Below are 67254 nucleotides of genomic sequence, written 5' to 3'. Positions count from 1 at the left end.
AGCAGCACTAGCTTTGCAATCCTGATGTGTTCTGAAGGTTCCGTAACCTTCTCCAGCAGAACTGAGCCCCAGCTGGCTGGAAAAGGAACCTCATCGCCACCAAATCGCGTCTATGCCGTTTCTCTTTCCTACTGAACTCTTCCGTCTTCCCTGCCTCAGTTTCCTGGCGCGAACCCTCGTGGCCCCTGCCCCCCCCCCCCATTCACCGAATTCTACTCTTGGGACGGCCTCCAGGTGTTCCCACCACCCAGTGGTATCTCTGAAGCTTCTGCAGCCTTTTCCTGGGCTGTCGAGCGTCTGGTATCCACTGTGCGGGCCCGGGATCGCTGATGAACTTTGCTAATGATCTGGAAAGGCGGGCCCCAGGGCCGAGTTAATTTTAGCTGCAATTTTCGATAGACATAAAGCAGAAGGAGCCAAAAGTGTATTCCGAAACCTTCAGCAGAGCTTGGGGGACAAAGGCCAGCGTGGACGGACATCTATCTAGGCGACACCTCCAAGGTCACTGCACTCCTCCGCTCAGATGGAGCCTTAGCTCCAGGCCCAGCTCTGGTCACCCAGGCTGTGTCACCTTTGCAACATGGCTTCCACCTCATGTTTATGTCCAAGCGCCCGAGTCAGGCTTGTGGGCCATCACCTCACACCTCTCCTCCTGACACACCATCTGCTAGAAGAATGTGGGACCAGTTCCAACCAGGGTCTTCCATGGGAGTGGAGAGAGACAAGAAAAGACAGCGAAGCCGGGCGGTGGTGGCCTTTAATCCCAGCACTCGGGAGGCAGAGGCAGGCGGATTGCTGTGAGTTCGAGGCCAGCCTGGTCTACAGAGTGAGTCCAGGACAGCCAGGGCTACACAGAGAAACTCTGTCTCGAAAAGCAAAAACAAACAAACAAACAAACAAACAAACAATTGAATTTTTTTAAGAAACCACATTTCTCTGGGTCACCCTGTCCAGCCTCCTGACTCTGACCCATTTCTTACCCTTTCTCCTCTCTTCTACAGAATCTCCGGTCCACGCGTCTTGAGCTCCGTCCCTAATCTCAGGAGACACAGGTCTTAGTGTCAACTTTCCTCCTTCCAACCAGTGAAATGATGCCCTCTGGCTTAAAAGAGCAAATCTGTTGCAGAACCGGGGTTAAGAGGACTCCCTGGGGAGGTGGTGCTGAGATGGAGGGGAGGCAGTGGGGGGTGGGGGGTGGGGGGGGCGCAGGAGACGGGTGTGTGGACACCTGGGGTACAGGGTTATGTACAAGGACTATGAATGAGGACTGGACACTGGGTTGCTGCTCAGTTACAAGGTGGGTGAGAGAGAGAGAGAGAGAGAGAGAGAGAGAGAGAGAGAGAGAGAGAGATTGACTTGTCCTTGCCTCCCGTCTCTGTTTCTGAGTCTCTCACTGTCAACGTGTGTTCACCTTTCTCCAGTGTATTTCTGTGTCTCCCTTCTTAGTCCGATCTCTCATCTAAGCATGTCCATCTTTCCAGCCTCTATCTGCTCCAGCTCTGTCTGTTTGCCCCAGTGTCTGTCTGTCTGTCTGTCTGTCTTTATTCAGGGAGATCCAAACAGCTCCGGGGGCGTCTCCATGGAAGGTGGCGCTAGGGGCGCGCCTTTGAGAGAAGGGGGGAGGGCGGAGGGGGGCTGCCTACGCCTTTAAGCACGGGCGTGCGCGCGAGGCCTGCGCCTTTAAGCGCGGGCGCGCGCACGGCCCTGGGTTCCCGGCGAGGAGGCCGCGGGAGCACCCGGACCCGGCCCGCCTGCCCGGCCCCCGCCCGGCCCCCGCCCTGGCCCCGGCGGGGGAGGGGTCTCTGCGCGTGGCCCCTCCCCCCCACCTGCGCCCCGGCCTGCGTTGCGGTGCTCGGGTCCCCCCCACACGCGTGGCCCTGTCTGTCTGTCCGTCTGTCCGCGCCCAGGCCTCGCCCCACCCTGGCCTTAGAGCTGCCCGGCTGCCCCCCTTACCCTCCGCTGCAGACCCACTGTTTCTGGGCCAGTCCCCTTGGCAGGCCGCGCCGCTGCTGCCCAGACCCTGGGCCGGCACCCCGACATTGGGGAGGGGAAGGGGGCGCTTGCAGCCGGCGATCGGATCCAGATACTCGTGAAAACCCCCGAGGCGTGGGACCCTGATTTGGGATCAGCACCCCGAGCTCCTGCCTTGGAACCCTGAGACCTGGACCTCGAACCTCAGTGTCTGGGGCTGGAATCCCGACATCCGTCCCTGGGAACCCCAAGATTTGGGGACTGAACCCCATGGTTTTGGATCTGGGACCCCAAGATCTGGCATCTAAGCCCTCAGATTTGGAGGGCTGAACTCTGAATTGTCTGGCCGACATCTGGGAGCGAATCCCCCAAATCTGTACCTGGGACACCCCCCCAGCCCCCACCCCCCACTATTTTAGGAACTGAAATCCTGGGATTCAGGCCTTCGATTCCAAGATCAGAACCGTGGGATTCTGAGGAACCCGAAGTCCTCGCCGCAGACCCGGGTGCTCAAATCTGGGGCTAGAGAACCTCCAAATCTTGACTCAGCACCATAGGATCCCAACAGGATCCCGACCGGACTTGGAATTCACCCTAAAACTTCCCCATCTGGCTGTGTGGTATCTCAAGCCTGGTGCCGAGAGAGATCCGGATACTAAGCAACCGTTGGGGCCTTGGTCTCTAATACTGCACTCCTGAGGCCCAATTTTAGTGGTCCTGGACCCCAAGAATCAAGTGTGGAGACTCCTCAACCTATTGAAGCTGGGACCCGACAGTTCCTCCCCAGAGGCCCTGGGGCCAGGGAGGCTTGACCAGATGCCCCCTCCAGCATTCTGACCTCTCACCCCCCTTGGAGCCTGAGGACTCTGCTCCCTGGGGTGGCTTCCAGCTCAGGTAAGGCCATTGAGGGACATGACTTGGGGTGCAGGGTGGGGTTTCCTGGGCTACAGGTGGAAGCAGGTGAGGGCCCCGGGTGCCCTGTGGCATTTTTTAAAAGGGTTTTTCCCTTGAGAGAAAGCGTGTTCCGTGAGTGTGTCTCCGACGCTCTCTGGACACGTGGCCCCCGGCTCTGCCCCTCTCTGACCTCCTTGGCCCAGCAGATGGCATCCCAGATCTCCACACTCGGCCTCTCCTCTCAGTGACAATGCCTGATCCTCCAGTCTCTCACACCTGTCCCCTGCTTCCCTCTCTCTCTCTCTCTCTCTCTTCTTCTTCTTCTTCTTCTTCTTCTTCTCTTGGTCTCTTTGTCTCTCTCTCTCTCTTCTTCTCTCTGTCTCTGTCTCTGTCTGTCTCTCTCTGTGTCTCTGTCTCTCTCTCTTTCTTCTTCTTCTTCTTCTTCTTCTTCTTCTTCTTCTTCTCTTGGTCTCTTTGTCTCTCTCTGCCTCTCTCTGTCTCTCTCTGTCTCTGTCTCTCTCTCCCCCCACACTTCCGTCACTGTTTGTCTCTGATCCACTGGCTTTCTTACCTTTTGCCCACCCCCTGGCTCCTAGGCTGGGTCCGTGGCCATCGCTAGCCATGTCTTCACCTCTCTTCTCCAGGTCCCTTTTGGCGTCTCCTGCCACTGTCCTCCTTCCACCCGCTCTCTTCCCTCTGCCCTGGCCCTAACTCCCCGTCGCCCCACCCCCACCCCCCATCTGGCCATCTCTGACCATTCCACCGTGTCTTCCCTCTCACCACCCCTCTCTACACCTCACGCTGGCCAGCCCTCCTGGTCCCCTGCTGCCTCTGGTCCGTCTGTCTTTCCTCCTCCCTCCAGTTACCTCACTGCCTCTTGGCCGCGTCAAAACTCTTTAGTCTTTCTTTGTCCGCACCTAGAAGGACCCGCTCTGACCTGCCCCTCTCTTGGCTCATCTGTCCTCTTTGGCCATGCCTGACCTTGCCACCTGCCCCCCTTGACCGTCTGTCTTAGTCTGCCCACCTGTACCCATCGCTAGCCAGCTTTCTTTTTCTTTCTTCCTTCCTTCTTTCTTTCTTTCTTTCTTTCTTTCTTCTTGGGTTTTGCATTTTGGAAACAGGGTTTCTCTGTGTAGCCTTGGCTGTGTCCTGGACTTGCTTTGTAGACCAGGCTGGCCTCGAACTCATAGAGACCCACCTACCTCTGCCTCCCCGAGTGCTGGGATTACAGGCGAGCTTTCTAACCATCGCTGTTCACGCCTGACCCTCTCTGTGCCTTCACGACACGTCTCTGACCACGTTATAAGCATCTCTCCCACTTCCAGCTCACGCCAGCCGGTCTAAGGCTCCTCTTCCGGCCCTAGCCAGCCCTGACACTTCGCTTCTTCTCCACAGGCCACCCCTGCCCGCGATGGCCGTCCTCCCACTGCTCCTCTGCCTCCTACCGCTGGCCCCCGCCTCCTCTCCACCCCAGCCGGCCGCATCCAGCCCCTGTCCCCGCCGTTGCCGCTGCCAGACCCAGTCGCTGCCCCTAAGTGTGCTGTGCCCAGGGGCGGGCCTCCTGTTTGTGCCGCCCTCACTGGATCGCCGAGCGGCAGAGCTGCGCCTGGCAGACAACTTCATCGCGGCGGTGCGTCGCCGCGACCTGGCCAATATGACGGGGCTGCTGCACCTGAGCCTGTCCAGAAACACCATCCGCCACGTGGCCGCCGGCGCCTTCGCCGACCTGCGCGCCCTGCGCGCCCTGCACCTAGACGGCAACAGACTGACTTCGCTGGGCGAGGGTCAGCTGCGTGGCCTAGTCAACTTGCGCCACCTCATCCTGAGCAACAACCAGCTGGCCGCCCTGGCAGCTGGTGCCCTGGACGACTGTGCCGAGACCTTGGAGGATCTCGACCTCTCTTACAATAACCTTGAGCAGCTACCCTGGGAGGCCCTGGGTCGCCTGGGCAACGTCAATACGTTGGGCCTTGACCACAACTTGCTGGCTTCGGTGCCTGCTGGAGCCTTTTCCCGCCTGCACAAGTTGGCACGACTGGACATGACCTCCAACCGCCTGACCACTATCCCTCCCGACCCACTCTTCTCCCGTCTGCCGTTGCTTGCCCGGCCCCGAGGCTCCCCGGCCTCCGCTCTGGTCCTGGCCTTTGGCGGGAACCCGCTGCACTGCAACTGTGAGCTGGTGTGGCTGCGGCGCCTGGCTCGGGAGGACGACCTCGAGGCCTGCGCCTCGCCACCCGCCCTGGGGGGCCGCTACTTCTGGGCCGTGGGTGAGGAGGAGTTTGTGTGTGAGCCACCGGTGGTCACCCACCGCTCGCCTCCCCTGGCCGTGCCGGCGGGTCGGCCAGCTGCCCTGCGATGCCGGGCGGTAGGGGACCCGGAGCCACGGGTACGTTGGGTGTCACCCCAGGGGCGGCTGCTGGGCAACTCCAGCCGCGCCCGTGCCTTCCCCAACGGGACGCTGGAGCTACTGGTCACCGAGCCTGGAGACGGTGGCATCTTTACTTGCATTGCGGCCAATGCCGCTGGTGAGGCCACTGCTGCCGTTGAGCTGACCGTGGGTCCCCCTCCACCTCCCCAACTAGCCAATAGCACCAGCTGTGATCCCCCTCGGGACGGGGATCCTGATGCCCTCACCCCGCCTTCTGCTGCTTCGGCCTCCGCCAAAGTGGCGGACACCGTGGCCCCTACTGACCGTGGCGTCCAAGTGACTGAGCATGGGGCCACAGCGGCCCTTGTCCAGTGGCCAGATCAGAGGCCTGTCCCAGGCATCCGCATGTACCAGATTCAATACAACAGCTCAGCGGACGACATCCTTGTCTACAGGTGCAGGGGCCTGGCAGTGGGGGGAGGTGAAGGGAGGGAGGGGGCGGGGCGTGGTGGGTCCACCCAGGAACACCCCGCAGTGAACCACATCAGACTAAACGATGCTGTAGGTTGCACGAAATCAGGCAGCAACGGGTTGTCGGGAAGAAAAAGGGTGAAAGGAATAGGACAGATACGGTGAAGGGAAATAAGACAAAGTAAGTCGGCCAGACAGCAAGGTAGCACTCTCAGTCAATGACAATAATTTGGCGGTGGTGGCGCACGGCTGTAATCCCAGCGCTCGGGAGGCAGAGGCAGGTGGATCGCTGTGAGTTCGAGGCCAGCCTTGTCTACAGAGCGAGTCCAGGACAGCCAAGGCTACACAGAGAAACCCTGTATCGAAAAACCAAAATAAATAAATCAGGCTGCAGAAGTAGAAAGAAATAAGGCTGTGAAAATAACTGGTAACAAACATACAAAGAAATCAGGCAGTGAGAGTTAAAAAAAAAAACAAACACACAAACAAAAAAACAGGCCAGAAGAATAAAAAGTTAATGGCTAACAGCAGTTTAGTGTAGCTCAGAGAGGGCACTGCAGATAGCAAGCATGTGGTGCTGAGGTTCTAGGCCCAGCACTGAAAAAAGAAAAGGTCAAGGAGGTTGTGGGAGGCTAAAAACAAATTTTATCAGAAGTTTGGTCTTTTTGTTTGTTTGGTTTGGTTTGGTTTTTTTGTTTGTTTCTTTTTGTTTTTGTTTTTGTTTTTCAAGACAGAGTCTCTCTGTGTAGCCCTGGCTGTCCTGGACTCAATTTGTAGACCAGGCTGACCTCGAACTCACAGCGATCCGCCTGCCTCTGCCTCCCGAGTGCTGGGATTAAAGACGTACATCACCACCGCCCAGCTGAAGTTTGGTTGAGGTTGACACAGGATTGTGAGAAATTCAAGGCCAGCCTGGTCTACACAGGGAATCCAAAAGTGGCCAGGGAGTTGTAGTAAACACCGCCCCAAAGAGGGAGTGGGAAGGAGAGGAGGGAGAACGGGCAGAGACGGCAGAGACGGCAGACAGGGAGCAGAGGTTAAGTGGCAAATTGTCGGGAGAAGGTTAAATAGAGTGTCGGCTTGGGTTTGTGCCACGTGAACCCGACCTGTCAAAGTTCTGGCAAAGAGTAACATCCTAATTTTTGGTTTGCTAAATCAAATCTAAGCCAGGTCAGGTGTGTCAATGTGTGGCTGTCTGTTTTTTTGTTTTTGTTTTTGTTTTTTTCTTTTCCCCAGCTCCAAAGAGGTTGAGACAGGAGGATAGCAAGTTCAAGGGCGCCCTAGGTTAAACAGTGAGACCTTGTCTCAAAAACCAAACCACCCAAACCTTAGTCTGCTTGCTATGTGGGCAGAAGTTACCAGTCTGGGGGGTTCTGTGTTTCTTCCATAGCTACGAACACAGCCCAGAGTTTGCACATGGCCTGGAGTTTACACACTCCACAAGGCCAGTCGGTATAGTTTCTGTCTGCAAGCCAGACAGCATTTGGTCCATCTGCTCTGACCACAAGTGGCTTGAAACCGTGGTGGCTGACACTCCTCACCAAAGCCTGACCTTGTATGGGCAGCTGTGGGTGACTCCCTGTCCTCGGTGACCAGGCTGGGCCGAGGGTACAGCCCCAAACTGACCATAACCGTCCAAGGACTGGGTTAGCGCCTCACAAACCCAGTGGATCCCTGCCGTGGCCAAACCTGAAGCTCCCGCCTTCCCAGTCCTAACCCCGAGTCTCTCTGTCTCCATCCCTGTCTCTTTCCCCTTCCCTCCTGCCCTCCCTCTACTCCTGCTCCTCTTTCTTTTCTGACTAGATCTGGCTGGCCTGGAACTGGCCATGTAAGCCAAGGAGGACACTAGCTTTTCCACCCCTCTTCTGAGACATTAGTCAGGAGATTGCATGGAGGGTCGGCCGTCTGGCCTGGCGGGGAGCAGGACAATCTAGAGGCAGCCACCCTGCCACAGGTCATTTATGGAGTTGCTTGTGTTGCTCTCCTGAAAGCAGTTGAGTAGTAAAACAGATTTTCAAACTAGCCCAGTCTCCATCAGGGCGTCCTCAAGAGGAGAGAAAGCAGAGGAGTTGAGCGGGAAACATTGGGAGGAAAATGAGAGCAGGTGTACTGGCTTGTGCCCTAATCTCAGCTCTGGGGAAACTGAGGCAAGGGGAGTGAGAGTTCCGGGGCAACCTGGGAACTATGTAGCTGAAGGGTGACTCACACCACACACATGTACACACATGCACATGGCCACGCGCGCACACACACACACACACACATGTCCACACAGGTAGGGCTAAACAGAAACCTGGAAACTGAGATAAAAAAGAGAATTGAAGCCGGGCGTGGTGGCGCACGCCTTTAATCCCAGCACTCGGGAGGCAGAGGCAGGCAGATTGCTGTGAGTTCGAGGCCAGCCTGGTCTGCAAAGCGAGTCCAGGACAGCCAGGGCTACAAACAAACAAACAAAAAGACTTGGTAGAACAGGGCAGGAGGTTAGGCACCAAGAGGGCTGAAAGCTTTAGGGCTTCCTGATAAAAGGACTTCGGACTAAATCTCTGAGAACACAATGAACGGAAGGTCTTAGGCTGCGGGATCCACACAGGTTCAGCCAATTTGTGTGGTCAGAGGGAGAGTGACAGTGAAATTGGCTAGCCCAGCTCGAGGAGCCCGTAGCTGTTAAGCAAAATAAGTCAGGGTGCTGGGTAGAGGTGTCAGGGGTGCAGGGGACATGGCTGGAGGGAGGCATAGGGTGAGGGCAGGGTGGGGGGCAGGAATGCTGGGTAACCACAGTCCTCACCTCACCTGCCCCCCCTCCCCCCCCAGGATGATCCCGGCGGACAGTCGCTCGTTCCTGTTGACCGACCTGGCATCAGGCCGCACCTATGACCTATGCGTGCTCGCGGTCTACGAGGACAGCGCCACGGGGCTGACAGCCACGCGGCCAGTGGGCTGCGCTCGCTTCTCCACGGAGCCCGCGCTGCGGCCTTGCGCGGCTCCCCACGCGCCCTTCCTGGGCGGCACCATGATCATCGCGCTGGGGGGCGTCATCGTGGCTTCAGTGCTGGTGTTCATCTTCGTGCTGCTTGTACGCTACAAGGTGCACGGTGGCCAGCCACCCGGCAAGGCCAAGGCCGCGGCACCCGTCAGCAGCGTTTGCTCCCAGACCAACGGAGCCCTGGGCCCAGCGCCCAGCGCACCTGCCCCTGAGCCTGCTGCACCCAGGGCCCATACTGTGGTCCAGTTGGACTGTGAACCCTGGGGGCCCAGCCACGAACCTGCAGGACCTTAGCTGGGGGACCCCACTTCTATGATTCCTCTGGCCCCTGGGACAGCAGGATCCAGACACACCCCCCTCGGGACCTGGCCTCGGAGACTCACCAAATTGCTCACGATTTTTAAAACTCTGATGGGGAGGGCGTCGGGGCACTGGGGCACAACAAGAAAGTCCTATTTTTCTAAGCTTGGGCTGTGCCTTTGCCCTTGTCTGTGTGTGGGGGGGACTGAGGGGGACTGCTGGGGCGCTGAGGGTAGTCATCCATTCGGGCAACAGGCGTTGAGGGGACTGCGCCGTGCTGTGGCTTGTGCGGGGGACTCATCAGTGTCTGAAGCTGGCCTGCCTTCAGTCTCATGGGAAGCATGTTTAGACACCTATTCTCCACAAGGCGGGGTTGAGGGGAGCCTGGGCGATGGCGTACCCTGGAAGAGGCGCCTGGCTAGTTGGAAGAGGAGGGATATAATTTAAGTGGCGCACCTGAAGGGGGAATCACTGGGCAGAGAGCAGGAGGGCGGGCAACGGTGACCATGGCATCCGGTCGGGTCGCTGTGGTAGGGGTGAGGTGGGAGGAGTCAGGCCCTTCACAGTGAGTGAGTCTCTGGGCCTGATGGAGGATGCTGAGGATGGGGGGGGGCAGGGGGAGGGGCAGGTTTGGACTTTAGGAAGATCTTTCTGGTGCTGCTTGAGGAAAGAGGAGCAGAAGCCACCGGGACTCGGTGGGAAAAGCTCTTGTAAGGGTCTGGGTGGGTCAGGGCCAACTTGGACCAGGGAAGGGTTGGGAGAAAAGAGAAGGCATGCATGGCAGAGCCATCTGAGAAAGTGAGTGGATGGATTACAGAGCTCAGGCCATGGGGGTGGGGTGGGGTAACCCAGAGTGAGGCTCTGGGCTCTAGGCAGGGGGAAAGTCCTGCACGCAAGCAGGCCGGGTTCAGGACCAGGGAGCAGGGGCCCAGCTGAGGATGCTCTGAGGTCAGTGTGGGATTCTGTAGATGTGGGGACCAGGGGAGGCTAGTGGAGAACAGATATGGCTAAATGTTGGGGCCAGGGATTGAAACCAGGGCTTAGCAGACATAGTGGCCCACACCTATAATCCTTGCACCTCAGGAAACCGAGGCAAAGGGATTTTAACTACAAGTTCAAAGACAGACTGAGGCTACAGCATGAGACCCTGCCCCCCCCTGGGAAAAAAAAGACTCTGGGAGGGGGGGTTCCAAGATTGAACCATTGGGGTTTCCGTAGTTAAGGAAGAGACGGAAACCTTCTGACAGCTGCAGGCGATTGGGCAGGTGAAGAGCGTCCCAAGCTGCCCCTGAATATAAAGGTTACAGTGAGTATAAAGGGGGGGGGGGGGGACAAGTGCCACGCTGACCTGATGTAGCAGATATGAGTGCAGACAGGGAGCAGACCCCGGGTCACTGTGAGTCATAGCACTTGGCCTCATGGCTCTCCTGAGCTGGTCTCCACTGTGCCATTGCCCCCGGGGCCCTGTCACACACACAGCGGCCCTGGAAGTTTATAGGATCAGACACTGGGCATGGAAAAGGCCCGGCCTCATTAGCGGCCCAGGAATGGGGTCCATAATAAGAGTAGCATCTGTGCCCTGTCACACACACACACACACACACCACCCACACCACCGCACCCCCCCAACCCCGGGCGAGCTGCCTCTCGGATGGCAGGTCCAGGTGGGAACATGGAACCTGGGGCCTGTCCGACGCCTGGCGTAAGATGATGTGAGGATCGGGGTGAAGTCAGCCCGAGACCGAACTGGAGCTCTCAGGGTTCGGTGCAAAGAGTGTTCTGGTGACCTGGGTCCTGGTCTCATGGTGGGTGGGTCTTGAGACCTGGAAAGATGTCCCCCACCATTAACCATGGCGGCACCCAGTCTGGCTCTCTAGCTCTGGGGCACCCCGAGGTCCTTTGTCATCTCGTTCGTTCACTCCTGAGCGGCTAAGATCATGTGAGGGCGCAGGGCTTGGCCAGTGGGAGCCAGAGCGAGGGGGACGGCTAGCATATACCGGTTCCCACCCTGAGGGGAGCCAGAGCGCAGTGTTCCTAAGCCTGCGGGGGGGGGGGGGGCGGGGGGGAGCGGGTTTACCGTGTGCTGGGTAGCGGGATGGATTCAGGCACTATTTAGGTAGAGGTGAGTAAAGCGAGTCCAGGACAGTCAGGGCTACACAGAGAAACCCTGTCTTGGAAGAAAAAAGAAAAGAGAAAGCGGAGGGTGATGAGGTGGAGTCAGGCCCAGTAAAGAAGGCTAGAGCGGAGACCCAGTGGCCGCCAACTACAAGTGTGGACGCTGCGGGAGTGGGAGGGGCCAGGACACAGGTGGGAGGAGCTAACCGGGCGTGGGGGCGGGGTGGGGGGGGCAGGTAGGTCTCCCTAGCAGGTCTCCCTGGAACGTCACAGGACCCCTCATCCCCGTGCAAAGGCAAAGGACACCAGCAGCTGGGATTTTGCCCAGCTAAAGCTGCCAGCCTCCTGCGCCCCTCTGGTCAAAGCAGGTGCCCCGCACAATCTGACACCGAACCTAGGCCGCTGAGGCGCTGTTGCCTGGTGGTTGCTGTCCTGACCTCATACTCTCTCCTAGCAGCATGTCAGCATGCCTAGAAGACACAGATCTTGGGGTGATCGGGGTTGGTGTGAATCCATGAGGCCACGCTTCTACAGCCCTCTCTGTGGGCGCTCCTAGATGGGAGAACCTGACAGGGTGGGGGAGCCCCCCCTAAAGAGAGCAGGTCTCCTCTGGGTAGTTAGACCCGGTGGTCCATCCTGAGGTTCCTCGGCAAAGTCTGGGTGCTCACGCGCCTGGAGGGGTGTCTGCGCTTGGCACTGTGTAGGCCTTAGTGGGATTAGAATGTGGGAATCATGTGGTGACCATAGGGCCCTGGTTCTTTTTCTTTCTTTCTTAAAAAAAAAAAAAAAGATTTATTTATTATTATGTATACAGTGCTCTGACTGCATGTACACCTGCAGGCCAGAAGAGGGCGCCAGATCTCACTATAGATGGTTGTGAGCTACCACGTGGTTGCTGGGAATTGAACTCAGGACCTCTGGAAGAGCAGCCAGTGCTCTTGACCTCTGAGCCGTCTCTCTGGCCCTGTTTGCTTTTAAAGACTGTGTCTTGCCAGGCTGTGGTGGCGCACACCTTTAATCCCAGCACTCGGGAGGCAGAGGCAGGCGGATCACTGTGAGTTCCGAGGCCAGCCTGGTCTACAAAGTGAGTCCTGGACAGCCAGGGCTACACAGAGAGACCCTGTCTCAAAAAGCCAAAAAAAAAAAAAAAAAAGACCAAGTCTTGCCTGCCTAGCCCAGGATGACGTTGAACTCAGCCTTCCTACACCTGCTGCCTCAAGGGCTGGGTTATAGGCACATGTAGCCACGCCCAGCTCTCATCTGCAAAGTCTCCACACTTTTTGAACAAGCTCGTCGCCGTTTTCCTCTTCTGCACCCAGCCCTTCAAACTATGTAGCCAACCCTGCCTGAAAAAGATGCTGAAGGATGGAGGCGAGCCACGGCCAAAGAGGTCCTCCCAACGAGACCCACCACAAAGGAAGAGGCTGATGCATGCTCAGCACTCAGGAGGCAGAGGCAGGAGCATGTCTGTGAGTTCCAGGCCACGCCTGGTCTACTGAGTGACCCTAGGACAATCAGGGCTACACACAGAGAACCCCTGTCTCGAAAAACTTTAAAAAGAATGAAAGGATGAAAAAAAGGAAGGAAGAGGGGCCGGGCAGTGATGCCAAAGGGGCACGCCTCTAATCCCAGCACTCGGGAGGCAGAGGCAGGTGGATTGCTGTGAGTTCGAGGCCAGCCTGTTCTAAAAGTTCCAGGACAGCCAGGGCTTGTTACACAGAGAAACAGTGTCTTAGGGGTGGGGTGGGAGAGGGGGGGACACAAGCAGGGGGTGGGTGTGGCTAGAGCATCATCAAGTGGGAGACCTAGGCAAGGTAACTGGGGCGTCCTTGTCAGCTGCGCGGCTGCCTGATGCTGCCCCCGGGTCATTGTGCAAAGGAGGGGGCTGAGCCAGGAGGGAGGGCAGCCAGTGTATGCTGACCACAGTGGGAAGGGGAAACTGAGGCTCCTGGCCAAGAACCATGTGGGGGGGGAGGCTCTGCTTCCTGTGACGAGAAGTAGAACCAGGAACAACCCAGAACTTTATGTTCAATTGTAAGTTTTCTGCACCCATGGGTGTGGGCAAGGCGAGCCGAGCAGCCACTTACACAACGTCCGCACTGAGCACCAGGGAACCTTAGCGTGTAAGGATGCACACGGGTGCCGGGTGCCGTGCTCCAGGAGAATGCAAAGCAGGAACGGGAGAGTTCAAAGGATTTTATTCTAGGAGCTTTCTCCTCCCTCCTCCCAGGAACCCCCGGGGCACAGTGCACTCTCCTCAGCCTCCAGATTACAGCAGCGACGACTCTAAATGCTGTTTCCGCCCTGGGGGCTGGGGCTGAACCCAGCCAACCCATCATTATCGGTTCCTCCCAGCTACCAACCTCTGAGCCCGCGTCCGGCACCCTCATTTCAGACCCTGGCTTTCCATGGTTTCCTAAGGCACCTTTTCCTAGATAACGCCCCCCCCTCCCCTCCTGGCTAAAACCTCTTCCCAGTTTGGGCAACTCCCGAGTCTCCTCCCCACCTCCCCCCCCTCTTTTTCCTAGTTCAGCTCTGGTCTGAGGCTGGCGTTAGCCAACTGGGATCCCTCCACAGGGATCCTGACCTGAGCATCCGTCTCTATCCAAACTCTTTTTTAATTAATTAATTTTTTTTTCTTTTTTGGTTTTTCGAGACAGGGTCTCTCTGTGTAGCCTTGGCTGACCTGGACTCACTTTGTAGGCCTTGAACTCACAGCGATCCGCCTTCCTCTGCCTCCCCAAAGGCATACGCCACCACTGCCAAGGGGCCAAACTCTACATAAAGCCAAATCTGCCAGCTGCATAAAAGCCTCCATGGCTCCCCAGTTTCCTGGCTTGGCGGCGGCATCAGGGCCATGCGGGAGGCTGAGCCAGGAAGGTTATGCTACCTCTGGTGAGTCTGACGTCAGCCCCCAGGGTTACATAGCAAGACCCTGTGTCAGAAAAGCAAATGAAATCCCTTCATTTTGGGGCGTGAGTACCACACCCACCCTTCCTCAAGCGCCATCTGCGAGTGGTAACATCCCCCTCAGCTGGGAAAGGATGCTAACTTCTCCAAGTTAACCAGGAAGTGAAGGCCCATCATGCCTCTCTTCTCAGACACCCTCGTTTATCCTGTGAGAGGAGAGAAAAGGCTAAGAAAGTAGAGCTGGTTCCCTCTCCCCAACACCAGCGGTTCTAAAGGAGGAGAGGCCATGGCTGCCGAGGGTCAGGATGTGGGGGAAAGGTGCCGAGAATTCTTCCTTTTCCTTCCCTTTCCCTTTCTGGAAAACCCAGCCCCGCCCCCTGCACCCCCACTCCCTGCACCCCCACTCCCTCAGCCCCCTCCCCCCCTCCCCACCTCTCCCCCACCCCCGGCTCTCCCAGCAGCGCCACTGTAGGAGGTCCTGAGGGGTGGGAGAGCGGGCCGCGGAGGTCACCTCTTGGAGACCCTCCAGCCATCACTGTGTTCCCGCTTGCTTCTGTCTCCAGTCGCTCCTGTGGGCCAGGCCTTCAGGCCTCCAGATCTCCTCCCCCCCCAGCCCTCCACCCCGTCCCCTCCTTAAGCCGAAGCAGCAGTCTCCCCTCCTCTTTTCCTGAATGTCCTTCCTGTGTTAGCTTCCCCCCCCCCCCCACCCCTCCGCTTTGCCCCTGCTGTGTGCAGGAACACGGAGCCTCCATTCCTTCCAAACACAGCCAAACCACTTCTCCATACTTAAAGGCCTTTTCTGGTCCTAATGTCTCTCAAATATGCTCTCTCCTTCTCTCTGTCCCCCCCCCCATTCTCCTCCCCCTGCTCCTCCCCCTCCTCTTCCTCCTTCTCCCCTTCATCGTCCTCCTCCCCCTCCTCCTCCCTCCTCCTCTTCCTCCTTCCCTCTCCTCCCCCTCCCTCCTCTTCCTCGTCCTTCCTCCCCCTCTTCCTCCTCCTCCTCCCCCTTCTCCCCCTCTTCCTCCTCTTCCTTTCTCACTCTCTCCACTCTGCTCTCCCTCTCCTTTCCCCACGCCTTCCTCCTCTTCCTCCTCCTCCTCCTCCTCCTCCTCCTCCACATTGTCTTATCATCTCCTCCTGGTGCATCTGTGTCCATCTCCGAGCTTTGCTCACCTCCTCACAGCATCCTCCCCATTTACTTCCCGGTTCCTCCACCTGCCTCTAATCCCTCCCGCCACAGGGCCAGGCAGGGGCCACGCAGTCGCTGAGGGCCAGGGCGGTCGGCACAGCCTCCTGCTGCCGCGTCCCCTCCCGGGAGTGTCAGGGAAGAGCGGCAGGAGGCGCCCCAGGCCACGGCTGCCTTCCCAGGCGCCCTCACCCCTTAGTGCCCTGGACCTCCCGCAGGCGGGGCGACCCTTTGGGGATGGAGAAGCCAGGTGGCTCCCTGGCATGGCTCCCCACAGGACCCCCGGCCGGGTAGGACAAGGTCTAGTTGAGCGGACTGTGCCCGTGGATAAGGCAAACTGGTTCTGGAAACCCAACAGGGCAGGCGACCCAAAGAAAACAAACCATCTCCCACCCCAGCTCCGTGAACTCTGTGTGTGTGTGTGTGTGTGTGTGTGTGTGTGTGTGTGTGTGTGTACAACAGCTTTTTCACAACACGCACCCGAAGCGCACAGAAGTTAGGTGTCCGGGTCCACGCGGGTTGAGGGAGACCGCGAGGGGCCGAAGCTGGCCGAGGTGGCCCCCTGCCCGACCCACCTGCGCTTCCCCGGTCCCCTCCCCTGCGCTCCCGGGTCACTCGGACTCGGCAGCTGCGGTTTGTGGGTTTCCAGGGCCGCCGCCGCTTAATCACAGCTTTCTTGGAAAACGGGGGGCGCCGAGAAACCCGACTTCCGGCCGTGTGCGCGTCGCCACCGCCCCGGTGATGGTGCTAAGTGACAGCACCGCTGAGCCGGCGCCCACCCGAGGGCTGAGGCTGGTGAGAGGAATCCGCGTGGGCGAGCCCGCCTGGACCCGGCGCCGCCGCCGCCCCGTCTGCTGGGCGCTCGCGGGGACGCCAGGTGGCCGCGCTCAGAGCGTCTGGGGTGCCTGGGCAGGTCAGTATTCTGTTATTTAATATATATTTTTAAGAAATATTTATTATTATGTATACAGTGCTCTGCCTTTATATACACCCGCAGGCCAGAAGAGGGCGCCAGATCTCACTATAGATGGTTGTGAGCCACCATGTGGTTGCTGGGAATTGAACTCAGGAGCTCTGGAAGAGCAGCCAGTGCTCTTAACTGCTGAGCCGTCTCTCCGCCCGTCCAGTCAGTATTTTCATATCTTGAGCTCTTCCCTCCATGAAGGACAGGCGCAGAACAGAACACAGGCGACCTGTTGAGGATCAGGGTCAGGGAGGGTGTGCATATGTGTGTGTGTGTGTGTGCGTGCGTGTGTGTGTAAAAAATCACAGGGCTACATTCTATGTCTCACGAAGCCGACGCCCCTGCCCCCAGACTTTTTAAAATTCAAATCACGTCCCCTTTCTCCACTCAAAATCCTCCGGTGCCATTCCCCCCCCCCCCCCCCCGCCCGCAGCGGCAGAGTCCTGACAGTAATGTGTAATGTGCAGGCCCCGCACAGGGAGGCCGGAGGTGCAGCTCACTCCGTCTGTAGAAACGCTTGCCTGGGACGGACGACGGCGCCTGGGTTTGATTCCCCACTATTTGCCCATTGACCTCAGGCCTCTGGACGTGGGTGGCCGCAGGGGCATCAGGAAGCTAAGTGGTATTCGAGGCGTGCATTTAAAACAAAACAAAACAACATCTCTGTCTCAAAATTAAGTAACTCAGTAAATTTTCAAATTGGGGCCAAAAAAAAAAAAAAAGAAAAATTAAGAGAAAAAAATAAATAAAATAATAAAATAAAATTGGGGCCGATGAGATGCCTCTTCACGTCACTGGTTGCTAAGCCTGACAGCTTGTGTTCGATTCCCCGAGACCCGCAGAGAAGCCCACACGCTTTGGGCCACCTCTCCGGCGGTGGTGTGTGCACACCTTGGGTCCGCCTGCCTCACAGACTTATAAATAGGCCAAGGCTTTATGGGCTAAGTGGTAAACGCTTTTATATATAATGTATGCACATTTATGTAATATATTCCTCACAGTCACCCTGGAGGCAGGTCTTTTTATTATCCCGGATTTTTATAGAGAAGCCAACTGAAGGTCGAAGGCGCTAAATCATTTGCCCAGGGCCACATTCAGAGCAGGTGGCTGCATTTTGTGCCCAAAATTCACCAAGGCTCTTCGTGGGGGGAGAAAAGAACCACTTCTGCCTAAGCGTGGGGCGGGCGCTGGCCGTGGTGCTGAATAGAACAGCCTCGACTTCCGCACTTGAGATTTTTTTTTTTTTTTCAGGTAACCTTGGAATTAAGGGGCTCCATCTCAACCACGGGGAGGATAAAAGAAAAGCGAAAGCGTTTCCGGAGAGACTCTGGTGTTTTTCAGCAACGAAGGCATTCTCGTAATTTTTTTTTTTATTTTACTGTTTTGTTCTGTTTTTGAGACATGATTTCCCTATGTAACACAGTCTGGCATGGAACTTGGTGTGTGTGGGATCGAGCTGGCCTTGAATTCATAGAGATCTTCCTGTCTCTGTATCCCAAATTCTGGGATTAAAGTGTTTCTTTTTATTATTTTTTAAAAATATTTATTTCTCAGGTGGCAGAGGCAGATGGATTTCTATGAGTTTGAGGCCAGCCTGGTCTATGGAGTGACTTCCAAGACAGCCAAGGCTACACAGAGAAACCCTGTCTCAAAACACCAAAAAAAAAAATAATAATAAAATAAATTTATTTATTTATTGTTTTTCTAAAGAGGGCTTCTCTGTGTAGCCGTGGCTGGCCTGGAACTCACTATGTAGACCAAACTGGTCTTGAACTCACAGAGATCTGCCTGCCTCTGCCTCTTGAGTTTTGGGATTAAAGGCGCGCGCCAGCACTGCCACCACCACCTTCTTCTTCTTCTTCTTCTTCTTCTTCTTCTTCTTCTTCTTCTTCTTCTTCTTCAAGCAGCACTCTGGAGCTGGGTGGCTTGGCACCCTGGACCCAAACTAAATGATCTCCCATGAGCCACTTCACCTCTCTGACCTTTCGCTTCCTCCTCTGTAAAAGTAGAGGACACCGCCAACACACCATGGACACCGCCAACACACCACGGACACCGCCAACACACCATGGACACCGCCAACACACCACAGACACTGACAACACACCACGGACACCGCCAACACACCATGGACACTGCCAACACACCATGAATTTGTGGTGAGAACTCAGTGTGGCGGCTCATGATTGTAATTCTAGTCCTTGCGAGGCTGAGGCAAGAAGGGTTGTTGTGAATTTAAGACATACTGAGTTCTGGGCCACAACAACAATGCCTAGGGTGCAGTAAATATTTGCTCTTATTAGGAGTTTTTTTTTTTTTTTTTGAAATAGGGTCTCACTATGTAGCCCTAGAATTTGCTATGTAGCCCACACTGGCCTTGCACTCACGGAGGTCTGCCTGCCTGTGCCCCTTTAGTGTTGGGATTAAAGATATGCATCACTATGCCTGGGTTATCACCACTTTTAATTGAAAATTTATACTTTTTTTTTTTTTGGTTTTGGTTTTTCAAGACAGAGTTTCTCTGTGTAGCCTTGGCTGTCCTGGACTTACTCTGTAGACCAGGCTGACCTCGAACTCACAGCAATCCTTCTGCCTCTGCCTCCCGAATGCTGGGATTAAAGGCATGCGCCACCATGCCTGGCAAATTTATACCTTTTTATTTTTTGGTTTTTCAAGACAGGGTCTCTCTGAGTAGCCCTCAATGTCCTGGAACTGGCCCTGTAGACCAGGCTGGCCTCGGACTCGCAGAGACCTTGCTGGGATGAAAGCCGTGCACCACCACTGCCTAACTAAGGCAACACGTCTTAAGTCACAGTTAAAAGCCACCAGTGTTAGAGAGATGACTCAGCAGTAAAGAATACATGTTGCTTCTCCAGAGGCCCTGGGTTCGAGTCCCAGCACCTGCTTAGTGGCTTACAACCGAAGTTGGCTGCACTCATATCACATACATATAAAGAAAAAAAAATCTTAAAACAAACAAACAAACAAACAATCATTAGAGCTGAAGTGTGTACCTTGGGAGGCTGAGAGAAAAACGCACACCTTTACACTACTTGGGTGGCTGAGGCAGCAGGATTGCTCTGAGTGTGAAACCAGGCTGGGCTATCTAGTAAATTCCAAACCAGCCTGGGCTGCAGACCTTGACTGAAAGCAAAAACAAAAACCAAAACCCTGCATATCCAAAGATCTTGAAATAGGAGCCCTGATCCTTCCAGGCCCGCCCCTGCCCCATCACACACACACACACACAGACACACATACACACACACACACACAAAGCCCTAGTGACCCATCATAATGAATAGTATCAGTAGTTTTGGAAAAATGAAATGTCAATGTTGATAGCACCATAAAGTTATGTGCAAATTATACTAAAACTGTGATTTCTTTGTGGCAACAAATAGATTTTACACAGTAAGATTTATGCCTTAGAATTTTTTTTTTTTGAGACAAGGTCTCACCGTGGAACCCCATCTGGCCTGGAACGCTATGTAGGCCAGGTTAGCCTAGAACTCATGGAGATTTGCCCAGTCTTGCCTCCTTGAGTGCTGGAATTAAAGGCAGGCGCCATTGCACCCAGCTCAACACTGGCTTGTTTGTTTTGCTCCTTTGGCGCATGTAAGACCCGTCGTACGTACTGGAGATGTTCGGGGACTGACCCTCGGCTTGTATGTTAATTCATGTCAAAATACTGTACTACATCTTGGTACAAAATACACAGAACTCTCCGTACCCGGCGTCACGTGCCTGAGACCCCAGGAAGACCCCATCTCAAAAGAGTGATAGCTAGAAGTGGGGGTTCAGCAGCAAAGAAATGGCCTAGAATCCACCAGTGAGGAGGCCTGGGGATGTGGCTCATGGGCAAATCATTTGCCTGCATGTGTGAGGCCCTGGGACCACTGCCACCATTAAGAAGGAGATAGAGACCGGGCGTGGTGGCGCACGCCTTTAATCCCAGCACTCGGGAGGCAGAGGCAGGCGGATCGCTGTGAGTTTGAGGCCAGCCTGGTCTACAAAGCGAGACCAGGACGGCCAGGGTTACACAGGGAAACCTTGTCTCGAGAAAAGAAAAAGAAAAAGAAAGAAAGAAAGAACAAGATTACTCAGGTTGATTGAAATCAACATGAAGGTTCCCATAGCTATGAACAATGAATATGTTATCCTGAGAAGCACAGTACACACGCGCATGCGCACACACACAGAGAGAGAGAGAGAGACAGACAGACAGACAGACACACAGAGAAACAGAGAGAAAGACACACACAGAGAAAGACAGACAGACACAGACACAGAGAAACAGAGAGAAAGACACACACAGAAAGAGAGATAGACAGACAGACAAAGACAGACACAGAGAAAGAGACACAGAGAGAGACAGAGATAGAGTGACAGAGAGAGAGAGAGAGAGAGAGAGAGAGAGAGAGAGAGAGAGAGGCTAAACCTTCACAGGATATGTTCTGCTTTGAGCTGCTTGGTCCTAGCACTTGGGCAGGGGCGAGTGTGACAATACTCACATGTCTCCAGGGCTCAGACTCAGCGGGGGGGGGGGGGCAGACTGGGTGGGCAGCACATGCCGTCACCCCATCTTTGCAGCCTCACCCCCACATCCCCCCCCCCTGCACTGATTTGTAAATAATTGGATCTAGCTGCCTTCATGGGAAGCTGGTGTTCTCCATAGGACTGCTGCCGGCTCCGCAGCCAGGCTGTGCTGCTGTATCATGCGGGCTTCATTTATAGTCCACAGCCCTGCTGACTTCCGAATGCACTGAGCCCTGGCTGGGGTCCAGCGCCCCCCCTGCCCCCACTGTGTAAATTGGGTGTGGTGGTTTGCACCTGTAGCCCCAACACTAGGAAGTGGAGGCCGGAGGATTAGAAGTTCCAGGTCATTCATGGCTGTATAGGAAGTTGAAGGGAGGAAAAATGAACGGCCAGCTATCAGTGGAAACTGGGACTACCTGACAAATTGCAGCCAAAGAAATCAATGGAGCAGCCAGGTGTAATGGCGCACGCCTTTAATCCCAGCACTCGGGAGGCAGAGGCAGGAGGATCGCTGTGAGTTTGAGGCCAGCCTGGTCTACAATGCAAGTCTAGGACAGCCAAGGCTACACAGAGAAGCCCTGTCTCGAAAAACAAAAAATAATAATAATAATTAAAATTAAATAAATAAAAATAAAAAACCATAAAGCATGGATGCTGGGGAGAGACCTAACCCGCCCCCCCCCCCACCTCCCCATACACCCTGGGGTCCACAGGGAGCTGGCTTTGGCAGCAGCCTACCGATGCCACCTGGTGGGGCACTGTGGTAACTGCAGTGAGGGACCCCACAGCTGCCCACGGGAGACCAACGCTTAGCCACACACAGACGCGGTGCTGGTGTGCACTGCAGCTGCTTGGTCGGTTCTCCATCCGGGTATCCACGTACTGCTGATAAGATGCTGCCACCGGGGATGGGAGAGGGTTCAGCGGTTAAAACGATGGCCTCACACTGCGAGGACCAGAGGACATGAAAAAACCCACCCTGTAGTTCCAGTCCCAGAAAAAAGGAAGATGGGGGCTCTCTAGAAAGGGGGGGAAAGCTAGACAAGCCGGGTCTGACTGACAGATCCTGCTTCAGTGAATAAGGTGGATTGTGGTCAAGGACATCTGCACCGTCAGTGAGCTCAGGGTCCCCAGGGCATGTGAACACAGGTACTACACGTGACCCCCCCACACGCCCAACACATGCAAACATGTATATACCCACATGCACTCACACACTCGTGTGTGAAAATGGGCGGCAGGAAAAATTCCGTTACAGCCGGCCGTGGTGGTGCATGCCTTTAATCCCAGCACTCCGAGAGGCAGAGGCAGGGGGATCGATGTGAGTTCGAGGCCAGCCTGGTCTACGAAGCGAGTCCAGGACAGCCAAGGCTACACAGAGAGACCCTGTCTCAAAAAAAACTAAAAAAAAGAAAAAAAAAGAAAAAAAAAGAAAAATTCCGTTACTGCCACAATCCTGTACCCGCCCCACCCCCCACCTCCCTAGGCTCCCGTCCTGCCAACCACCAACCACCAGCTTCCCAGCCTGCTTTGCTGCATCTATGACATTCTTAGATCCTCCTGAGGTCTTTGCCTCTAACCCATGAGCTGTCACTGAGCCCCTATTTCCAAGATCTCACGACTGACATGTACCCTCCCTGGGCACTCCACTCCACGCTCAGTGTCTACTGCGAACCCTGTCAGCCGCTGGGCTTTCCCTGGAGAGAGCTAAGCCTGTGGCGTAAGTGCCCGGGGCCACCGTCCAACCACTTGGTTGCTCATCTGGAAAAGCTGGCTCCACGCCTGCCCGGGCTCAGCTCACGGCCCATCTTAGTGTGCCTGTGCCATGGGCGGATTAGCCTTGAGACTTTATGCTTCTCCCCGTGCCAGACTCAAACCCACTCACTTGACCGCCAACTCCACCCTCCCCCCCCCCCATCACTCAACATTCAACCCTCAACATTTGCCCAGCCTGAAGCGTTAGCTCTAGCTCTGAAATCCAGCCCGCAGCTCGTACCTGTCATCAGCGGCACTTATGGAGCAAGGGCAGAAGGGCTACAAGTTCAAGCCCAGCCTGGGCTGCACAGCAGGACGCTGTTTCAAAACAAAACAAAAAATGAATAAATGCCTCCAAAAATGCATCTTCCAGCTCTTGCTCCCCAAGTTCACGGCACTTTAGGGACTCAGAGCCTATTCCTGCTCCGGCCTCAAGCCCTCACTCAACCCAGAGACCTTTCCATGCATTGATGCATGGTCACACACCTGCACACACGCGCACACACACACACACACACATTCAACATGTATTTATTTAATATACATTGTAAGGGCTCAAGTAGACTTAATTAAAAAATAAAACATGGGCTAGAGAGATGGCTCAGTGGGGCTGGAGAGATGGCTCAGTGGTTAAGGGCACTGTCTGCTCTTCCAGAGGTCCTGAGTTCAATTCCAAGCAACCACACGGTGGCTCATAACCATCTATAGTGAGATCTGGCACCCTCTTCTGCAGATAAAGCACTCCTATGCAATAAATACAATAAATAAATCTTTAAAAAAATAAAATAAAATAAAACAAGGGTTGGGCATGGTAGTGCACGCCTTTAATCCCAGCACTCGGGAGGCAGAGGCAGGAGGATCGTTGTGAGTTCGAGGCCAGCCTGGTCTACAAAGTGAGTCCAGGACAGCCAAGGCTACACAGAGAAACCCTGTCTCAAAAAAAAAAAAAAAAGAAAAAAAGAAAAGAAAAGAAAGAAAGAAAAGAAAAGAAAGACCAAAAAAGAAAAACAAAAGTAAATAAATAAATAAAACAAAAATAACAGCACAGCTTATAAGTCAAAGAAAAACACAGACCAATTAAGAAAAAAAGGTGACACAGGCTGGAGAGATGGCTCAGAGGTTAAGAGCACTGCCTGCTCTTCCAAAAGTCCAGAGTTCAATTCCCAGCAACCACATGGTGGCTGACAACCATCTGTAGTGAGATCTGATCATACTGTGTGCATAATAAATAAATCTTTAAAAAAGAAAAGAAAAAAGATGACACAAAAAGAGTCTGGCCGGCTTGTGTCAGGGCTCTTGAGTGAGACCTGCTTTGAATAGGTTTCTTGCAAGTACTGCTTAAATGTTGCGGGGGAGGGGGGGAGTGCAGGGGAGGGGGCAGGGGGGAGGGGTTTCCTCGGCGACATGCGTGTTCAAAGGGCAAACGATGCTGGGTTCCCCTAGCAGGTTCTGGACAGACAGCAAGATGGATCTGACATCATAGAACACAGACCACTTAGCCTTGAGCATGTCCAGGCAGGTGATGTCCCGAGTGTCCACCTTGGGGTGGTTAGCAGGCCTTGGGGAACTTCATTGTGAGAATTTTTTTTTTTAAGATTTATTTACTTATTATTATGTATACAGTGCTCTGCCTGCATGTACACCTGCAGGCCACAAGAGGGCACCAGACTCATTATAGATGGTTGTGAGCCACCATGTGGTTGCTGGGAATTGAACTCAAGACCCCTGGAGGAGCAGCCAGTGCTCTTAACCTCTAAGCCATCTCTCCAGCCCCCTATGTATCAGTTTTTTGAGACAGGGTTTCTCTGTGTAGCCCTTGCTGTCCTGGATTCACTTTGTAGACCAGGCTGGCCTTGAACTCACAGCGATCCGCCTGCCTCTGCCTCCCCGAGTGCTGGGATTAACTGCGTGCGCCACCACCACCCGGCTAGCCATGGCATTTTCTTAACTGAGGTTCAGTTCTTTCTGATGACACTAGCTGGCGTCAAGTCTCTCTCGCCCAGACCTGTACATCCTCCCTTATTCCTAGATGCCCCCCCCACCCCCCAACACAGGCAGAATGCACACAATATTGCCTGCTCTTCCAGCTGACTGGAAAGAGGCCATCTCCGCTCACTGCACTGCCTGTGACCTTCCGCGACCTCCCGTGTGGCCTCTGCAGTGACGTCAGTTGCCATCCAGCAGCCAATGACTGGCAAATGGCTGAGGCCAAAGTCCTGCGCTGCCTAGTGTCCTCCTTGCCCAAGGTTAGACCATCCAGTGGCCGCCAGAGCACAGGTGCAGACGCAGCAAAGCTCAGACGCTCGAGAGAGCCGAGGGGAGCGCTGGCACCCCTCCAGATACGCCGCTGCTGAACCTGCTACCGGAACTGCGTGGCCAAAGCGGGTCTCCCGTTCTAGACTGCAGAGTGCTCTGCATCTGCCGGTAAGCCCCGCGGCCGCCAGCCAAGCAGTCGGTGCCAGGGTTAGCTCCTTGGCAGGCGTCCAGCTCTGCTGTGAGGCCTCCCCCGCCCCTCAAAAGTGTGTGGAGTCGGGGGTGGGGGGCCCTGGGGCAGGAGGAGACCCGGCTCTGTGCTTAGTTACCCCAGATCCTGGGCGAGAACCTCCTAAGCAGACAGGGTAAGGCAAGATGGAGCCCCCGGACGCAGCCTCCTGGAGAAGAGGCTGGATCTCGTTTCCTAGTGAAGGCTTACAGAGCACTCACTCCGCCTCTGAGATGCTATTTTAAGACGGCAGTTTGCAAAACGCCCCAGGAGCATCAGCGACACCTGGGATTTGTTCAAAGCGTGAGATTACAGATCAGTGGCAGAGTGTTGCCTGATCTTTCCCCAGCAAGCACACAAATGCATTTGTGTAAGTACACAAGTGGGAGCGTACACACACACACACACACACACACATACACACACACACACACCCTTTGCAGGACATGGCTACACGTGCCTGTTTTCTCAGGCAGGAGGATTGTGGGTTTGAAGCTGATCTAGGCCACATAGTAAATCCAAGGCTTGTCTCAAAACCAAACCAAACCACAAACATCAGCGTCTTTGGGCAGAGTCTGTAGCTCAGCGGTGGCGCGTGAGACCACGGACAGCGTGACAGAGGGTGGTGGAAACAAGCTTTTTCCACACCTTAGGAATCCTGAGGTTTCCGAGTGGGGCCTTGGTTTTTTGTTTTGTTCTGTTTTCTTTTCTTTTTCCAATTAAGACTGAGTCTCACAGCATTGCCCAGACCGTCCTCAAACTCCAATCTCCTGCCTCAGGCTCAGGAGTAATTAATGCAGACTCACTGCACCAGCTTTACTCTCTCTCTGGGGATTGAACCCAGGACCTGGCACATGGTAGCTAAATGTTCTACCATCCGTTTTCTTGTTGTTGGTTCGAGATAAGGACTCAGTGGCCCAGAATCCCTTCTGTAGACCAGCTTAACTAGCTGTGTAACCCAGGACAGCAGAGGATTTTTGATCCTGCCACCTCAGCTTTCCAAGTAGCTTGCAAACCAGGCTGACACAGATTGGTGGCGAATTTCTTCTTTACCAGAGAAATGACAAGTAGCAGAGACTCTGATGGATTCCAGAACCCCTGATTTTTTGGTTTTTCTTGTTTGTTTGCTTGCTTGCTTGTTTGTTTTGAGACAGGGTCTCTCTGTGTAGCCTTGGCTGTCCTGGACTCACTCTGAAGATCAGGCTGGCCTCGAACTCACAGCGATCCACCTGTCTCTGCCTCCCGAGTGCTGGGATTAAAGGCGTGCGCCACCACGCCCAGCCAGACATCAACTTCTTGCTGACCTAAACGACAACCTGGTAGATGTGACATTACTTAGGCTTTTAGGGACCCCGTTTCTTGCATTCTTGTCCTTTCCCTGATACCCCAGGTTGCTCTCTCCCACAACCTCTGTCTCTCTTCCTTACCAAAAGTATCCTGCCAAGGGACTCGAACCCCTTTCCTCTGTGTCTCCCGCTTTTCTCCACCTCAGCGTGTCCCTGGTCTGTTACACTACTGCCTCCACAGCCTGTGCACCCAGACACACAGCAAGAGCCACGCTGGGCACAGCGCCAAGTGGCGGCTACTGTTGTGAGTGTGACAAATGTGTGTGTGACAAGGGCTTGGTGCTGAGCGGCGCCACTTGTGTCCGGGGCTGTGGCTAAATGCAGCTACTGTTGTGCGGGCGGGTGACCTCCTGCTGGGCGCCGTCTGGTACCCAGAACTCCATCTGCCGGGATTGGAGGGAGAAGTGAACAAAGCTACCTGTTCTTGCTAGGTTGTTTGTTTGTTTTGGTTTTTGGAGACAGGGTCTCTCTGTGTAGCCCTGGCTGTCCCAGGCTGGCCTCGAACTCACAGCGATCCCCCTGCCTCTGCCTCCCGAGTGCTGGGATTAAAGGCGTGCCCCATCACGCCTGGCCTGGAGGCTGGTTTTATTTGCTTGCTTGTTTGTTTGTATGTTTATTTTTGTTTTTGGGTTTTGGTTGGTTGTTTGGTTTGAGACAAGAGTCTGACCCTGTGGCCCTGGCTGTCCTGGACTCATTTTGTAGCCCAGGCTGGTCTCGAACTCACAGCGATCCCCCTGCCTCTGCCTCCCGAGTGCTGGGATTAAAGGCGTGGGCCGCCACGGCCTGGCTAATAAATCTTTTAATAACTGCTTGTCCCTCCCCAATGTCCCCTACGCCCTTTGGTGGCCCCCAGGGATTCGAACGCTCACTCTCCGTCCTCCCAGGACTCGGGACTGTCTCCTCCAACTCCCAGCCGGAGTCTAACCGCCCGGGCCCTTCCCGGTTCCGTGACAAACGCCCAGACCCATAGTCCCCTACATCCGCGCCATTCACGGTGGACCACAGCCCCAGCGACTCCGCCCCCGCGCCATGACGCACTGCAGCAGCAGCCAATCAGAAGCGGCAGCGCCGGCTACCGGGAGAGGGCGGGGCTTCCGGCGTGCGCATCCGTTGCCCTTGCCCTTTCCAGCTTCTCCGCACCGGGTGTCCCGGCCGTGCGTCCTTCCGGCGCGTTCGGGGCGGGCGGGCGCGACGTGGCGGCCATGAGCCGGCCCAGCCGTCTGCAGAGGCAAGTCCTGAGCCTGTACCGCGAGCTGCTGCGCGCGGGGCGCGGGAAGCCTGGCGCCGAGGCGCGGGTGCGGGCCGAGTTCCGGCAGCACGCCGGCCTGCCGCGCTCCGACGTGCTGCGCATCGAGTATCTGTACCGCCGGGGACGGCGGCAGCTGCAGCAGCTGCGTTCCGGCCACGCCACGGCCATGGGAACCTTCGTGAGCCCGCGGGACGCGACCGCCCCGGGAACCGTGCTGGACAGCAGTGATGGCTCCAAGGATCCCTTGTGAGGAGGAAGGCGCAGGAGCACGGGGGGGACGCGATCGGATGGACGGTGACGCACAGGCCCCAAGAGGAGGGGTCACTCCTGACGGTTTGGGGGAAGTCATCTCAGGGAAGGTGGAGGCAGCCGATGTGTCTGGTTGCACGGTCACCAGGAAGGTGCAGGCCACCCTGTGGCACCGGCGGCGTGCACGAGGAATGCTGTGATGCACCAACCCGAAGTCAGGGTACAGAGGCACTTCCTCCTCCCCTCGGACGAATGGGGTCCCCTTAGCACCCCAAGATGCCTCACTTGACTTCTGAGAACGAACTCACCCATTCACCTTTCGCCCTCTGCTGTTTCTGTTGTTGTTTGCTTTTTTGGTTTTTCGAGACAGAGTTTCTCTCCGTGTAGCCCTGGCTGTCCTGGACTCGCTTTGTAGACCAGGCTGGCCTCGAACTCACAGCGATCCTCCTGTCTTTGCCTCCCTCCCGAGTGCTGGGATCGAAGGCCTGCGCCCTGCTGAGCAAGTTTAACCCTGATGAACCTCGAGAAACTTCGAAGCCCAGTTGGAAGCCCGTTGCCCCCACTCGTGGTGACAAACCAGGAGTGTAAGAGAGGTTGCGGCTCACGAGGGAGTAAATGTGAGGCGCGCTCACTTCCTTGTTAAGGTTTTCTGTCCTTAGGGTTTTGTTGTTTGGGGTTTTTGCTTTTTGTTTCTTTTTGAGACTGGGCCTGGCTGTGGTGTAGCCTAGGCTGGTCTCAGCGTGGAGCTCCGGCTGACCCAGCCTCTAAGCTCAGGGATTAAAGGCGTGTGCTACTGAGCCAAGCATTGGGAGGCAGGCGGGAACAGAGGCCGAGGCTTGGCGTGTGACAGAAAAAAGAGGCCGTGACACTATTTGTATATGATTTTTACTTCAGTCTCGTTTACCCGTCACCATGGGATCGTTAGCTGCCCGCTCCTCTCTCAGCCCCGGTTTTGTTCATCAGGGAGAACCCGGTTGGTTTAGTGTTCGCTGTTTTTAAGATGTCGACCTCAGTCTAGGTCATGTCAGGGAGGATGGCCCGCAGCACCCCCTGCCTCCACTGCCACCTCTGGATCCCAGCCATGTTGTACCACAGCACATGCTGGCTTGTCAATTGCTGTTTGTGCCTCTGGGAACAAAGCGGGGAGGGGGTGGGGGGTGGGGAGGCTAGTACTTGCTAAGCCGTTGCTCTAACCACTGGGCTTCACCTCCAGCCGCGAGGCGACCCTGTTAATCTCGCCCTTGGTGTCATCTCAAAAGCCGGAGTTCTGGAAGTGACGACTGAAGTTCTACCCAGCCTGCGCCCTTTACGTGCACCGGCCTCATGTCTCAGCTCTGACTCCCTGGGCCTGAGCTACACAGACCGACCTTGTGTGAGACAGAGTTCAGCCGATAAAGGAGCTTGGTGACAAGCCTGAGAGCTGAGTTCAAATCCCAGGACCATGCAGGAGGCGATGAGGACTGTGGCAGCTTGTCCTTTGACGTCCATGTGCGTGTGCGCACGCATAAATGTAACTGAAACCACGGATGTTCTGATACGTTGCTTAGCTACTGGTTTGCAGTCTTTTAAATTTATATTTCATGTACATTGGTGTTCTGCCTCCATGTGTGGCTGTGTGAGGGTGCCAGATCTTCTGGAACTGGAGTTCTTGACAGTTGTGAGCTGCCGAGTGGGTGCTGAGAGTGGAGCCTGGGTGTTTTATTTTAATGTTGTGCCTGCACATACGTGAGTGCCAGAAGAGGGCAGCAGATGTCATAGATGAATCATGTGGTTGCTGGGACTTGAGCTCAAACAGCCAGTGCTCTGAACTGCTGAGCCACCTCTGCAGCTCCAAGTTTGCACCCCTTGAAGCTACTGCTTCCCAGACCTCCTTGGCGCCTGGTTTTTGCGTTTCCAGCAACTATTTGTTTCCTTCCCATGTTTACACGACATGGTTACAGCATGTAACAGACTGGCCCCTGACGAAGGTGGAACGTGCAGTCTAAGCCAGAGGAGCTGTGAAAGGGACTTTTGTTCTCCTGGCTCAGCTGCTATCTGGGAGGCTCACTGCCTCCTGCTAACCTAGGCCTAGTCCTGGAAGCTTCTAGCCTCCATCTGCTCACTTAGGCCTAGAGTGTTTTCAGCCTCTGAGGCTTACTGCCTAATGAGCTCACCCTTTCTAGTTCTTTCTGAGCTCTGGGCTGTCTGGTTCAGCTCAGCTGCTCTGGCTCAAACTCCTCTGCCAGCTGACTTACTTAACCTGGCTTCTCTCCCGACCAGGCTCTGCTTGGCCTCAGACTAACTCAGCGATCTGCTCTAATCTCCTGGCTCCTCCTCATTCTCTGGCTCCTTCAGTCTTCACCTGAGTTCTCTCTCTGCAGCCCGTATCTCTATTGCTGTCCTGGTAAAACTCCCTCCTCTCTCTGTAAAACTGCCTCTTAAGTAGCTTCCCTTTCCTCTCTCTTCTCATGAGTTGAGCGTACTCTATTCTGTCAAATCTTCTCTGACTTGTCATCTTTTCTGCCACTCAACTAGACATCACTTTCAAACATGGGTGCTTCCTTCTACAAAAGAACTGTACCTTCACTTGGGATTCAGGCTATGTACCACCATGCCTAGATACAAGCTTTCTTTTTGTTTTATTTTGTTTTGTTTTCCAAGACAGGGTTTCTCTACATAACCTTGGCTGTCTACTTACTTTGTAGACCAGGCTGGCCTGGAACTCACAGCGATCCACCTGCCTCTGGAAGTTTAAAGGAAGGATGATCGTGTTGGCTGGTAGATTGGTGGGACAATCTGACAACTAGTAAATGAACAAACAAAATAGCGGCGGGGGTGGGAAAGGGCGGGGTTCAAGGCGGTCTCCCCTTAGTCACTCACTGTGTGGCATCGGCCCTGACTCCTGTGCGCACCTGGCTACTGCGGGACCTTGTCAGGGGGTCTGGGAACTCAAGGAGGTGTGTGTTCTGTGTGCAGCTCGGAGACCAGAGACTGGCACAGGGAGGGGGAGCTTGGGGTACAGCTGGGGCCAGCAGAGGGCTCTGTCTGGTTCTTGTGTTTGCTCCCACCTCGCCCCTCACACCTTTGATTTGAGGAGACGAGACCCCAGGAGTTTGGGACTAGAGATGTGGCCCGATGGCGGGGCACTTGCCAGCCACGCTCCAGGCCCTGGGTATTAGCTGGGCCTGAGGGCACACACCTGTAATCCCAGCCCTCTGGAAGTTGAGCCACGGATGACTTAGGGGTTCAAAAGCAGCCTGGACTCTGCAGTAAGACCCTACCAAGAGGGAACATGTGGGAAAGATTAAGCTTTGTCACAGGTGGAAACAGTCTTGACCCTTGGGACACACCATAAATACCTTGTGAGAGACTGTTTGGAGCCTTCCTGGGCTTGGAATTCAGGAACCCCACCGTGGCTATTGTTTTCCTAATTGACCCTCGAAGGGAGAAGGAGACCGCCCTTTACATGTGACTGGGAGGTGGGGAAAGACAAAACAACAGGTTGAGAAGAGGAGAGGGCGCGGAGAGAGGGCAAATGGACCAGACCAGCTCGAGGGACAGAGACACCTAAAAACCCGTCCCGTGGAACGGATACCGGCAGGTTCACTCTTCTGTCCCTTTAACCTTTTTTCCTTCTTGTGTATACTAGTTGGGTTGTACAACAAAGTTTAATTGTTAATAAACAGAGCCAACAGGAACACATCCCAGGAAAGAGAATGTCCCACAGTCCTGAGTTAGTGATCGCCCAGCCTGCACTCATCCGTGTAGAATGTGGGAACGTCTCCGAAACGGATGCGAGAGACAGCTGTTGGCAGTGCACCAACAGCACCCACCCCAGCCTCGCACCTGCCGCTAGCTTCCTGGGGCACGTGCCAGCTGAGCTCTTCCTCCTCTCTCCCCCGGCCCCCAGACACCTGTGTTCACGGAAAGAATGTCCAGATAGACAGGAAGTGTGTGTGTGTGTGGGGGGGGTCCACCTCTCCAGAAAGAGACCTCATTAGTGAGGTGCAGAAGGGTGGGCACACACAGTCTCCCAGGGTCTCCAGCCATCTGGCACGTTGGGTACCTATAGCAGCCGCCAGCTCTCTGAGGCAGCCACCGTCGGCTTCCTCCCTCTCCTGGGTCCTCACCTCCTACCACTCTTTCCAGCATCACCTCTCAAACCAACAACCTGAGCTAATTTTTTGTTTTGTTTTTTCGAGACAGGGTCTCTCTGTGTAGCCCTGGCTGTCCTGGACTCGCTTTGTAGACCAGGCTGACCTCAAACTCACAGCGATCCTCCTGCCTCTGCCTCCTGAGTGCTGGGATTAAAGGCGTGCGCCACCACCGCCCAGCTAACAGCCTGGGCTAAATTTAATCTTTGTGTTACCATTTGGGGAACCCCACCTAAGCTAGGCTCATTGAGTTCCGTGGGCTGCCCTTAAGACAAAGGGAGTGTACAGACACATCAGAGCCGTCTGTTTCGAGTTCCCAAGCACTCAGCGTTCTCAGGCATCTTTCCAAAGCAACCATTTAATCCACGTGTCTGGGCTGTGGGCTCAGACTGGAGGGAGACCGTTGACGTAGCTGAGCATCAGGTAGGGCGCCCTGGCTAGCCGGGCATGAGAGCGGCAGGGGACCCCTGACAAGGGCAGCAACACCGTGGCACCCACCAGGAGGAAGACGAGAAGTAGAAAGAGGAGGCTCAGCGGCCACCTGGATGCAGGCGTTCTGACGAGAAAGGGGAAGTGTTAGAAAGAAGGGTGGGCCGCCATCATGATGTCTCTCTCTCTCTCTCTCTCACACACACACACACACACACACCGTCTTGCCAGCCTCTTACCCTCGCCCCATCTCCAGCATGACGTCCGGCAGGCTGGGAGACGCGTGCCTCCTCCTGTCCTGAGGGAAGACAGCAGGCAGCAGCTGAGTGAACAGCAGCGACACTTCAGTGGGGACACCCTCTCACTACTGTAGACCCACGGGGCTGGCTTTATTCCTCCTCCTTCCTGGCACCCCTGAACCCCACAGGAACTTAGGGTGTGGTGGGTGCCTGTACCTGCCCTTCAAGCACCCATTGCCGTGTGGGTGTGTGGGTGTGTGGGAGTGGGAGTTTATAGGAGTGTGTGTGTGTGTGTGTGTGTGTGTGTGTGTGTGTGTGTGTGTGTGTACGTGTACGCCTCTACACTCAGACCTTCAGAGTCACTTTAAGCTGACTTCCCTGTTAACCTCTTCCATGATAGGGCATGTGACTTAGAGCTGGCCAATCAGAGCACTCGGTGTTAACCTATGACCCAAACTGGGCGGCTGAAAAGTCAGGCCTAGGACTTTGCTAGTAGTGGGTCAGGGGCTATAGGGGTCAGGCTGGGGCAGTAACCTAGGGAAAGGACTGCAGCACTGGGGCTGGAGGTCTGAGTCCGTGTCCGTGTGTCTGTGTATCTGTGTGTCTGCATCTGCGTGTGTGGCAGGCAGTATGGGCTGGATTTCTTTCACTTGCCATCAACAATCCCCTTGTGTGCCTCGCTCACCTGAGGCTTCCGGAGCCGCCTCCTGTGGGGAGCCGCTAAGTGCTTCCGGGGGCTGAGCCCCATTGAGAGCAGGTCCTGTGGGAAGAGAAAGGGTCGTGTTTCTTGGAAGACTGGTATCATGGTTATAGAAGGGTCTGGAAGGGGGTCTCTCTCTCTCTCTCTCTCTCTCTCTCTCTCTCTCTCTCTCTCTCTCTCTCTCACACACACACACACACACACACACACACACGAATCTCAGAGTGAGGGCAGGGCGGGGGCGACAGAGGGCAGAGCCAAAGCCTCTGAGAGGAGAGAAACTTAACATCCATCCAGCCAACAAATATTTAATGGGTGTCCATTACACCGCGGGCGCAAAGTCTAGGAGGCAGGGGGAGGACGGAACCAGGTGAAATTGTGGCCTCTGTGGAGCTTAGCAATTCTACCCAGAGCGGTAAGAAGTTAGCAAATAATCAGATCATATCAGAGCCACGGGGTAAGGAGCACCAGGAAGTAATGGTAGAAAAGTTTAAGTTGGGTCACAGCGGCTCCCTGAAGGTGACAGGGAGGGAGACTGGACTAAGGGGAGAGGCGAGCGAGCGAGGCTTGCATCTAGGAGTGGTGTGCGCAGAGAAGAGTCAGGGCTGTGTCTGCACAGAACGAGGGAGCAAAGACAGACAAGGAGAGACAGAGGCACGCACAGGAGAATCTTGGTGACAGCTATGGTGGACACAGACAGGCCGGCGTGCCGGTGCACACCCATAATCCCAGCACTTAAAAGAGACAAAGGCAGGGGGATTGTGAGTTCAAGGCCAGCCTGTGCTGCATAGTACAAATGTCTTATTTTTTTGTTTTCCAAATCAAACAAAGCCAGGTGGTGGCGGCGCACACCTCTAATCTCAGCACTCAGGAGGCAGAGGCAGTAGGAGCTCTGTGAGTTCGAGGCCAGCCTGGTCTACAAAGCGAGTCCAGAACAGCCACGTCTTGAGAAACCAAATAAATAAATAAATTAAATTAAATTTAAAAAAAAAATCAAACAAAAGAGAAAGGCTTAGAAGGAGAGACAGCCAAGTACCCGGCAAGGGAAAGATGGTGCTAGAAGATGCAGAAAGGCACCCTGTAGTGCCCAGCCAATTAGGGGATCCTTGAGCGGGGCTGATCTTACCTTAAGGCCCTGTCCACCGCTTTGGGGTCCCCTGTAGCCACACAGCTCACAGGGAGCTCCTGGTATCCGAGATATCTTTTGCCCTGAGGGCCCAAGACCCCCAACATCCCCCGCAGGGTCCCACTCCAACTCCGCAGGAGTGGACAAGGGACTAGGTGCCCAGGACCCCCAGATTCCACCAGGCGCTGGTCCATTTGCGTCCCCCTCAACTTCCAAGTCCTGGTCCAGGAGGTTGGCCCTCTCAAGCACCTGGAGCGGAGGAGGGTAGATGTCATGGGAGTTGAGGGGTTCAGGTCTGGGCTGGGGGACTGCAAGAGCAGGTCGTACCAGGCTACAGCTGATCAACTGGGCCTGCAGCTGCCAGAGCCGTTGGAAGATGGTGTCTCGGTGGGTGCCAAGGGCCCTCAGGACCCGTTCCAGAGATGCCCAGGCCCTGGGTTCACTCCTCTCTGCCAGCCCCTCACCAAATGCAAGCAACGCATCCACACGCTCGGCTGCTGCTCGTAGCTCTGTCTGTAGGGCCTGGGACTCATGGTTAGACGCTCTCGCACGCATGGCAGCAAAACCAGCCCCCGAACCACCGCGCCCCCCAACCACCGCGCCCCCACCCCGAACCTGTAGTTATTTGCTCCTCCGCATCTCACACAGATACATAAGTCAGAACATGCAATAAACCGCTTTCCGCCCCCAGCAAGCTTGCACCCGCGCCCAGGACTCTGCCCACTCGCTCTGCCACATCCTGGCCCCCAGGTACCTACCTGCAGCTGGACAGTCCTGCTGTGGGCCCGTGTCCAAGACCTGAGACTTTGTTCCAGGTCCTGTAGCCGCAAGTTCAGCCTCAACAGACAAAGATGGAGGCTGTCTTGCTCGGCTTCTAGTACTTCCATGCCAAAGACGGAGTGCTGGAGATGTCAGGGGCCCAAATCAGGGCTCTCGGGCCAGCGCACCACTACCCCATGCTCGCACACAGGCTGCCGCCTTTCTAGGCCACCTCTGAGGCAATGCCCACCCTCCAGAACAACACTGGGGCAACTCTCAATTGGCAGGCTTGTACCCCAAGGCTGGAGATGTCTAGTTCGAGTACCTCAGATTCTCGAGCCTTCCAGAAACTTCTTTATATGTGTCTACCCTGGAAGGGTAATGGAGCAGAGTGTCCCCTCCCCCCAGGAAGAATGGGGTTGCACTAAGGCTGTTATTGAAGCAGGCCCAGCTCCAAGATGGCGGAACACACATGTAACCCCAGCTCTCTGCAGCAAGAGAATTGAAGTTTTTGTTTTTCAAGACAGGGTCTCTCTCTGTAGTCTTGGCTGTCCCGGATTTGCTTTGTAGACCAAGCCAGCCTCAAACTCACAGCGATCCACCTGCCTCTCAGCCTCCAGAGTGCTGGGATTAAAGGCGTGCGCCACCACCGCCCGGCCTGACGATTGAAGGTTCAAGGCCAGCCTGCCCTACCTAGCGAAAGCCTGTCTCAAATACGGAAGTGGGGCAAAGCTGGGGAGATGGCTCCGTCGGTAAAGTGTTTGCTGTGTGAGTAAGGATGAGCCAGAGTTTGGATTCCCGGCGCAGAAACAACTGAGTGTGTGGCACCAGGGCCGGAGGGGTGAAAGTTGGCAGCGAGCGTCAGGTCCACTGAGAGACCCTGTCCCAAAGAATATGGCGGAGAGTGGCTGAGTGTCATTGGCCTCTGGCCTCCAGGTGCATGGCACGCTCATGCACCTGCCCACACTCACACGCACACAAAAGTTTACACAAAAGTTTAAAAAGAATTGACATAACTTCTATACTGAGCCGGGCGCTCCCCAGCACTCGGGAGGCAGAGGCAGGGGGATCGCTGTGAGTTCGAGGCCAGCCTGGTCTACAAAGCGAGTCCAGGACAGCCAGGGCTACACAGAGAGACCCTGTCTGGGAGAACAACAAACAAACAAACAAACACAAGCTTCTATACTGATTGGCAAACCAATACCTTCTCGGAATCCTATCGATCCCAGACAGAGCAAGAGACAGACTGACTCGGGGGACAGAGAGGAAGTGGGCCTGGCACAGAGCGTGGTCAGCTCACCTCACAGACCTTGCCCCCATCTTGATGCTCACGGGGCGAGGCCAGTGGTAGTCTCGGGGCGGCGGCAGGCTCGGTGCTCTCCAGCTCACCCATGACATGCTCAGGAGGAGCCAAGGACCCCTGCTCCGGCCTAGACATGAGGAATGTTGGTGTAGCCCCACAGAAGCCACTGTGTAGAGGATTGGGCCTCCTTTTCCCCTCAGGCCCCATCCCCAGTTTTCTGCATGGCCTTATTCGATCACGGTCACGCCTGGCCCGTCCCTCCTTTGGAACCACGGATCAAGCCCCGTTCCCCACCTGTCCGTCTCCTCTCCAGGCACAGGGCGGAGGGTACATCCAGCAACGTCCAGCTCGCTGGGAGATCCCAGGGGATGGTTGACGGGCTCTGAGGGCAATCCATGACCAAGAGGTGGGGACAGGGCCATGGCTGTGGGCTTGGGGGGTGGGGGTGGGGATAGTCAGGTGAGAGCACCTGGTAACAGTCTCTTTCTTATCCAGCCCCTCCTCGGCAGGACTTACCCAAGCCTGAGGCTACTGAGAGGCCCAGGGGCCAGCGTGGCTCCTCCCCCTTCCCGGAGGAACCTGGACCAAGAAACCTGATGCCCCATGAGGTGTGGAGGTACTTAACCCCTTCCTCCCCAGCGGTAGAACCTAAACCTCCCAACACCATCGCCCTGGCGCCACCCCAAGGGGCTTTGAGATAGAAAACTCCACCCATCCCCTTAAGGCCATTGATCCTGTCACCTCTGAGGACCCGTGTGGCTGAGCGCCAGGGCCCAACCCCATTCATTTAAATGTCCCAGTTATAACGACCCTGAAAAATTCAAGCACCATGTAGCTACATAGCCTGTCAGGTCAGGAAGGACACTCTCAGAGTTGAAGGCTAGCCTGGGCAACCTATGGAGACCCTGCCTCAAAACTGAAAATAATAAAATAAAATAAATTGTTGCTGGGTTTATAGTTTAGTGGTACAGCATTTGCCCAGCCTCCAAGAAGCCCTGGGTTCCACCCCCAGTACCGAAGAGGAGAGCAGGGAGGAGAAAACATAAGCATCTGTCCCACCTAGTTTAAAAAAAAAAAATCCCAAACAAGGAAAGGTATTTTCAGTTTATTTGGAATGGCGTCTTCTCTATGGTTTCCACAGTTACTAGCAAAATAAATAAAGCCCGGACAGCTACCTCTGCCCTAGGGTTCTAAGGCCACAGGGTTTGGAGCCCCGTAGGGGTCACTTGCTCAGCAGGAGGCTGGCGCGCAGCACGCGGGGCACGCGGCGAATGGTCAGGGAGACGCGCGTGCCGCGCACCAGGCGGGCTCCGGGCTGCGCCGAGCGGCAGGCGGCTGCGTTGGGGGGCAGCGAGGTGGCACCCAGCTCGTCCACGCGGGTGGGGGCGATGCCGTGGAGCAGGCGCGTGTAAGCCGTGTCCCGGAGCACCAGCAGGCTGCGCGGTTCCACCAGCAGCGAGGTGACGGGCTGTGGAGGCGGCCGGGGCTGAGGGAACCAGTGGGCGGTCAGTGGCTACCCGCGGGTTTGGGGGTGGGTGAAAAGGCAGCAGGTGGTCAGGGGGACTAGGGTCAGAGAGTCCCCAGGAGAAAAACGGTTTTGTTTTGGGGGATGGAAGCTTTGGTGGCTGAGACGCGACAGTTTATAGCTCTGGGGACAAGGGAAGGGAAGTCCTGTGTGTGTGGCCAGTCCTTTGGGAGGAGGCGGGGCCTAGGCTTCAGATTAAGGCGGTGGCTCAGGGTTAGGACTCAGGAGGCAGAGGCAGGAGGATCCCTGTGAGTTCGAGGCCAGCCTGGTCTACAAAGCATGTCTAGGACAGCCAAGGCTACACAGAGAGACCCTGTCTTGAAAACCCAAAAAGAAAAAAAAAAAGCAAAGAGTAATTAAAAGGAAAAAAAAATAAAAACAAAGGGTTTGCGGGAATACTGTGTTGAGCTGAAATGGTCTGTGGGAGTGTCAGGGTCACCCGATACCTCAGAGAAACACTGCGTGTCTGTGGATATCCTGGGCAGCCAGAGCACCGCAAGGGCAGACTGGTTGGGTGTGGGCTGTTTATCTGGGAGAAAGTCGGGACACCCACCCGGGGACTGGGGAGCATGGCGGGGTGTCAGGAATATCCTGGAGACAAGTAGGGTCAGACTGTGCTGGAGCATGTGGGAAGCCAGCTATCTGAACACCACCAGGTGCTCTCGACCCTGTCTCTGGACCCACCTGTTCTGTCGGGACGTCGTCATCCTCTGGCTGCCGAGGTTCATAGAAATCAAGCACAGTGTGGGAGCCCAGGCTGATGGTGCTGACAGTGGGGTAGTACAGTGGCCCGTCTTCATGAGGCTGGGGAGAAATGGGGTGCCAGGGACGGCCAGGGCAGGAGCCAAAGTGGGGTTCGCAAGCTGGGGTGGGTAGGGAGGTGAGTGCCTAGGTGGGGCGTGTGGATGCTCGGTAGGGGTGGGCCAACACAATGGTTGCCCTCCTATTACCGACTTGGAATTGGGGATGGGGGGCGGAGTTACTGAGGGAATTGGGATGAGGATGGTTTACCATGATGCCTTCCCCAGGCAGATACTGGTTCACAAGGACATGGTTGGCTGGGAGACCCCCAAAAAGGCTGAGGTCAGACACTTTGTCCACATAGCGTTGAAGCCAGGGAGGCAGGCGCTCAGGGACCATCCCCCGGGGGTGGGGGAGCCCACCTGCAGAGTGCAATGGAGGCTTGAAGGCACCCAATCAAGGAGCCAGCTGCGAGGCACCCAGCATCCCCACCTACGGGTAGTCCAGTGGTTGGAAGCACACCCCCCCCCACCCACTGAGCTTTGGAGTCTGCCACTGGATCTTTCTGAAGTTTTCCTCAAAGCCCTTGGTCCGTAGAGACACTCCCCACCACTAATAAACCCCTGATCCCTCAAGACCACCGCCAACTGGGCGTTGGGGCGCAACGCCTTTAATCCCAGCACTCAGGAGGCCGAGGCAGGCGGATCGCTGTGAGTTCGAGGCCAGCCTGGTCTACAGAGTGAGTCCAGGACAGCCAGGGCTACACAGAGAGACCCTGTCTCGAAAAACAGAAAACAAAAAAGACCACCACCAACCCCTGAAGTCTCCTGGCTCTGGGACCCCCGGGGCCCTTGGAGGTAGCCCCCCAATATTTTGAAACGACGGGACTTGAGCCCTTCCCTAGCAGGGCACTTACCCCAGTTCTGTAGCTTCCTCCCAGACAGCTGCGTCCACTTTGGCTTTGGGGCATTGAAAACCTAGGAGGTGGGAGATAGCGTTTTCAGGACTTCCCTACCCATGCCAACACAGGAGCCTTCATGTGGGGGTGTGAAACAAGCTGTCAAGAGCGTGTTTGGGGGTTCTAGTTGGGGGGAACAGTTTATTCATATAACCTTGACCAAAACGATCCTCCTCTACCCAAGAAGGTTGCTCTACTGAGAGGTTCAGCCTCAAGAAGGAAGCTCACAGAGATGTGGGGGAAGCTCAGCCCGGGGGGGGGGGGGGGGAGAGGGGACACTTGCCTAGCCAGTCAAGTCAGCTGCATCAACCCTGGCGACCAACGGGTTAGCGGTTGCTCTGCACAACTGCACCCACAGCTGGAAATGGAATTCTTCTCCTGGTGTGGTGTGTTCCCAGAATTTATTTTATTATTTATGTATTTATTGTATAAGGTCTCATGTATCCCAGACTGACCCCAAACCCCCTACAGAACTGAGCACACCATGAGCCATCCATCTCTCCAGCCCTGTATTGGGCTGCAAGTGGGCACAGGGCTTGAATTCCTGATCTTCCCAGCGCTGGCATTGCGGGCATGTGCCACCACACACAAACCGGGAGATCTCAACATAGGGAGAATGAGCTCTGATACTTCTTTCCTTTCTTTCTTTTTAATTAAAAAAAAAAAGTTTACTAAAGGGTTTATTTATTATTATGTATACAGTGCCCTGCCTGCATGTACACCTGCAGGCCAGAAGAGGGCGCCAGATCTCACTATAGATGGCTGTGAGCCACCATGTGGTTGTGGGAATTGAACTCAGGACCTCTGGAAGAGCAGCCAGTGCTCTTAACCTCTGAGCCATCTCTGCAGCCTCTCTTATACTTCTTTGGTCCCAAGGCTGTGGGGTTGCACTGGGCTATACCTGTCAGGGATGTGTTCTCAACAACACCTTTGTTTTAGAGGTTAGACTGGGCTAGCTCAGTGTCCTGTATGTGAGCTTTATAACTGTGTCCTTGGGCGGGCGGAGGGGTGTCTCAATGGTAGAGTGTGTGCCTAGCATGCAAAGGCCCAGTTCCATCTCATCCCGCCCTCCCTCCCTCCCTCCCTCTCTCCTTCTCTCTCGCTCTCTCTCTCTCTCTCACACACACACACACACACATTTGGTTTTTCATAAGCCTCTAAGGGAAGCTCTTTCTTGTTTATTTCATTTGCTTTGTTTTGTTCTGTTTCGGACAAGAGCTCACAGGGCCAGAGAGGCGGCTCAGGGGTTAAAAGCACTGGCTGCTCTTGCAGAGGCCCCAGGTTCCTAGCACCCACACGGCTGCTCACAACCATCTGTAACTCCAGTTCCAGGGGACCCAACCCCTTCTTTTAGCCTCCTGGGGCACTGAACAGAGGTAGTTCAGTACACACATGCAGACAACACACACACACACATGATTTAAAGAAAAAAAAACCTAATAAAACAAAAGGCCTGAAATCTGAGGCCCTCCTGCCTCGGCCTCCTTAGCTGGGACTGTAAGCCTGTGCCATCACACCTGGCTGAGAAAGCTCTTTCTCTCTCTCTCTCTTTCTTTCTTTCGTTTGTTTTTGTTTTTTGGTTTTTTTTTTTTGTTTTCTGAGACAGGGTTTCTCTGTGTAGCCTTGGCTGTCCTGGATTACTTTGTAGACCAGGCTGGCCTCGAACTCACAGCGATCCGCCTGCCTCTGCCCCCCCCCCCCCCCCCCAGTGCTGGGATTAAAGGCGTGCGCCGCCACCGCCCAGCTAAAATGTGTAGCCCAGGCTGGCCTCAAACTAATGGTCCTCCTGCGTCCGCCTACCGACGTGCGCCACCACAGCCAGCGAGAAAGCGCTTTCAGACAGACCTAGCAACGGCTGAAGGAGGAACCGGGCATGAGGGGTGCTAAGGCATTTTCTTCGCCGGGGTTTTCAGGGCTCTCAGCTGGGGGCTGAGTGTTGGGGAGGATTCTGGGAAGATGGTAAGGACGGACTAGCAGGGTACCGGGGCCACCACCTGTCGAAGCAAATACTCCTCCTCTTCCTCGGAGATGAAGTCAGGCACGTAGTAGATTAGAGGTGGCGCCTACAACGGAAAGACGGCCCTTAGGACAACGTTCTCAACCTTCAGGGTCCAACGACCCGATCACCAGAAAACACAAAAACCCCCCGCAGTTATGGAGTAGCGACGGAAATGATTTTATGGTGTGTGTGTGTGGGGGGGTCACCACAACATGAGGGGCTGCACTAAAGGGTCGCAGCACCGTGGCACTTTGCCCAACACAGGGACCTTTCCCTTTGGAGAGGAACTTGGGGTGGCCTCGGAGAGGCTGGGACCTCCGTCTAGGGAGCCTATGACCATGGGGGCTGGAGTAGGCGCAGGGCTGGACTCTGAGGAGAAATGGGGTGTCACCCCACCCCACCTCTCACACCCTTCCGTCCCCACATTCCTCCCCTACACCCCAGGCCGGTCAACCTGTTCCACCCTGAATGGTTCCAATGCTGGGACCCTGGCATCCTGCTCCTCCATGGGTACCAGCTCCTCCTCCTCCTCCTCCTCCTCGTGTGCCGTCCTGTGGGAAGGGACTTAGTGACGAATCGAATCGTCCAATCTTCAAGCTGTGGCCGCCCACCCACCCTTCCTTCCACCTGAGCCAGACGCTTCCCCTCAGCCTTCCTATAAACCCCAGTCGCCTCTAATGTCAGCACTCGGGAGGCAGAGGCAGGCGGATCTCCATGAGTTCGAGGCCAGCCTGCTCTACCAAGCGAGTCCAGGACAGCCAAGGCTACACAGAGAAACCCTGTCTCGAAAAACAGCAACAACAAACAAACAAACGAAAAACTCCAGTCTTCCAAGCCGGAGTCCTCAGTTTCTCAAATACACTCACTCCCCACCTCGACCCCCCAGATCCGTACGTCCCAAAGCCTCAAAAAGAACATTCCTCTGAGCCCTTACGGGAAGCCCTTCCTCGAACGATCCACACAGGGCCCAGAACTCTAATTTAATAAACACCTTCCCTCACTTCAGCACCCTCCGACCTGAGCCAGGCAGCCCAAAGCGTCTTCCTCCCCCCCCTCACCCCCATGCCGAACCTCCCTGAGGTCCCCCGCTCTCATCCCTTTCTTTGGGCATTCATCTCTAATGCTCGCCCGCACCCCGCACCCCCTGAAAAAAAATTAAAAAAAAAAAATCTGACCGTCCACAGTGTCTCCTCCAGTTTCCAGATTCAACACGCTCATCCTCTCGCCCCGCCCCCAACCCCGCAACCCCAGCCACTTCCGCCCCTAGTTACCGACGCAGGAAGTTGTAGACCACTGGGCGGCCTCGGAGAGCCGACGGCCCCGCCCCCCAGCCAATCATCGCTCTCCCTCGCTGCCCGCCTCCTCGCTCCCACCAATCGGGGCTCCAGAAGCGAACAGCCGCACGCGCTGCGCTGTGGGCGCCCCGAGGACAACCCCCGGCGACCGGGCCGCGGGAAGGCTTGCTCTGCTGGAAGCCCAGGACTTTTCTGCAGGCCAAGCTGTCGGCCTCATGCCATTGACACGGGGGAGAGACGACATTTAAAAAACAAAACAAAACAAAGCCGGGGCGGTGATGGCGGCGGCGCACGCCTTTAATCCCAGCACTCAGGAGGCAGAGGCAGGTGGATCGCTGTGAGTTCGAGGCCAGCCTGGTCTACAGAGCGAGTCCAGGATGGCCAAGGCTACACAGAGAAACCCTGTCTCGGAAAACCAAAACCAACCAAACAAACAACAAAAACCAACCCAAAACCTGCCGCCACCCTTCCCCAGCAAGACCACGAGGCCAGTGCAGTTCAGCCCCCAGTGACCTGACACAGGATGGCCATAGAAACGTCTTTATTGAAGAGGACGGGAGTCATGCTGAGTTTAGGGACATGCAGTGGAGGGGCAGTCGTGAGCTGTCCTTGGTGGTCGGTCGGGGGCCCCAGGTCTGCTCTGGACCCGTGGGGCTGTCAGGTTCTCCCTCGGGCTGTTGGTCTGGCCCAGGAGCTGAGGCCCTTTGTGGCCAAGGACTCAGATTTAGTGTCTTGGACCTGTGACCGGAACGTAGGCTGAAACAGGGACTCCCAAGACTTTGGGGGGGGGGCCCTGCACGTATTAGAAATCAGAGATGTGGGAATTGGGAGGGGGGGGGCGTTTGGTTTCCTTGAAGCTGGGTCCCGTGGAATTTTGGAGTTTGTGAGATCTGAAGATCCGTGGACTAAGGGCACTGGAGTATTCTTGTTCCAAAGATGGGACTTCTTGTTTGGGGGTGGGGGTGGGGGGCGTTCCTGGTGCCTGGGAGTCAGGTTTGAGATGCCCTGAGAGCTTGGGACGTTCTCACAACAGGTTCCTTCCTCCCAGACCTAAGGACCTTGTGTTTGGGGGTGGGGGTGGGGGCAGGCGGGTTTCCTGAGGGGCTGGGATTGGGGTCTTAAGTTAGGGATTCCCTGGGGATTTGAAGATTCCTTGACTTGGGTAGCGGGAGAGTCCTGGGAATTAGAAATTGCAGGTCTTCTAGGGATCGTAGGACTTGGAGGTGTGGGGGAATCCGGGATATATATATAATATATATTCTCTCTGGAATTTGAAACTCCCCAACGTTCTAGAGCGGGGTCTCCAAATTTGGGGGTCTATTCCCCAACCCCCAAAAGGGGGAAGCTATTATTTTAAAAAATAGAGGAATTTTTCTGGGAGCCTTGGCCCAGCACAGGGAGTGTAGGCCATATGAGTGGGCTTCGTAGAAGGCACTGGGGGCTTCTCAAGGGGGGTGTGGGTGGGGGGGCAGGAAGACTTGGTGTCCTGTAGTCCGTGCTTACAGGACTGTTTTGGTGTCTGTAAATCGGGGGTGTCTTCTTTGGGGGTGAGAACAGGGGACTTAGCAAATGGAGGGTATCTCTGATAAGGAGAATAAAACATAAGGGTTTTCAGGTGGCCTTGGGGTCACGGCATCTCAAGGAGGCTGACTTTAAGAGGGGAGGCAGTGATGTGGCCGGCCATTCTGGAGGTATGACCTAATGCTTAAGGAGAACCGGGGAGGTGGGGGCAGGGGTGGGGGGTGGGGCGGGTAAACCTTCACTCATGGGACTCTGAAACTCAGGAATGACTTGTTGTGGAGCCGGTCAGCATCACTTGGGTGATGTGGAAATGTTTATTGGGGGGGGGGAGATCTGCTCTGGGGGGGGTACGGGGACAGGGACTAGCCCGAAGGTGCTACTCAGTGGGGGGTGGGGAATCTCTTTCAGGGTTATCATGAGGTCTGTGTTTGGGGGTCTGTCACGGGAGTTCTGTTAATAATGGGACCTCAGTAGTCGAGGGCTGGCTAACAGGGGGTTTTCTATTCTGGACGTGTCACTGGGAATCTCTATCTTGGGGTGACTGACTGGGGGGCTCCTGGTGTCAGGAGAATGCTAGAGGGGGACTCTGACTCTTGGTTGGGAGATCCAGGGCCTCTAAGACTGCATCTCTGCCCTCAGCATCCAGGGAAACCAGCAGCAGAAGAGTAACCTGGAAGAGAAGAACCAGGTCACAGGTGCAGGGCACAGGTGAGGGGCACAGGTGCAGGACGCAGGTATGAGATACAGGTGAGGGGCACAGGTGTGGGGCACAGGTGAGGGGCACAGGTGCGGGGCACAGGTGCAGAACACAGGTGCGGGGCATAGGTGAGGGGCACAGGTGAGGGGCACAGGTGCGGGGCACAGGTGCAGAACACAGGTGCGGGGCATAGGTGAGGGGCACAGGTGTGGGGCACAGGTGAGGGGCACAGGTGTGGGGCACAGGTGCGGGGCACAGGTGTGGGGCACAGGTGTGGGGGACATCCACCTCCCTCACTCCACTCTCGTGTCTGGCATTCTGCCTCTCGGAGTGGCTTTTAGACTGTTGCAGTGTGTATGTGTGTGTGTGTGTGTGTGTGTGTGTGTGTGTGTGTGTCTGTCTGTCTGTCTGTCTGTCTGTCTCCTTCAGTGAAGTGTCCAGAATTCATGAAGCTCTAAAGATGGGCTCCCTCTCCCCCTCCCTCCATTCCTCCCCCTTCGTTGCTTTTGTGGGACAGGGTCTCACTGCATACCCTAAGCTGTTCTCAGACGGAGGGCAATCTTCCTGCCACAGCCTCTCCACTGCTGCCTGAGCCACTGCACAAGGCTGGAGTGCTCTGTCTCTGTGGGTTTTTTTGTTTGTTTGTTTGTTTGTTTGTGTGGTTAGTCTGTTGGTTTTAGTTTGGAGACAGGGTTTCTCTGTGTTAGCCTTGGCTGTCTTGGAACTTGATCTGTAGATCAGGCTGGACTCAAATTCACAGAGATCCACCTGCCTCTGTCTCCCGAGTGCTGGGACTAAAGGTGTGCGCCACCACTTGGCTGTTTGTTTGTTTGTTCGTTTGTTTGAAACAGGCTTCTCTCTGTGTTTCCCTGGCTGTCCTGGAACTCACCAAGTTGCAGAATGGCCTTGAACTCACAGAGATCCACCTGCCTCTTTCCTTTCATCCTTCTCCTTCTTAGTTATTTAATTTTATTCATTTTTATTGTCTGTACACTTGTGTTTTGCCCGCATGTGTGAGGGAGCCCGATCCCCTGAGACAGGAGTTACAGACAGTTGTGAACTGCCGGGTGGTCGCTGGGAACTGAACCCAGGTCCTCGGGAAGATCAGCCAGCGCTCTTCAACTGCCGAGCCATCCCTACAGCCCCCTCTTTTTAAAAAGAGACAGTGTCTCACCCTGTAGCACAGGAAGGCATGGAGTTCTTGGCCCTCCTTCCCGCTGCATGCTGGGATTACGGGCATGCGCCACATCCGGTTTGCTTACAGGTTAACTTCCATTTCCCACCCAAGTCAGGGCCTTGGGATACCCACAGCCAGTGGCCTTCCTGCCAGAAGGTTACCCACCCACCTGGAGATAGAGTTCTCTGATGCGATGTCCTTTGGGGTCCGGACGGTTGTGAAGCTGCGTTTGGGCTGTGTCACTAGAGAGGAAGGCGAGGACTCGAGTGAGGTGACAGCGGGCTCGCCTGTGTTACCAGCACCTCCCCTCCCCCGACGGTCATGATATCTATCCTGTCTCCCGGCTGTGACTAGATGATTCCTTCATTTTCAATATGCACCTGGGCCTCTTGCTATTAATGCCTGCCCCCCCCCCCGCATCAGTCACCCAGGCCCCCAATACTCCCATGGGACCCCACAGCCCCAGTGCCTGTTTAGATCCTTGTTTTTCTTAGTTAGACGAGGGTTCTTTTTGTTGTCTGTTTGTTCAGTCTCACTATTTAGTTGAGGCTGCTCTTAAATTTGCAACCCTTTCATCTCAACGCCACGAATGTTGGTATTTGTTTGTTTGTTTGGTGTTTTTATTTTGTTTTGTTGTTTTGTTTTCTGAGCAAGGTCTCTCTGTGTTTGTCTTGGCTGTCCTGGACTCACTCTGTAGACCAGGCTGGCCTCGAACTCACAGCGATCCTCCTGCCTCTGCCTCTGCCTCCCGAGTGCTGGGATTAAAGGCGTGCGCCTCCACTGCCCGGCCTGAATGTTGGTGTTACAGATTTTTAAAAAATCTTTTATGTGCATTGGTGTTTTGCCTTTATGTATGTGTGCATGAGGGTGTCAGATCCTCTAAAATTGGAGTTACAGACAACTGTGAGCAGCCATTTGGATGCTGGGAATTAAAGCTGGGTCCTCTGGAAGAACAGCCAGTGCCCTTAAGCACTGAGCCATCTCTGCAGTCCCACAGATGGCTTTTTTCCCCTCAGTGCTGTGAATGGAACCCAGGGCCTTAAGCATGCTGAGCCATAATCCACGCCCCAGCCCCTCACTGGGGGATTCTAGGCAGGGGCTCTACCACTGAGCCACGCCCCAGCCCCTCACTGGGGGATTCTAGGCAGGGGCTCTACCACTGAGCCACACCCCAGCCCCTCACTGGGGGATTCTAGGCAGGGGCTCTACCACTGAGCCACGCCCCCAGCCCCTCACTGGGGGATTCTAGGCAGGGGCTCTACCACTGAGCCACGCCCCAGCCCCTCACTGGGGGATTCTAGGCAGGGGCTCTACCACTGAGCCACACCCCAGCCCCTCACTGGGGGACTCTAGGGAGGGGCTCTACCACTGAGCCACACCCCAGCCCCTCACTGGGGGACTCTAGGCAGGGGCTCTACCACTGAGCCACACCCCCAGCCCCTCACTGGGGGATTCTAGGCAGGGGCTCTACCACTGAGCCACGCCCCAGCCCCTCACTGGGGGACTCTAGGCAGGGGCTCTACCACTGAGACACGCCCCAGCCCCTCACTGGGGGATTCTAGGCAGGGGCTCTACCACTGAGACACGCCCCAGCCCCTCACTGGGGGATTCTAGGCAGGGGCTCTACCACTGAGCCACGCCCCAGCCCCTCACTGGGGGATTCTAGGCAGGGGCTCTACCACTGAGCCACGCCCCAGCCCCTCACTGGGGGATTCTAGGCAGGGGCTCTACCACTGAGCCACGCCCCAACCCCTCACTGGGGGATTCTAGGCAGGGGCTCTACCACTGAGCCACGCCCCAGCCCCTCACTGGGGGATTCTAGGCAGAGATTCTACACTGAACTACATTCCAAACCTCATAGCCTTGTTAACTTACTCATACCTACAGAACCTATTTCTTAGGTGGAGGGGGAATCCTGTCTTACATTTTTCTGAGCCACGTGTATCAAATGAAATTCCAGAGAATGTCACCAACACAGCTGAGGACCCACAACCCTCTTCCCATCCTAAGCCCCACATTCCTCTCCGCACCCCAGTGCATCCCCTCTCCCCTCCGCCCCACTCACTTGTCACTTGATGCACTTTTTTGGCCCCAACACTGTCTCCAGGGGTCTCGGCGGATCCACCAATCCTGGGGAGACACACAGAAAAACTCAAAATCACGAAAGGCTATGAGCCAAGCCCCCAGGGAGCCCAAAGGGAAAGAGCTATGGCGTGACAGCCATCCACGTCGTCCTGCCAACGCAAGAGGGCCGTCCGAGGGGAGACATGGGCTCTCGGTGGCTTCCCGAGTGGAAGGGGGCAGAGCGAGGCTCACCTCTGGATGCGGGATGCCGGTGCGAAGACCCCGTGTCTCGGGGCGCAGGTAAAGTACCGGACGCCGAACACGGAGCCGTCATGTTTGCCTGTGGGCTGGTCTAGCTCGATGCCATACCAGTAACCTGCAGCAGGGTGATGTCAGGACGCCTCAGCCTCAGTGCTGAGGACAGAGCCCAGGGTTTTTATACACCTGGGGCTCACCCCAGCCCGGAGCCCGCCCTCACCGGGAGCGAAGTCAGTCTTCCCATAGAAGCGCACAGTGCCCTGCTTCTGGCCTGCCACAAGGACTTGATCTCCAACTTCCGCTTTAGCCCCGTCGCGCTGCTGCAGGCTGCCCAGTGACGGGGAAGACGGGGACTTCTTCTTTCCTGGGAATGGAAGGTAAAGAGACATGGCCCAAAGGAGAAACTGAGGCAGAAGGCAGGAGCCCCAAATTTTTTCCTTTGAAAATGAGGGAGCAGTCGGGCACCTTTCATCCCAGCACCTGGGAGGCAGAGGCAGGAGGATCGCTGTGACTTCAAGGCCAGCCCGGTCTACAAGTGAGTTCAGGACAGCCAAGGCTACACAGAGAAACCCTGTCTCAAAGAAAAAGAAAAGAAAAGAAAAGAAAAAGAAATGCGGGACAAAGTTGGAGCTGTGGCTCAGGAGGAGTACAGCATTTGCTTAGCGTATATTCAAGTCCTGAATGCAACTCCCAGTGTGGCGAAAAATTGAAAGGGGCTGCAGGTAGCAGTGTGGGACTAGAGTCCCAGGACTCAGGAGACTGAGGCAAGATCACTTGAGCCAAGGTGTGTTTTTTTCCTTTTGTTGTTGTTTTATTTTTTGAGACAGGGTCTCTCTGTGTAGCCTTGGCTATCCGGGACTCACTTTGTAGACCAGGCTGGCCTCGAACTCACAGCGATCCACCTGCCTCTGCCTCCCGAGTGCTGGGATTAAAGGCGGGCACAACCACTGCCCAGTTTAACTGTAGTCTGAAAGCACCTCCATTCTTAAAAGCCAGAAACTTCAGGAAGAGTAACCCTAAAGTTGGGAGAAGTCTTTGGGCATGAGAGGTAACTGAGCCTCAGGAGGCTGGGACCCCCAGAGGTCCTTCCAGAAGCTGTGTTGGGCCAGCGGTGGGTCAAAGGAGGAAACCAAGTCACCGCAGTGGGAAGACAGCTTATTCTCTCTATGGCTGGAGTTGAGGATGAAACAGAATCATAGAAGCTGAGCTGCAGCCGGGCGGTGGTGGTGCACGCCTTTAATCCCAGTACTCGGGAAGCAGAGGCAGGAGGATCGCTATGAGTTTGAGGCCAGCCTGGGCTACAAAGCCAGTCCAGGACAGCCAGGGCTACACAGAGAAACCCTGTCTTAAAAAACCAAAAATAAATAAATGAAGAAGAAGAAGAAGAAGAAGAAGAAGAAGAAGAAGAAGAAGAAGAAGAAGAAGAAGAAGCTGAGCTGCCCAGCAGTTTGATGATGCTCTTCTGACCTTTGTGTTCCCTTCGACCTTTGCCAGTTACACGGGAGAAGTCCATGCGGGGAGTGCGGGGTGTGGAGGTAACAGACGAGGGGGGCGCGTCCACTGCCTTGGAGACCTTGGACACGGAAGCAAAGAGACCTGGGGAGGAGGCGAGGCTGGGTTTGGCACTGTGGGAGCCAAAGAGACCCTTGCGCTCTGCTGTGTCTCCGCCCCTGCCCCTCCCCCACCCCTCCCCTTTACCCCTGACTGCAGCATCGTAAGAATTGACTATACCTCCCATCCCACCCTCCTGGACCCCAGTTAGACACTGACCCTGCTTTGGAGGGCAGATGAAATAGCGGACACCCCCAACACTGCCGTCGTTCTTGCCTTCCGGTTCATCTAGCTCCACCCCGACCCATTGGCCGCTGGCGAACTCCGTGGTCCCACAGAACCTCAGTGTGCCCGTCTGCGGAGACAGGGAGGACATGGCTCGGACAGGGGTCTTGGAGATGCTGGACTCCCGATGAGACAGGGGGCGTGGCAGGGTGGGGTGTGGGGACGGGGAGGCTGAGAGAACTGAATCCTCCCCACGCCCTCCTCCCCCCATGCCCTCCTCCCCCCCACACCCGACCCCCCAACCCTGACCTTCTGGCCGTCCAGCAGCACTCGGTCCCCCAGGCGCAGGCCCAGCGCACTGAGCATGAGGTTGCCCGGGACATTGTCATAGTTGGGTAGCGTGACTTTGGGAAGGGTACAAGACAGAGGCACAGCCTCTTCCAGCAGCGTCCGCAGTTCCTTGGCCACCAGTGCCGCCTCTGCCTTGTCAAGGGACATGTCCATAGGGTCCGGGACCACTTCCGCTGGCACCTGTCCCTTTCGATTCTGTGGGTCAAAGAGAACAGAAGGAATAGGGGACTGAGTGGGCCAAGCCACGCCCCTCTGTGAGCCACGCCCACCTGGAAGCCACGCCCCAAGCCCTAAGTTGGGTAATGCAGGTAACACTCTGGGCCAAAAAGAAATGGAGTGTAAAGATACAGGTGTGGCCTAGGGGTAGTGGCGCACGCCCGCCAAGCACACAGAGGGAGGAACAGGCTATCCAGGGTGGAACCTTGACTCAAAAAAAAAAAAAAAAAAAAAAAAAAAGCCAGACAGCGGTGGCGGGACATCTTTAGTGCCTGCACTAAGGAGGCAGAGAAAGGCAGGTCTCCGAGGGTTTGAGGCCAGCCTGGTCTCCAACAGAGGGTTTCAGGTTAGCCAGGGCCACTCTAGAATGGGACCTGCTACATCGCTGATCTTGGTCAAGCAGGACTGAAGGAAGCGAGCGGGCGTTCATAGCACACCCTGGGCGGCCCTCTTCTCTCCGCCTCAGGGTTTCCATTGTAAAAATACGGGGCTCTTGGAATAAGTAGACGTGAACCTGTTGTGTGACGAACGCTTATGTATATACCCCCGCTGTGATTCCATGTGTTAAAAATGCACAGAGGAGCCGGGCGTGGTGGTGGCACACGCCTTTTATCCCATCACTCGGGAGGCAGAGGCAGGTGGATCGCTGTGAGTTCGAGGCCAGCATGGTCTACAAAGTGAGTCCAGGACAGCCAAGGCTACACAGAGAGACCCTGTCTCGAAAAAAACAAAACCAAAAAAAAAAAAAAAAAAGCGCAGAGGTTTTCCTAATGCTTTGGGTGGTGATCTCGAACCCTCTGCGGAGACCTGCCCGAGGTGGGGGGGTGGGGGGGCATCACAGGACGGCAGGGAGGGAGAGGGAGGAGATGAGGGGTGGCCGCGGTACCCTCATCGCTGGGTTGGCACCATGCTCCAGTAAACATTTGGCGGCACCCAGGCACAGATTCGAGGCGGCGATGTGCAGAGCCGAGCCATGGTTGAAGTCACTGCACGTGGAGTTTACCACTGGGAAGCGGGCAGGTGAGGGAAAGGAAATGAGTGAGCGGCCTCCAGGCAGCATCTGCATGGAGCCCCCAAACCCCTGCTCAGGGCTCCCCACATCATGCCCCAACTGTCCATCCCGTAGGTCACCACGCGACACCGAACCGCGCCCCCTTCCCCACCTCGCCACATCCTTTCATTGCTTTGTTTTTTGGTTTTTTTTTTTTTTTCTTTTTTGGTTTTTCGAGACAGGGTCTCTCTGTGTAGCCCTGGCTGTCCTGGACTCGCTTTGTAGACCAGGCTGGCCTCGAACTCACAGCGATCCTCCTGCCTCTGCCTCCCGAGTGCCGGGATTAAAGGCGTATTCTTTCATCTTGGTCTTCTCCCCTAACCGGATCGCGGCCCCTCACACTACCTGAGCATCCTCCTCCCTCCAGCAAACTACACCCCCACCCCGATCCAGGCCCCCAACTCCTCATCCCAGCCAGGCTCTGCATCCTCACCCCTGGGCCTCGCCCCCTTCAGCAGCACGCGCACAAGGTCTGGAACATCGAAATAGGCGGCATAGTGAAGCGCGTTCATGTTGGTCCAGCGGCTGCGTAGGGTCACATCGGCACCCAGCGCTAACAGCTGCTGCGAGAGACGCACCGCGGCCGCGGGGTCTCCTGCAAAAGAGCGAAAGCCTTCAATCCCAGCACTCGGGAGGCAGAGGCAGGAGGATCACTGTGAGTTCGAGACCAGCCTGGTTTACAAAGCAAGTCCAGGGCAGCCAAGGCTACACAGAGAGACCATGTCTTAAAAAACAAAAACAAAACCAAAACAAAACAAAACAAAAAGAGCCAGGGTCAGCTTGGAAGCCATTTTCCCAACACAAGCGCCCAACGCGTCAGGTGAGGGGGCGCCCTGGGGTACTTTGGGGTCTCCAGCTGTGCACTATGAGGTCTGGGTAGGCTCCAGATGTGCACTTAGGGCCTGAGTCGTCCTCGGTGGTTTTGAGGGGATCTAGGACTGGGAGCCTAGGTTTTGGGGGGTCTCACCGACTCCATGTGCCCCAGCCTTGCACGCGTAGTGGAGCAGCGTCATGTCTGTGAGCCCATCACGGTCGTTCACGTGGCAGCCACGGCGCAGGATCTGTGAGCACCGGACAAGATAGCGTAGAATTAATTACCCAACCACGGAGGAACCCAGGGCTCCTCCTTCCGCGGCCTCCCAGAAGTGCTCCTCCTACCTCGTTGCCGATGACGTCTATCTTGTGCTGGACTTGGGGCACCCACTGGCGCACGATGGCAAACAGCTCCGGGATGGTGGTGTTCGGGTCGAACAGAATCTCCTGGCACGCGGGGTCGTTGGGGTCAAAGAAGGTGAAAGCTGGAGAAAGAGGTCGAGAGAGTCACCTTAGGCAAGCGGCCTCCTCTTTGAGTTCTGAGGGAAGGAGACTCCAGGTCCTTGCCTTTTATTTATTATTATATTATTATTTTTAATTAGTTTTTGGTTTTGGTTTTTCAAGACAGGGTCTCTCTGTGTAGCCTTGGCTGTCCTGGACTCACTTTGTAGACCAGGCTGGCCTCGAATTCACAGCGATCCACCTGCCTCTGCCTCCCGAGAGCTGAGATTAAAGGTGTGTGCTACCTTTAATCTTGAAAAAACAAAACAAAATAATAATAATAATAATAATAAAATAAAAATAAAAAAGAGTAGACAACCAGGTAATTCCACCCTCCGAAACAATAGAGTGGTTGCAGGCTCAGCACCTTCGTATTAGCATGCTCAAGGGTCCTGTCAAACTATGGGCACAGAGAGCTGGGTGCGGTAGCATGTGCCAGGCTCCTCACCACTTGGGAGGCAGCGTCAGGGAGGCTGGGAGTTCCAGACCAACATGGACTGAATGATTACATGGAGAAGTCTAGGCCAGACTGATCGACACAGCAAGACCCTTCTCCGAAATTTAGCTGCTGGGAACGGAACACATAGCTAGACTGTTTGCTTTGAATGCACAGTTCATGCACACACACACATAGGATGGACACAGCCTAGTCAAATTACTAGAGAAGGTAAATTTTTTCTTTTTAATTTTTATTTATAATGCCAGGCCAAAGGCTGGGCGGTGGTGGCGCACACCTTTAATCTCAGCACTCGGGAGGCAGAGGCAGGCAGATCTGTTTCTCCATGTATCCTTGGCTGTCCTGGACTTGCTTTGCAGACCAGGCTGGCCTCAAACTCACAGCCATCCACCTGCCTCTGCTTCCCGAGTGCTGGGACTAAAGGCATGCATGGGCCACACACACACACAACACACACAACACACACACACAACACTGACACCACTGGGCTTTTCAGACACCTGGTGTGTAGCCCACAAGCAGACACCTACTTAAAAAACAATAATAATAAATGCTTACAAATGTAGCCTCTGTGTTAACATACATGAAACGGACCCATCAATGGACAATCTCTGATCTGAGGCCAACCAGGGTGGTGCCCAAAGGCACTAACGTTTCTCACGTGAGACACTGGCTAAGTGCTGCTCTCAGCAGGGGCCGCAACGCGTGCATGCGTGCGTGCGTGCTTGAGTGCGTGCATGCCGAATAGATGAAGATTGGATCCCACTCAGCCCAGAGAAGTGACCCGCGGACAGTGAGTCAGGAATCTCTCCCCGTCACTAACGTCACAGCCATTCTTGGCTCAGCACGACTCCCATCCTTTCCACAGTACCGTCCAAAGTCCTCCCCCGCGGGCGGCGCACAAGGCTCCCTCTGTTTTCCACACTTCCCCTCTGCCTTAGTCCCCATCAGCCAACTGACCTCCTGTCCCTCCAGGGTGCTGAGCAAAAAGCCCTGGCCTCTCTGCGCTGCTCTTGGGCCTACATGAAGCTTTGCAAATCTTCACAGAAGTCTCCCCCACACTTGCCCGGCCTGAACTGCTAGCCATGCCCTCCTGTATGCTGCCTCTGGTGTCTTGGTGTAGGGCAAGCGCCAAACGTGCTATGTATGCTCCTTGCTCAGGCTTTCTTTCTCTCCTCCCTTTCCTCTTCTCTTCCTCTCTCCTCCCTGTCTCCTTCTCTTCCTCTCTCTGCTGGGGCCTGAAATCCAAGGTCTTGCACTATGCACTGTGCTCTGCTGCTGAGCCACACCCCCCCCCCCAGCCCTTCTCCTGCCTCATCTCTCCCTCCCCATCCACTGTACACGGTTCAGGTAAAACACGGTGTTTCTGTGCTGCCATTCTCCTCGCAGCACCTAGCTCGCAGGGAAGGCCCGACGGATCTCCTCAGAAGCAATACATTACCCCGAACAAGTAGTGCTTTTAGCTTCCTCTCTGGGATATGCCATTTCCAGATGCGTTTGTTCTACAAGCGGGATTACCCCGAGGGCCCAGCCTGGGCTCTATGACTTCCAGCCTGATCCAGTTCGATTTCTAACCATTTTCCAAGTTCCTGGGGTGGGTCCTCCCACTGCACCCCAAACTCCGAGAGGATACTCTGTGTGCGTGCGTGCGTGCGTGCGTGCGTGTGTGAGATACGGAGAGTGTGCGCTGTGGAAGCAGCGGTTGACGCTGGGCGTCTTTCTCTGCTGGTCACCTTAGTTTTGAGACAGGGCCAGCCCCAGGCGTCCTCCTGTGTCCGACTCCTCCGCATTGGGCTTAGATGCCAGCAGCCATGCCCAGCTTTGCATGTGTGTATTAGGGCAGCCAAACTCACCTCCTATGGCCGCACGGCAAGGGCTTTATCAACCGAGCCATCTCTCCAGCTAATATTCCTTTTTATTTTTTTCTACTCAGACTGAAATCTGTCCCTCTGATCTCTCTGGCAGGTACCATGTCCACGGGCAGTACCCCCCACCGCAACCTCCTCCCCAAGCCCAGCCCTAGTTTCTGCATCTCCCAGCCTCTGGGAATTCCTAGCCAACACCTTCTCTGCATAGGTCTTCAAACCTTTCTCCCACGTCCAGCCCCGGCTAAGCTCCATCTCTCTCTAATCGGAAGCCAGCAGAAGCTTTTACAACTGCCGATCAAGAGCCAGTGAGCCAGCTCTGCCCGTAAAGGCACTAGCTTGTCACCAAGTCTGAGGACCCGAGTTCGATCCCTGGGACCCACACGGTGGAAGGAGAGAACCAACTCCCGAAATATCCTCTGACCAACGCACACATGCTGTGGCACACACGTGCAAACACACACTCACACACAATCAATTAAAACGTAATAGCAAGGCTGACTGTCAAACCTGTCACCTCTATTTTTAGATTATGCAGCTGGGCGGTGGTGGCTCACACCTTTAATCCCAGCAACTCGGGAGGCAGAGGCAGGTGGATCGCTGTGAGTTCGAGGCCAGCCTGGTCTACAAAGCAAGTCCAGGACAGCCAGGGCTACACAGAGAAACCCTGTCTCATAAATAAATAAATAAATAAAAGATTACACACACACACACACACACACACACACACACACACGCACGCACCGTTCTCTCCTTTTCACACTCAGAATATAGAAGTCATGGGTATGGCCTGCAAGTTCCTTCTAGATCTGTCTCCTGCGAGCATTTCACCTCTCTGATCACCCCCTAAATGCAGTTTTGTGGTCTTCCCATTCTAAATTCTGCCTCTGGCCTCTGCACTCACTCTTCCTGAACAGGAGCTCTCTCTCCATGTTGCCTACATGCGGGGGAGGGGGGGTGGTTCGGGTTCCTCCTCAAGCTTCGGGCCTCAGGCTGCAGCTCATCTCACCTAGTCAGAAAGGCCCAACCCAACCACCTGGGCCCCAGTCTCTGCCCTTTGATGCTTTGACAGCACCAAGGTAGCGACGTTTGTTGGGTCTCTCTGAGGGCGACGCTTGTGCCTGCAACCCTGAAGCTGGGGGCCCTCAGCCCTCCCTGAATGAACAGCCGGTTCCCTAGCTGCTCTCAGCTCCCTCCTCGCAAGCACCCCACCTCGGGTCCCTTAGTCCTGTGTGTTAATTCTCCTGCGGCTCCCCACCCTGGGTCCTTCCCAACACGCTACCTCCTCAGGGGAACCCTGGCTTCCCTGTCTTTAAAAAGCTCTTGCAGAACTCTGTTCTTGACAAAAAGCAACCTGGGGGGGGGGGGGGAGGGTCTCCTGTAATTCCATGTTTAGCCTCATTGGTGTGCCTGTGACTGGGGCCTGGGGCGGGGGGCGGGGGTGCTCTCGGTAAAGCCTTAGGAGAGCCTCGCTCTGGGCCGTCGCCCCCAGTTCCTAGCATAAAGTTAGGCTCGCAATAGCTTTGCCTTACAGTGTTTGCTGAGTGACTGAACGGCTGAATTGGTACGTCATGAATGGAAAACTAAGATTTTTTTTTCTCAGCTCCACTCTCTCATAGACCTCCCTGAGGATCGCCTTCAGCATGCCCCCACCATCACCACCAACCAACACAGCTCAGCCAAGCCACCGCCACCTAAATAAAGCTCCCAGGACCAGATTCCAGGGTGGGGACGGCGGCGGTTACCGTAGTCCTTGGGGAGCGGAGCAGGTGCTGAGGGGTGCACAACGGGCTTCTGCCGGCGCTCCTGGGTGGGGCTGGGGGCTTCTGGGACCCGTTCCTCCTCTTCCTCCTCCTCCTCTTCCTCCTCCCCTCGGGGCGGAGGGGCCATTGGGGCAGGATCTGTCTTAGTCATGGTCCTCGGTAGCCCTGGGGGCTGGGGGGGGCGGGGGAGAGGCCGGTGCAAAGTTGAGGGGGGCGGGTGATGGCCTGGAGATAGAGGTCAGCTAGAGAGGGCGCCCCTCTGCGCGCGCAGGGTCGGGTGGGTGGGGGTCGTCTGGTACCCTAGTCCCCGGCTCTGGATTTGGGCAACCACAAGGGATACCCGTTACTCTGATCAGAAGGCCCAGGGATCAGCGTCCCCAACGCCTGCCACCTCCCTCAAGGCCCAGCCTCCTATTCTTCTCCTCGGGTGCCAGGCTCCTGGGTCTCGGCCGCCCCCTCCCGGGGTTTGTTTATCTAGGGATGCAGGATGCTTCGCCCCTCCCCTTCTCCTCAGCCTCCCTTCTTACCTCGGATGGCGTGGTGGGGAGGTGCGGTCGGAGAGCAAGGCTGGGACTGAAGAGAATGCAGGAGTAACGGGGTGTCAGTGTCCCTGGGATGGGGGGGCCGGCGGTGGACGAGATGGGGAAGGAGAGGGAGACAGAGAGAAGGGACCAGGCCCAGACGCTGGCGGGGGATGGGGGGGGGGGGATGGAGAAGGAGGGGCGCTGGCAGAGCATGCGCAGTGGCAAGACGCGGGGGAGGAGTTGCTGGGAGCCGCTGGAGGGAGCGGGAAGGGGCTTGACACTCAGGGTTTGGGATCAACAGAGCCAGGGGACACGGGCCCCCTGGAAGGATGTGACAAGCATAGAGATTGGAGAGGGGCTAAAAATAAATAAATAAATAAAAGGTAGATGGGAAGGTACGCGCGAGTGTTTTCCTCCACTCAGCAAACCAGTCCTAACCCCCTATGCTTGCCCGACATAAGGGGTATTTTCTTTTTAAATTAACCTTCGTTTTCACACTGATCCTCATCACCCAGGACAGACAGGTTAGTGAAGCTGCCTATTCAAGGGTGGTAGTAGCGCTGAAGCTAGAGCCAAGCAAGCATCGTCTGGGCGGTGTCTCTGAAGATGTGCATCACTCCTCCCTCACACCTAGGCTGGCCTTGACTGCCGCACCCCAAATCACCCCCGGCCTGGACCATTGCCTTCCACCTCATCCTTCTGATGGGCAGACTGGGAGCTCTGTCGATGGGATAGGCGCAGAGTTTTGGGGGTTTTGTTGTTGTTGTTGTTTGTTTATTTTTTATTTATTCTTGTCCTCCCTCTCCCGCCTCTCCCAGCCTTCGCCCAGGTGGTCCATACTTGTTCCTCTGTTCTCTCTGTCGCTAGCCTGGCTGACCTGGCTGCCTGATCCCATGTCCCACAGACGGGGGTGGGGGTGGGGGTGAGGGTGGGGGGCACTCCCTGGCTCAGGCACGTTCCTTTGCCTGACACTTGGGAGGCGGAAAGAAAAGGCTTGCGGTTCAGAGCCAACCTAGGCTGCCCCTCCACCCTCACCTACAGACACACACACACGTACACACACATGCACGCACGCACACACGCGCGCGCACACACACACACACATGCACGCGCGTACACACGCACACACTCACTTGCCAGTGTGGTCCACCATAGGACCATCATGACCATAGATGAACGTGCCCCTCACTCTCCGACTCTAGCTCCTGGTAGCCTCCTCAGCGCACTTCACTGCAGCTGTGCTTGCATCCCCGCTGCTCTTCCTTCTGCCTGGCTCTCTTCTCCCAGACATTCCTGCCCTTCCCGCTTCCCTCCCTTCCTTCTTTTTATTTTTGTTTTTTGAGATGAGGTCTCTCTGTGTAGCCCTGACTGTCCTAGACTCGCTCTGTAGATCAGGCTGGCCTCTAACTCACAATGATCCACCTGCCTCTGCCTCCCGAGTGCTGGGATTAAAGGTGTGTGCGCCAGCACCACCCGGCCAGGCCTGATTCTTTCAGCTGTTGCTGGGTGGAAGCTGGGTCTTTGCAGGCAAGCACTCCCACATCCCCCAAAGGCACGGAAGGCTCTTGAGACACTGGACTCTGGCATAAGCCAGCGACCCTGTGGATGGAGCAAGCACCCTCGGTGGTACCAGTCCCAGGCTAGGATGTGGCTTATTCGGTAGAGGACTCACCAATCTGGAAAAATCTCTGGAGTCATCTCGAGCGCCATGTAACCGGAGGTGGGTGTGGGGTGTGGGTGGGAGGGATGTAGGGGGGTTGAGGAGGTGTGGGGGTGTGGGGGTGGGGAGGTGGGGGAGCAGGGGGTGGCGGAGTCGAGGTGAGGTGTGGGGGGTGCGTCCTTGTAATCCCAGCACCCAGGAGGTGGAGGCAGGAGGGTCTGAATTCCAATTTGGAGGTCATCTTTGGATACACAGCAAGCTTGAGTCTCTTGTCTATACATACAGACACACACACATGCATGCATACACACACATGCATACACACATGCATACATACATACACACATGCATGCATACATACATGCATGCACACATGCATACATACACACATGCATACACACACATGCATGCACACACATGCATACACACACATGCATGCATGCATACATGCATGCACACATGCATACATACACACATACATGCATGCATGCATATACACATACACACATGTATACACACACGCATACATACATGCATACACACACGCATACATACATACACACATGCATGCATACACACATGCATACACACATGCATACATACATACATACACACATGCATGCATACATGCATGCATATACACACACATACATACACACATGCATGCATACACAACAATGCATACACATGCATGCACACATGCATGCGCACACATGCATGCATGCACACGCATGCACACGCATGCATGCACACGCATGCACGCACATGCATACACACATTATACATACACATGCATACATACATACACAAATGCATGCATGCATACACACATGCATGCATACACACATGCATGCATACATACATACATAAACGCCATGGAGATAGCACAGTGCGCCGAGGGGCTCCCCATGGAGCCTGATGACCTGATTTCAGTCCTCAGGACCCACACAACGAATAGGGAGAACTCAGTCTTGCAAGCTGCCTTCTGATCTCTCCATACAAACCACACACACAAAAATGGACAAATAAGTGTAAATAAGAAATTACTGTGTGCAGTAAACCATCCAGTAAAAAAACCCAGTGTAAAGACAGCCGGAGAAAGAAGTAGTAAAGTATATTGGGTAGCTATAAGAATTTAATTCTGCGGGGGCTAGAGAGGCGGCTCAGTGGCTGACGTGCTTCCTGTGTGAGCCTGAGGGTCCGAGTCTGGGTCCCCAGCACTGATATGACAGCAGGGATGGCTGAGCACAGCTGCAGCCCCAGTGCTAGGAGCCAGGGAGCCGAAATGATGATCTTTAGGGTCAGTGAGAGGCCCGTCTGCCGAACAAATTAGGTGGCGAGTAACAGGAGGGGACTCCTGAGGTCGACCTCTGGCAACTGCACCTGCACATGTGTGTGCGCGCACGCACACACACACACACACACACACACACACACAGACAGAGACAGAAAGAGAGAGGCACAGAGACAGAGAAATAGAGACATAGACAGAGAGAGACAGATAGACAGAGACAGAGAGAGACAGATAGACAGAGACAGAGAGAGACAGATAGACAGAGACACAGAGAGAGGTTGATGTTGCTAGGCATGGTTACTGTATTGGTTTCTGTTTCTAAAATCCTTAGAGTGGGGACAGTGGGGGAGGGGAGCTGTGATCCCAGCGCTCAGGAGGCTGAGGCGACAGGACTGAGAGTCCAATCTCCTGCTTTCCACATGACTTGAGTTCTGGCTCGTTCCTCCTTTGGAAGCTGCCAGAAACTATGAGGCATTAAATATTTATCCTAAGTCAGTAAAAATGGAGCTAGTTTGCTCCACAGCACTAAATCACTCAAACAGGGTTTTCCACAATAATTTCTTTAATTTTTTTTCTTCAAATGGATCAGTTTTTTTTGTTTTTTGGGTTTTTTTTTTGTTTTGTTTTGTTTTGTTTTTTCCGAGACAGGGTTTCTCTCTGTAGCCTTGGCTGTCCTGGACTCACTTTGTAGACCAGGCTGGCCTCGAACTCACAGTGATCCACCTGCCTCTGCCTCCCGAGTGCTGGGATTAAAGGCGTGCGCCACCACCTCCTGGCTAAATGGATCAGTTTTAAACAGTTAAAAAAAAAAAGTGATTAAAGAAATATCTTGTATCCAGCTGGGCGTGGTGGCGCATGCCTTTAATCCCAGCACTCGGGAGGCAGAGGCAGGTGGATCACTGTGAGTTCGAGGCCAGCCTGGACTACAAAGTGAGTCCAGGACAGCCAAGGCTACACAGAGAGACCCTGTCTCAAAAAACCAAAAAAAAAAAAAAAAAGAAATATCTTGTATCTGTATGGAAATTTCGCCTGTCAATAATAAATCTGGGGCTGGAGAGGTAGCTCAGAGGTTAAGAGCACTGCCTGCTCTTCCAGAGGTCCTGAGTTCAATTCCCAGCAACCACATGGTGGCTCACAACCATCTATAGTGAGATCTGGCGCCCTCTTCTGGCCTGCAGGTGTACATGCAGGCAGAGCGCTGTATACATAATAATAAATAAATAAGTCTTAAAAAAATAAATCTGATGGTCTATAGCTTAGGCAAGACATCCGGCAGACAGAAAGTATTCTGAGATTGAGCAAGATGCAGGAGATTTTACCCAGAAGGAAGTGAGGAAGGACAGATACATGGTTCCTGAACAGAGGTAACCAGTCACGTGACAAAATGCCGATTAGTAAGATGGGTGATGCTAAGTTATGAGTTAGTCAGAGAAAAGCCTAGCTTTCTGGCTGAGGTATGAGGTATTTGTAAATAAAATAAAACACTAAAAATAAAGAAAATATTTTGAGCCAGGCATGGTGGCGCACACCTTTAACCCCAGAACTGGAGAGGCAGAGGCTGGTGGATCGCTGTGAGTTCGAGGCCAGCCTGGTCTGCAAAGAGAGCCCAGGACACTCTGTCTCAAAAAAAAAAAATTATATATATATATATATATATATATATATATATATATATATATATATATATAGTCTCATGAGTTTTATTCTGGGAGCTTGGAACTGTGAGTTGGGAGGAAAAAACAGTGCAAAAAAAAGTGGGGGCACATAAAAGAGAAATGACACCACAAATAGAAAAACGAGTGCCAGCTGTGGCTGTGTGTGCCCTTAATCAGGAGGGAGGCAGGAAATTTCTGTGAGTCTGAGGTCAGCTTGTTTTACACACGTTCCAGGCCAGACAGGACTATGTGGTGAGAGCCTGTCTAAAAACAAACAAACAAACAACAAACACAACTGACTGGAGTGGGGGCGGGGTGTCGATGGAGAGACACCTCAGCGGTTAGGAGCACAGGCAGCTCTGCAGAGGGCTGGAGGTCAGTTCCCAGCAGGCACATCAGGTGGCTCACATCTGCCTGTATCTCCAGTTCCAGGCGACTCTGTGCCATCTTTTGCCCGCTGTGGGCACGTGCACACATGTGGCATACACACACACCAGCGCATAGACACACATACATAACATTTTAAAAAGTAATACTGTAACGCCGGGCGGTGGTGGCGCACGCCTATAATCCCAGCACTCGGGAGGCAGAGGCAGGCGGATCGCTGTGAGTTCGAGGCCAGCCTGGTCTACAAAGCGAGTCCAGGTCAGCCAAGGCTACCCTGTCTCAAAAAACCAAAAGAAAAAAAAGAAAGAAAGAAAGAAAGAGAGTACTAATGAGGAAGTAGGCAGGGTGGAGAGACGACAGGGCAAGACTTCTCTGACAAAAGCCGGATAGAGCAGGGGCCGGAGGCGAGCGAGGACAGAAGGATGACTCAGAGGTGTGGCCCACAGAGCGGAAGTCCAGGGCACGCGGCCAAGGTGTCGGAACGCCGCAGTCCCTCCAGCCTCCACCTGGGAGCCGCGTGTCCCCGCTGGCCCTGTGCTCCCTGCACACAGAGCCTGCCAGCCGGCTGCGCCAACACCCGCCCTCATCTTTTCCCTTCCTAACAAAAGTCCAGTGGTGAGCTCTCGAGCGTTGCCTGGGGAAAGACGATCTCAGGGGAGCCGCGGAGCCGTGTTCCAGCCCATCCATGTTTTCCTATAGTGTGGGACGTGGACACGGGAATAAAACAAAAATGAGGAGCGTAAGGAAAGCTCTCCAAAAGCCGGGCGGTGGTGGCGCACGCCTTCAATTCCAGCATTTGAGAGGCAGAGGCAGGTGGATCTCTGTGAGTTCGAGGCCAGCCTGGTCTACAAAGGACAGCCAAGGCTACACAGAGAGACCCTGTCTCCAAAAACCAAAACCAAAACCAAACAAGAATGAGTTAATGACTTAAATCTGGGGTAGTGATACCGACAGAAAGAAAAGGTTATTAGTGTTTTTTCTGTTTGTGTATTCAGTTTCTTCAATGTTTGACCCTTTCACCTGTGAGGGTTTTTTGTTTTTGTTTTTGTTTTTTGGTTGTTGTTTTGTTTGTTTGGTTGGTTTTCTTTTTTGTTTTTTGTTTTTTTGGCTTATTGAGACAGGGTTTCTCTGTGTAGCCCTGGCTGTCCTGGACTCACTTTGTAGACCAGGCTGGCCTCGAACTCACAGCGATCCTCCTGCCTCTGCCTCCCAAATGCTGGAATTAAAGGGGTGCGCCACCACTGTCCAAGTCCAGATATGTCAAGGACAACTTCTCCATCTTGCTGACAGGGTCAAACAAGTTCGTGTTCCCAGGCCCGGGGCCCTCCTCCTATCCTGAGTGATGGAAAGCTCCCTTGCTCAACCTGTCATGTCAGAATATGACTGGACAAGGCGACAGCCCTTCACGCCCCCGCCCTTGCTCTACAGTCTTATCCTTTAAACATACTGTACAACATCCCTTCAGGATCGTAGTTCAGCCCCAAAGTCTGTTCTGCGGCCCCGATCCGTTAGTAAACGCTTGACTTCGATAATTTTTTGTCATCTGCATTGACCTGGTGTTTGAGTTGTGTTGGCTTTTTTTTTTTTTTAAAGATTTTATTTATTATGTATACAATGTTCTGCCTGCATGTACACCTGCAGGCCAGAAGAGGGCGCCAGATCTCACTATAGATGGCTGTGAGCCACCATGTGGTTGCTGGGAATTGAACTCAGGACCTTTGGAAGGGCAGCCTGTGCTCTTAACCGCTGAGCCAATCTCTCCTGCCTCGAGTTATGTTGGTTTTATGCCGACCCCAGAACACAATAAAACCTTAACTAAGGCAACCACCACGCCCAGCAACAGGTCTATAAGCTCTGATATATGCCTGGCATGGTGGCACACACCTTTAATCCCAGCACAGATGAGGCCGAGACAAAAGGACCTCTCTGAGTCCCAGGATGGCCAGGTCTACATAGAGATGCCACTTTGTCTCAATAACAAAGACTCCATAGTGGGACCGAGATCCGACAGGACCTTTGTGTGCCATGGTGTATTTATTTATTTCAAGTTTTTGGTTTTTGAGACAGGCTATTAACATAACCCAGTTTGGACTAAATTTTTATTTTTATATTTTTAATCTAATCTGCTCCTCCTGCTTCCACTTCCCAAGCTCTGGGATTATAGGTGGACTGAACCCCGTGTAGCTTTCATTTTGGCATTTTTGAGGTAGGGAGTCTCGTTGCCCAAACTAGTTTCTAATCGACTATGTCACCAAGGATGACCTTGAGCTCCCGATCCCCCTGCCTCTAAGTGCTGGGATTACACGTGTGTGCCAACGTGCCCATAGTGACGTGCCATGCCCACACGACACCACAGCGCCAGAAAAACATTCCGAACGCGTTCACTGATTTAGGTGTAAAAATTCCCATGATCCTCTCTACCCTGCCCAAGGGTCCCTCAGAGGACAGCAGCTTGGACGGCGTGGGCTGCGTGGACAGCGTGCATGACATGGATTGCTAAAACCAAGCCTTTCCAGTGAACATTTGATGGACAACTGTTGGAGGTTGGTGTGACATATTTTGGTGCTTGCTGTCTTTTAATGTGGCCCCAAATATTGCTGAGTAACCTTGCCTAATAACTCCATCCTGTTTGACCACTAAAAAGCCCACACACCCAGGGCAAATAGGATAGGCGTGGCCAACCTTTTGGGACTAAGAGGTTCTTGGGAAGGGAAGCAGTCACCTGATGAGGATCTTGGGGCAGAGACCAGAGTGAAAAGGAGGAAGGAAGCCACCATGGGTTAGGTGGCCAGCGTGGATGGGGAAGTTGGCCCAGATGAAGAACATTAGGAAGTATTTGGGATTATGGACGGGAGGGACCTTGATAGAAAATATTAGAAGCAGGTTGCATGGGATTTTGGCAGGGAGATACGGGAGAAAATTTAGGGGATTAATATCTGCCCTGCCTCAGGTGAACCAAGGCTATTTTAAATTATAACAGGTGCTCTGTTTTCATTGATTGCCAGCAGGTTAGATAGAAATTAGCACCATAATAATTACAGGGCTGGCAATAAACATTTATTAGACTCCCACCTTTAAATTAACAACAACAGACAATAGTATGTGCCAGTCTATAGAGAGTCAGGACTAACAGGAAACGAGGTAAAACTCTTGGCTTCGGAAGAGCAGACTGACATTTTAGTGGTGGAGACAATGTTGCGAACATTAACCAGGTAATGCCCCAGAAAACCCTCTACAAGTGGGAAAAATGAAACAGGGGACGGATAGGGAGAATTATGTGTCCACACAACCCTCTCACCCTTCCCGCCCGCACCTTAGTAGCGAACTGTCTACACCCGCACCTTCTAGCAAGTTTAAGCCCCAAGACTCAAAGTTGGCCGGGCGTGGTGGGCACACGCCTTTAATCCCAGCCTTAAAGACCCTAGGGAAACTGGGGAGGCAGAGGCAGAGGGATCGCTGTGAGTTCGAGGCCAGCCTGCTCTACAAAGCGAGTCCAGGATAGTCAAAGCTAACACAGAGAGAAACCCTGTCTCGAAAAACCTAAAACGACAAAAACCAAAATACACCCCCGCTACACACACACACACACAAAATTAAAAGTTGCTCGTCTAGGGGCTGGAGAAATGGCTCAGTGGTTAAGAGCACTGCCTGCTCTTCCAAAGGACTCGGGTTCAATTCCCAGCACCCACATGGCAGCTCACAACTGTCTGTAACTCTAAGATCTGACACTCTCACACCAATGCACATAAATTAAAATTTAAATTAAAAATATTTTTTAAAAAAAGTTGCTCGTCTAAGAACGAAGGAAACGAAGGACGCAGGTTGGCTCAGTCATTGGGACAGGCCGGGCCCCGCCTCCCACTTAGCCCCGCCTCCCACTGAGCCCCGCCCCTTAGCTCCTATTGGTCAATGAACCCTCCGGGCAGCTCCGCTACTGGCCGTGGCCCCGCCTCCCCTCAGCCCCCGCCTCTTACCTCCCATTGGTCAATGAGCCCTCCGGGCTGCTCCGCGACTGGCTGTGGCCCCGCCTCGGCCCCGCCTCTTATTTCCCATTGGTCAATGAGGCCTCTGGGCCGCCCCGCGATTGGCCAGACGGGGTGCGGGCCCCGTCCAATGGGCGGCGGCGCCGGCTTTTCCCGCGGCCATTTGCCATTCGGTGATGCTGGCTGGCTGCAGGGCGGCTGTTGGGAAGGCGTTGTAACGGACGGACGGCGGCTGGATGATGGCGGCCC

The 67254-nt window shown here is 54.8% G+C and overlaps 6 protein-coding genes across 17 annotated transcripts in view; 3 read left to right on the top strand and 3 right to left on the bottom strand.

Moving 5' to 3' along the window:
* The first annotated feature begins 1690 nt into the window (after positions 1–1690).
* On the top strand, positions 1691–9154 carry LRFN3 (leucine rich repeat and fibronectin type III domain containing 3). Its single transcript, XM_084770687.1, has 3 exons — positions 1691–2865; positions 4261–5691; positions 8519–9154. Exons 2-3 carry the CDS (start codon positions 4277–4279, stop codon positions 8982–8984), a joined length of 1881 nt encoding a protein of 626 aa, XP_084626813.1. The 5' UTR covers positions 1691–2865; positions 4261–4276; the 3' UTR covers positions 8985–9154.
* Positions 9155–27127: 17973 nt separating this feature from the next.
* SDHAF1 (succinate dehydrogenase complex assembly factor 1) lies at positions 27128–29370 on the top strand. The gene has a single exon (XM_084771290.1). The coding sequence runs from the start codon at positions 27490–27492 to the stop codon at positions 27784–27786; it is 297 nt and encodes a 98-aa protein (XP_084627416.1). The 5' UTR covers positions 27128–27489; the 3' UTR covers positions 27787–29370.
* On the bottom strand, positions 28462–37256 carry SYNE4 (spectrin repeat containing nuclear envelope family member 4). Of its 6 annotated transcripts, none has more exons than XM_084771234.1 (9): positions 36991–37256; positions 36769–36856; positions 36472–36601; positions 35171–35314; positions 34740–34934; positions 34413–34661; positions 33272–33346; positions 32587–32669; positions 28462–32474 (listed from the first exon to the last, which is right to left on the bottom strand). In XM_084771234.1, exons 1-9 carry the CDS (start codon positions 37187–37189, stop codon positions 32303–32305), a joined length of 1335 nt encoding a protein of 444 aa, XP_084627360.1. In that variant the 5' UTR covers positions 37190–37256; the 3' UTR covers positions 28462–32302. The 6 variants fall into 6 exon arrangements, with proteins under 6 accessions (XP_084627360.1, XP_084627361.1, XP_084627362.1 ...); XM_084771235.1 differs by having other exon boundaries at positions 32587–32640; XM_084771236.1 differs by having other exon boundaries at positions 32587–32645; positions 36991–37252.
* A 307-nt stretch (positions 37257–37563) lies between these two features.
* Positions 37564–42968, bottom strand: ALKBH6 (alkB homolog 6). Its single transcript, XM_084771277.1, has 7 exons — positions 42873–42968; positions 42152–42248; positions 41693–41761; positions 39657–39717; positions 39011–39162; positions 38684–38803; positions 37564–37960 (listed from the first exon to the last, which is right to left on the bottom strand). The coding sequence occupies exons 2-7, from the start codon at positions 42203–42205 to the stop codon at positions 37697–37699; spliced, it is 720 nt and encodes a 239-aa protein (XP_084627403.1). The 5' UTR covers positions 42206–42248; positions 42873–42968; the 3' UTR covers positions 37564–37696.
* Positions 42969–43516: 548 nt separating this feature from the next.
* On the bottom strand, positions 43517–58218 carry CLIP3 (CAP-Gly domain containing linker protein 3). Of its 2 annotated transcripts, none has more exons than XM_084771201.1 (14): positions 58030–58218; positions 57485–57667; positions 53262–53401; positions 53071–53164; positions 52537–52698; positions 51939–52057; positions 50795–51031; positions 50480–50615; positions 50177–50305; positions 48930–49073; positions 48704–48827; positions 48453–48517; positions 46557–46629; positions 43517–45183 (listed from the first exon to the last, which is right to left on the bottom strand). In XM_084771201.1, exons 2-14 carry the CDS (start codon positions 57651–57653, stop codon positions 45129–45131), a joined length of 1647 nt encoding a protein of 548 aa, XP_084627327.1. In that variant the 5' UTR covers positions 57654–57667; positions 58030–58218; the 3' UTR covers positions 43517–45128. The 2 variants fall into 2 exon arrangements, with proteins under 2 accessions (XP_084627327.1, XP_084627328.1); XM_084771202.1 differs by having other exon boundaries at positions 57485–57674; positions 58030–58159.
* An 8932-nt stretch (positions 58219–67150) lies between these two features.
* Positions 67151–67254, top strand: part of WDR62 (WD repeat domain 62) — a 45691-nt gene continuing 45587 nt past the window's right edge. For all 6 annotated transcript variants that reach the window (XM_084771154.1, XM_084771152.1, XM_084771150.1 and 3 more), the window contains exon 1: positions 67151–67254. This exon is cut by the window's right edge and continues 161 nt beyond it. In XM_084771154.1, coding sequence (XP_084627280.1) covers positions 67242–67254 — 13 coding nt within the window. In that variant the 5' untranslated portion in view covers positions 67151–67241.

Source organism: Acomys minous, assembly GCF_964271855.1.
Source record: "Acomys minous genome assembly, chromosome: 20".
Taxonomy (NCBI): Eukaryota; Metazoa; Chordata; class Mammalia; order Rodentia; family Muridae; genus Acomys; species Acomys minous.
The sequence above is the reverse complement of the archived record's forward strand: the minus strand, read 5'-3'. Positions and strand labels throughout refer to the sequence as shown.

What these genes read in the sequence shown, in the direction of transcription:
- SDHAF1 (XM_084771290.1), top strand. Translation starts at nt 27,490, where the DNA reads ATGAGCCGGCCCAGCCGTCTGCAGAGGCAAGTCCTGAGCCTGTACCGC.
- ALKBH6 (XM_084771277.1), bottom strand. Translation starts at nt 42,205, where the DNA reads ATGGAGGAGCAGGATGCCAGGGTCCCAGCATTGGAACCATTCAGGGTG. An exon ending in AGGAGTATTTGCTTCGACAG is followed by an intron (nt 39,718 to 41,692) that starts GTGGTGGCCCCG and finishes CCCACCTCCTAG; the next exon opens with GTTTTCAATGCCCCAAAGCC. An exon ending in GAGGAAGCTACAGAACTGGG is followed by an intron (nt 39,163 to 39,656) that starts GTAAGTGCCCTG and finishes TGCACTCTGCAG; the next exon opens with GTGGGCTCCCCCACCCCCGG.
- CLIP3 (XM_084771201.1), bottom strand. Translation starts at nt 57,653, where the DNA reads ATGACTAAGACAGATCCTGCCCCAATGGCCCCTCCGCCCCGAGGGGAG. An exon ending in CATCTGCCCTCCAAAGCAGG is followed by an intron (nt 50,306 to 50,479) that starts GTCAGTGTCTAA and finishes CCTCCTCCCCAG; the next exon opens with GTCTCTTTGCTTCCGTGTCC. An exon ending in GAAGACTGACTTCGCTCCCG is followed by an intron (nt 48,828 to 48,929) that starts GTGAGGGCGGGC and finishes ACCCTGCTGCAG; the next exon opens with GTTACTGGTATGGCATCGAG.
- LRFN3 (XM_084770687.1), top strand. Translation starts at nt 4,277, where the DNA reads ATGGCCGTCCTCCCACTGCTCCTCTGCCTCCTACCGCTGGCCCCCGCC. An exon ending in GACGACATCCTTGTCTACAG is followed by an intron (nt 5,692 to 8,518) that starts GTGCAGGGGCCT and finishes CTCCCCCCCCAG; the next exon opens with GATGATCCCGGCGGACAGTC.
- SYNE4 (XM_084771234.1), bottom strand. Translation starts at nt 37,189, where the DNA reads ATGGGTGGAGTTTTCTATCTCAAAGCCCCTTGGGGTGGCGCCAGGGCG. An exon ending in GGCGGCTCCGGAAGCCTCAG is followed by an intron (nt 32,670 to 33,271) that starts GTGAGCGAGGCA and finishes CTGTTCACTCAG; the next exon opens with CTGCTGCCTGCTGTCTTCCC. An exon ending in ATGCTGGAGATGGGGCGAGG is followed by an intron (nt 32,475 to 32,586) that starts GTAAGAGGCTGG and finishes CTTTCTCGTCAG; the next exon opens with AACGCCTGCATCCAGGTGGC.